This window comes from Pithys albifrons, chromosome 6, assembly GCF_047495875.1.
Source record: "Pithys albifrons albifrons isolate INPA30051 chromosome 6, PitAlb_v1, whole genome shotgun sequence".
NCBI lineage: Eukaryota > Metazoa > Chordata > Aves > Passeriformes > Thamnophilidae > Pithys > Pithys albifrons.
Genome location: NC_092463.1, coordinates 24221083 through 24279462, shown reverse-complemented (window position 1 = coordinate 24279462; position 58380 = coordinate 24221083). Strand labels below are relative to the sequence as shown.

General features: G+C 51.8%; 4 protein-coding genes across 8 annotated transcripts; 1 reads left to right on the top strand and 3 right to left on the bottom strand.

Annotated features, from left to right (window-relative positions):
- Positions 1-6312: 6312 nt before the first annotated feature.
- Positions 6313-9609, bottom strand: PROX2 (prospero homeobox 2). The gene is made up of 4 exons (XM_071559423.1): positions 7884-9609; positions 7246-7353; positions 6600-6794; positions 6313-6498 (listed from the first exon to the last, which is right to left on the bottom strand). The coding sequence occupies exons 1-4, from the start codon at positions 9561-9563 to the stop codon at positions 6313-6315; spliced, it is 2169 nt and encodes a 722-aa protein (XP_071415524.1). The 5' UTR covers positions 9564-9609.
- Positions 9610-14450: 4841 nt separating this feature from the next.
- Positions 14451-31116, top strand: DLST (dihydrolipoamide S-succinyltransferase). Its single transcript, XM_071557823.1, has 15 exons — positions 14451-14591; positions 19384-19417; positions 20711-20759; positions 21798-21853; positions 22213-22287; positions 22676-22731; positions 23437-23548; positions 23997-24152; positions 24432-24523; positions 25194-25291; positions 27166-27296; positions 27876-27949; positions 28794-28877; positions 29416-29583; positions 30078-31116. The coding sequence occupies exons 1-15, from the start codon at positions 14523-14525 to the stop codon at positions 30210-30212; spliced, it is 1389 nt and encodes a 462-aa protein (XP_071413924.1). The 5' UTR covers positions 14451-14522; the 3' UTR covers positions 30213-31116.
- Positions 31117-33455: 2339 nt separating this feature from the next.
- Positions 33456-41489, bottom strand: RPS6KL1 (ribosomal protein S6 kinase like 1). Of its 2 annotated transcripts, none has more exons than XM_071557821.1 (10): positions 41079-41489; positions 40670-40794; positions 39742-39834; positions 38857-38904; positions 37960-38092; positions 35757-36638; positions 34862-34951; positions 34625-34707; positions 34236-34331; positions 33456-34127 (listed from the first exon to the last, which is right to left on the bottom strand). In XM_071557821.1, the coding sequence occupies exons 1-10, from the start codon at positions 41311-41313 to the stop codon at positions 34017-34019; spliced, it is 1896 nt and encodes a 631-aa protein (XP_071413922.1). In that variant the 5' UTR covers positions 41314-41489; the 3' UTR covers positions 33456-34016. The 2 variants fall into 2 exon arrangements, with proteins under 2 accessions (XP_071413922.1, XP_071413923.1); XM_071557822.1 differs by having other exon boundaries at positions 34038-34127; positions 34236-34366.
- Positions 41490-42368: 879 nt separating this feature from the next.
- Positions 42369-53017, bottom strand: PGF (placental growth factor). 4 transcript variants are annotated; one of them, XM_071559421.1, is made up of 7 exons: positions 52860-53017; positions 52650-52689; positions 51819-52015; positions 50278-50354; positions 48550-48579; positions 48396-48458; positions 42369-43130 (listed from the first exon to the last, which is right to left on the bottom strand). In XM_071559421.1, the coding sequence occupies exons 1-7, from the start codon at positions 52923-52925 to the stop codon at positions 43121-43123; spliced, it is 483 nt and encodes a 160-aa protein (XP_071415522.1). In that variant the 5' UTR covers positions 52926-53017; the 3' UTR covers positions 42369-43120. The 4 variants fall into 4 exon arrangements, with proteins under 4 accessions (XP_071415522.1, XP_071415519.1, XP_071415520.1 ...); XM_071559418.1 differs by lacking the exon at positions 42369-43130 and adding an exon at positions 45402-47662; XM_071559419.1 differs by lacking the exon at positions 42369-43130 and adding an exon at positions 45402-47662 and having other exon boundaries at positions 48439-48458.
- Positions 53018-58380: the final 5363 nt, after the last annotated feature.

Sequence of the window (58380 nt, the reverse complement as noted above, 5' to 3'; positions counted from 1 at the left end):
TGCCTTCCACAGTGGTTCCAGCATCATTTGCAAAGAGGAGCTCATCTTCAACAGATTGCCACTAGTTGCCAGAGAACAACTTCTGCAGAAAACACAGCTGGTTGGCCCTGAGACTGATGGTTGGCTGACATAACAGGCCATACAGTAGTACAAGAGAGGTAAGATCATCTGATGGCAACTGAGAGTCTGCTGACTGACTGAGGCCTTAATGTGCATTATTTGTCAAGAGATCTTGAGAATTGAAGTTAGAGCTTTTCTGTAACCAGTAAATTTGGGGGCAGATAGTCACAGATGGTGGTGTGATGACCAGTAGATCAATACCACAAAGAGATGGTGGGCTTCACTGTGAGTGTCTTACACAGACAGACCGTGGGCTGTTATCAGGGAACTTGATGGCCATTGGTATTCCCAAGTGTGTGAAGGAAAGAAATGATCTTTTTGCTTGAGATACACAAAGCAGTTGTACAGAAACAACCTAACAGCAGCTCAGGAGAAAGATGATTCTGTAGTTTTGTCTCAGCTATTCAAGAGTTCACATGGCAACAATTTGTTCTGCAACAAACAAATGCTCTGTGCCATTGCAGTCTTCCCCACGGTAGCTGCCTAAGAGAAACTGGTCCAAAGATAATTTCTTCTAGCATAATATGACCCCTTATAAAAAGTTACATGCAATCGTCTTTATGAGTAAGCCCAGGATCTGCAAGGATTTTGTTTCCATGGTCAATATGGTGGTTCAAATGCAGAAAACATTACCACCAACATCCTGGTTACATTGCAGGTATGGAAGAGAGTTACACAAGCAAATCATACAGTGTTAATGGACACGTGTCCAGTTAAGTGCTAACATATGGGTGAGTATAGTGTTGTCATTCCTTTACATTTCAATAAATAATCAAAGCTCCATGAAGTTCTTGAAACAGAACATTTGTCACGAGATCAAACACTCCAGCCTCGGCCTCACCTGTTACAACCTTGTTACAACCAAGATCTTGTGCCATGAATGCAGAGACCTTCACTGACTGGACCATTACTGAGATGGTGTTTTCAACTTCCAGATGCTGCCAGTCCCACAAAGATTGCGCTGGTGCTTTGGATAACATTTCTCATTAAAATTTTAGTCAGAAGTGAGATCGCTTTGAAGCTCAGGGGTTAGAAATAGCTTCAGAATAAATGGTTTGTTTGAAGTCACAGAGGAAAATGCAGTGGAACTCTGACAGCAGTGGTGACACTGGGTGGTGCACAGGAGCTTGTTCTCTGCCAGAGGTTATTTGAAGAGTCCACTGCCAACTAAAAAGCACCTGGTGTTCTGTGCTCAGTTGGAAATGCCATTCAATGGGCACAGCCTTCCACAAAAGAACAAAGTGAAAAATCTCTGGGCTCACAGCTGCAGCCTGGGACATTACAAAATATGAATAGATGATAATTCTGCTTTATAATGATTGCTCAAGAGTGGAGAGTACTCTGGCTTTTAAAATACCATTTCTAAAGCATGACCATTTTGTAACTGTGGGTACTTATTCTGAAAGTGTTTTATCTAAAACCAGCCTTTGTCATAATTTTTATAATTTTTATTTGAACTGCCAGTCATAAGGACTATGTAGATGCAGAGATGTGCAAGGCTGGCCACACTTTTCTCTTGAGCATGAATTCTTGGTGTTTTTAAATGTTCTTATGTCTTCTGTTTCTCATCCACAGACCTGGAAATTAGAAATGGAAAACAATTACGTGAGCTGTTGAATATTCTGTGCTTGCACTCTGAGAACCAAATAAGGACAGTTTTTATATAGAGCTGTATAGATAGTTATATACGCATACATGTCAGGTATTTATTTTTAAATAATATGAAGTATTTTTTATAATATTTGTTCTTTGTATAAAATGGTGGATGACATATATGCGCTGTGGGAAATCCAGTAAAGTATTTTCCTTGAAGTTTCAGGTTTTTTCCTCTCTCTAGTAGTTTTCATATTCCCAGCTTTTCATTTAACCACTTGCTTTTAGCTGCTTATTTTCCATGATTGCAATAAGACAAAAATATTGATGCTGTTGTATACAGATGAGCACTTTTAAGAACAATCCTTTTAAGTCTAGTTGAACAATTAGTGAAAACTCTATTAATAAACACCAGGAAGGAAGCTGCCACATTCAGCTTATGCCAACTGGACTTTATGCTCTGTCATTAAGAGTTGCGTAGTAGGTAATCTGCAATGCCCATTTTATTGGATTAGCAAAACCAAGTACAGTGTTTGACCCTTGTACACAAAATTAAAATTACCCTATGAACTTTTAATCAAAAGCCTAGTGCTAAAAAACATGACTAAATTTGGGAAGGCTGTAGAAATACTTCAGAAGCTCCTTTGTGCACCCTTGCTCAGAGTATCTCCCTAAAAAGCCCATGGGCTACACAATGGCCTCCCTGTCTTGATGCCCACCTGAGCTGCTATAGCAGGCTGGTGTGCCAGGGCACCCCAGAAGGGAGGGTGCAGCCCTGGGTGCCTGGCTGCATTGCAACTGTCTCACCAAAACAGAGCTTTTCATTAAGTCAAAGGAGAACATGTAGCTGCTGCTGTGAAGCTGCCACCCGAAGCTTCAGCCTGACACAGCCACAGTTCCTACTCCCCGGCCCATGGTTCATGCTAATACTGTATGTCATGGTGTGCAAATGGAAAAAGCTTTTACTATCAGCTAGAGATAACCAGTCTGCCCTGGTGGACCCTATTTTATCCTTGAGACTGATATCCACAATCTCTTTGTGCATGGCTTCACCATCCCCCTACAGCACAGGGCAGCTCTGCACACAAGAAGCAGAGAAGGGCTGTCTTCTTTAGATGAAAAGTGATGTCTGAGCTCTCAAATGTGGTAATTGTACTGTAATCTGGATTCTTCTGTTAGATGCGTATAGTGGGACAGCAAATGTTGCTAAGAAACACTTCATGAGCAGGCTCACCAAGGGGGATGCTTAGCTGGAGAGAGCTGCCCTCATGCCGAATAAGCATCTGAGATGTGTATTTGAGAGAAGGACCCTTTCAAAAACATTTCTTGACTTGGGAGCCTCTAGGACTGACTCAGTCACTGTAGACAGGTCCAAGTCATTAAAAAAAGAAAACAAAATCCAGGTATGTTTTGTTGCTTTTCTGTTTCCCCAAGCTATTTTGACACATAGGGTGAACATTCACTGGGAACTTCTTCAAGCTCTTACTAGCTGTACATGAGTAATAAGGGCTGTTATGGTAAGTATTAAGATAGGTGAATATGTAAGGGCTCTTGGTCCTCACCAGCTTAGTCGGTGTTGTCACATCTCCCTCTTTTGGCTGCTGCAGCCTAGAGCAGGAATCGGCAATTCTTAATGTTTAGCAGCCTTTGCTGCTGTTTAGCCATATGGAGTGGGTGCATCGCTGTATTTGGATTATGAATGCTATTGGAAATGTAAAAGGATAGCCCCAAGGAATTGTTCTCAAAGGAGACAGTTATGGGTGGCTGTGGGCCTTTTGCATATACCACAGAAATTTGAATAGAGGGAAGGAAAGGATGCTTTTTTATGACCGAGATGTAGGGAAGGCCGTGTGAATCCCCTTTTATTTCTTTACCAGCTGGCTGCTGCTTTCCAAGGCTCTCATAGGAGCATAAGGCTGTGTGATTCAGCTCCCCCACTTCAAAAATGTGCAGCAGAGCTGTGCTTGCCTGGGTACAAGCCCCCTGACTTCAAGCAAACCAATGGCACCAGAGGAGGCAGCTGCACCACAAGCTCCCCAGACAGGAGCTCTGCTTGCAGAAGGAGCATGGGGTAACCAAAAGGTGGGTAGATGATCCCTCTGCATCCCTGAGACGTCTGTGCTCTTTGTCACACTTGGCTGAAGGTAGACAGATAGTTAAAGACCTGACAGAGGAGATGCCAGCCAATACAAGTGCCCTGTGAGCTTCAGTCTCTCTAGCTTTTTTTTGTCTTTTTTTTTTTTTGTTAGCCAGTTTAATACACAGCTCTCTAGTTCCCACTTGCCTGTAGTTCTATGGTAAACACTGGAGCAAAAACACTGCTGCAAAGACATTGTCCAATCCTGTTGAATGTCTTCATTAGTGATCAGGTTCTAGAGTCTCCCTCCTTGGAGATACTCAAAAGCTGTCTGGACATTGTCCTGGACAACCAGCTCTCAGGGGCCCTACTTGAGCAGGGGGTTGGACAAGATGACTTCCAGAGGTCCCGTACAACCTCAGCCACTGCATGACACTGTGGTTTGGGGCACTGCCTTAGTCTCCCGCCTGCTGCTTTACTGACATTGGTGAACTTGGATATTATCAGGGGAAGCAAGAAACTGCTCCCTACAGGGACTCTAAAAGGCCTTTGTTTCCTCTAGTAAACTTGTATCTTACATTCTGTAATTATTTAGCTACGGACAGATGAATATACTGACCTTTCCCTGAGCCAGGCCATCATTCCTTTTCCAGCAGTGTTGGTTTTGCCTACCCAGTGCATTACTTAAGCTCTGAGACAGTTACTGCATGCAGGAACAGCACGGTGCCACCAGCAGCACTTGCCACGTGTTGAACATCTTGAGTCCAGCACCCCATTCCTGATTCTCCCAACAAGCTGCACTTCAGGGCAGACTGACCACAAGGCACTGGGGTTGCAGGGGGACATGTTCAAAGGAGCCAGTGTTGGTTAGCGGGGGCTGCTTGGCCCCACAGATATGGCAACAGGAGGACTCAGCCCTTTTGCTGCAGTCTTACTCTTCTCCCAACAGGAAGAAATTCCCAGGGTAACATTTTAGAACAGAAGTTATCAAATAGGCCTGTAGGGATGTAAAGGGGTAACTTACACCATGTGTTTATTAAAAATGGGCGAAGTAAATTTGGTGTTATAAAATATACAAACTTGGAAGAAATAAACATACAAACAGAAGCAGGAAATAGAGGTGGCCACACTCACCATGGGGGGAACCACTGTAAAACTGCCCCTATTCTGGAGCCCCCTCATCGTGCCCTGATGTTACCACACACTTCCTTACTCCTGCAGATGTACTGTATGTGGATCACCTCATTCACTCATCTGACACTGGAGCTGTGATTTTTCTCTTCTGAATCACTTGTTGCGCTCTAGTACCCAGCTGATACCTTGCAGCACACCCAAAATCATGTTGGCCTCTTCCCAGTCTTCCTCTCCCTGGGAGTTTTGTGTGAGTTCTCATCCCGTTACACATTGCTGCCTGCCCAGTGCCCTCCTGGCATGCCTCTCACAAGATCTGCCTCCTCTTCACAGCCTTTCCCTCCCCCCTGGCATCTCTGTCATGACTGGCTCCATCACGTGCAAAAGTGGTCACTGAGTTCTGGTCACAGGGTAAGGAAACTGGGTTTACACCCACTACAGCAATGGGGCTGCAGATCTCAGGGCCCAGCTTATCAGCTTATGTTAAACCCACAGGGCCTGATGGGTCCCAAATAACATGCTCCTCTTTCACCACAGTCGTGTTGCAAAGCAGAGATAGTTGGGGCAGTTTTGCCAGCAGAAACAGTGTGAGGGGCATGGGTGAGTGTTTAATGTGGAGCTGTCCTCCCAGGTGATGGGCTGGTAGGGCTGTTTGCAGTGCCAAGCAGTGCCAGCCATGCACCTTGCTCTTCTCCAGCATCATGGATAACACTGTTGTGGAGCAGTAAGTCCTGCAACCAGCACACACTCACCTGCTTGGCCACAGCATGCAGCTGCATAGGGCATGGGGTTTCTTGTCAAACAGCACAGGGGAGGCAGGGGGGAGTGTTATTTGTGCTGGCTACAACAAGCACTGGTTTTACATCTCCCAGACACAGTCAGTTTTCCCGTTGGGGTGCTTGAAATGCTGGAATTCAACAGCTGTTTTCTTTGGACATTGGTGTGTTGTATCTGGACAGAAACTGAGCCGTGCTGTTGGATCAGGCTCATCCACTGGTCTGCTGTGCCAAGAAAACATTGCCCACTACTAGGACGTCTGCCTGCTTTATAAACAGCACGGCTGTTTGCTCTGGTCTGTGGCCCTCTGAAGGAGAGAAGGAAAGCGACTCAGCCAGGATCACAGGGCAATCTGGGGCAGGGCAACTTCCCAGGCTCCAGCCTGATGGCTTCATCTCTGTCTCACCCTTCTGAGGGTCCCCACTGGCTCTGAGCATGGGAATAAAATACACAGCATAAAATCCCAACACTTGAGGCAAGTGATAGGCTGCACCCAAGGAGCTGTTTCATAGGTCAGAGAGAAAATACTCCGAATAACGCATGCTGTACACAGTGCCCATGAGGTGCTTAACATGGTGGCTGCACGCAGGAGCTGGGGCTGCTTTCACAGAGACTCAGCTGCGGAGCAGTTCCTGGGAGCAGCGTGCAGCTTTGAACCCTTCTGGGATGTCGCTATCCAGTTTGGAAATAATTTTGTAAATGGGTTTCTTCCAGGAGGGGTCGGCATCCTTGCCCGCCCTGACAGCACTGAAGAACTCCTGCAGCGTCAGACTGGCCACCTCCAGGAACCGCCCTGGCACCTACAGCAAGATGGGCATCAGCCTAGGGCAGCACTGTGTCCCTGACTCCACCTTACCCCCACAAACCCCACCATCCCCATCCCCCAGCTCCCCCTGCTCACCTCAAAGTCATTCCCCTTATTATAGTGCATGTTGAGGGCACGGAAAAGCTCTGAGTCCCGGGAGACCTGGAGGGTGCAAGCATCTACAACACCCTCTAGCAGGGCCTGCCGGGCAAACTTCTCCACCTGGATGTAGTAAAACTCACGGAAGTTGCTGAACCACTTGATGAGCTGGGAGGTGATGCAGCGGCTGAACTGCCAGGGGAGAGACAGAGGAGGGGGTTTACACCAGCTTGGAGCCTCCCTACACGTGAATCTCCACAAGCCCAGCCACACAATTCTGGTCTGGCCCAAAGCCAACTCTGCCTCAGGGCTGCAGAAGCACCAGCTGGGACAATGACATGAGGGTGTCCACAGTGCTCTCCCCACCAGGATTTGGATCCCAGCTGCCATGCAGTGGGGAGGCACATTCGTGATGTGCCTTAATCCCAGCACCTGAATTGCGCAGTGAAGACCTGGCAACCCAGTTCTACCACAGCCCTGAGCACCCACTCCAGGGCAGCCCATGCTGCAATGGGTGCTGTCCCCTGGCTTGTGCCATCAAGGGAGGGGGACATAAGAGCAGCCCCTTCCTCCTGGTTGCCCAAGGAGGCAGGCTACATGCCACACTGCATGGGAGCACCAGCCCTTGGTACTGCTGTTTTACCTGCACGTCAAGGAAGTAGGTCTTCAGCAGAGTGGAGCTGGGATAGCGGGTGAAGAAAAACATCAGCTTGGCCTTCTTCAGGTGGCCGGGCGTCAGTGCCTCCTGCATCTGCCTTGGGGTCAAGGAAAGCCTGCACAGAGCAGCCCCCCAGCTCAGCATGTTCCTGAGCACCAGCCCTGACACACACATGCCCAGTGCCCATGACAACTCCCCATGGCAGCAGGGCAGAGGGGCTTCATCCCTAGCTGGGCAGTTACTGGTTTTACCCTTCAGCATCCCTGAAGAAGCTGATGCTTTCCCATGGCACTTCACAGGCTGGTGGGAACAGGAATTTCCATAAGACACCTGTTCATAGCATAGGATGACAGAACTGCTAGTATGGCCTAGGAGCAGGCTTGGGAGCTCCTGACTGACACCCACAGCTACACTACAGCATCTAACCAGCCCTGAGGACCAGCAGTGCCTCTCCGTGACTTAGGACCCCTTTCCTGCCCACACCTGCCCTTTCCTGCCCACCCCTGGGGAGCAGCAGGGACCCTGGCCTTGCAGAGACTGGCAGGGGCTGTCCCAAGCTGTGGCTCCAGAGGACAAGGGGACCACATTCCTGAGGGACCTCTCTAGTTTTCCCCAAAGGATATATGGGTCGAGGCAAAGGGTGCTCCATCCATTGCAGCTGGCAGCTCGCTGCAGCCATCCCTGCCAGCTGGCAGCAGTGCCAGACTCTCCATGTTGGCAGGGCTCAGGGTCAGGGGATGGTGCTGCTGCTGTCTCACAACTGATGACCTCAGTTTGACAGTTCCCCAGTGCAAGTTGAGGGGCTCCAGAGGACGCCTCTCCAGAGAAGATGGGCTTCCACGCGAGTCACTGCACCAGAGGCTGTGCTGGCCATAGTCCAACAGCTGGCTTGGCAGCTGGCTGTCCTGGACAGGGGTGGCCAGGCCCAGTGAATAACTCACGTTGGGTATCTGGGAGGATCTTTTGACACCCTTTGAACTGAAGAAGCCAGCATGAGAGCCCAGGCTCTTCCCCAAAGCTCCTGACAGGACTTCAGCATGGGCTGAGCCCAGGGAGGCCGGTGCATTCATGGGAGATGGCTTAGCAAGTGGCTTTCTGCATTTCCCATCAGCAAAATACTCTCTCCTGGCATCTGGCCCCAGCACTGGGAGGCTGTAGTGCTGCTGCTGAAGGTGTCTGGCTGCCTTTGGCCAGACAGTCTTAAGGACAGAGTCCACCACCTGGGACGTTACCCCAGCCAGCTCATGCTTTAGTGCCTGTGAGAGGACCCTCACTGCCGAGGGCAAGCCACCTGTGTCACATTTGTCTGCATCCTTCTCCTGCTCACACACCTCCAGGATACTCCTCCAGAGAGGTGCTTTGCATGGATGGCTGGTGGCAGTGGCACTGTCCTTGTCCAGTCTGTCGCCAGGTTTTCCAGGAAGTGGCTGCACTTTCTCAGAATCTTCCTGGGTTTGGGCAGCATCCCTAGAGTCACAGACCTGGTAGAACTTTTCCTGAAGCCGTCTCAGCTGCTGCTCTAAAAAGCAGAGCTGCTCCTTCAGCTGCTGGCAGCCTTTGGCACGGGAGCTGCCCTCTGCAGGAGCCACTCGTCCAGCTGCCCCTGTGCCCTGCTGGGGCACCCTCAGCTTCCTCTTGTTTTCCCGGGGCATCTCACCATCCCTCTCCCTCTCATGCCTAAAAGCTGTCTCCAGGCTGGTGCCAAATGTCTGAGGGGTTGGTGGGAGGCTCATGCCTTGGATGATGCTCTCCACCCTGGCCCGCTTGGCTCGTAGGTGCTGGTCAGAGAGCTGGTCCCCATCACCAGCACAGGGCATGGGAGCTGAGGCACGGCTCCTGGGCAAAGCCAGGGCTTGCACTCCTTCTCCAGGAGATGCACCACCCTCATCCTGAGGCAGGGCCACTGCCTGAGTGGAGGAGAAAAGGATGGTGGAATCCAGGCTCCTGCCAAACATTGTGTGGCTGAGGAGCTGTGATATCAGGGATGCACTGGAGGAAGGCAAGAGAGAGTCAGTCTGGAAACAGGGCTCTGATTTCAGCCCCTGGCTGTGTCCTGAAATGGCACAGTCTCTGTCCTGCTCAAAGCCAGTCCTGCCATCCATTGTATCTTCTTCCTGCCTGGACCCTGGAGAGCTGACCCTCAACTGGTTGGGGATCATTTCCATTGGCAGACTGGCAGGCTTCCCAGGTGTCTGATGTTTCAGCCTGCTAGCAGGGTGGAACTGGAGAAAGAGCAATAAACAGGACCTCACACAGCAGTTCTCTATGCACATGGCCAGATATTTTTCCCCACGGATTTCCATGGCACAACCACTCCCCTGCCAAAACTGTTTCACCAGGGAATGACCCAAGCAGAAACCTCTAAGCACTGCAAAACCTGTGAGCAGGCTGTTGGATGTCACATCACAGCAGCAATGCCCTGGGCACTGCCACAGTTCCCACCTACCAGACAGGCATTCATTGTGCCCAGAATGCATTTCACCTGGCTGGGGCACCAGACGTGCCTAGCAACACAAACTTCCCACACCGACAGCTGCATCCACACCAGAGGTGGACTTGTGGACTCAGGTACAAGGGTGGTGAGCACCAGGTGGAGCCCTCTGCCACATATGCCTGGTCAAAGGTGGGTGTGGGTGCTCCTGGGTGCTGGTGAAGGCATTCACAACAGGCAGCAGCTAGGCCAGGAAATGGTTGCTGCTGACTTCTGCTGGCCCCCCAGCAGAGCCCCCATGGGATGGGTGGCAGCGCTGAGGGCCTGGGCTGGCACAAACAGGCCAGTGGAAGGGGGCACAGCACGGGTAGAAGTGTGATGTGACCTGCTGTGAGTGGGACACACCAAGATGTTCAGGCTAACACAGCACAGGTTTCCTAAGTGCTTGGCAAAACACTGAATAAAAGGAATAGAGACGGGGATTATTGAGGAAGAGAAAAACTACTGAGCCAGCAGCCCCAGGCTTAAAACTGCACTGCTGACTCCAGGCAGGGATCCACTCTCTCCACTCATTCACTCGCCCAGACAGCTTTCCAAAAGAAGGTGTAAAAGTTCACATCCTGGGAAATTACACAGTAACTATTCCTGCAGGATGCTTCTTCCTCATCCACATTAATTAGCAGTATCTTTGCGCCACTGAATTAGGACAGCTTGTCTTTTCCAGACATCTTTAAAGTCTGCGATTTTTATGCTATGCCGAGAAATGTCTGATGATTTTCCACACCATCAGTCTCCTGTCCCCATGACTGCTCCACAGTGAGTCCTCCAGGCAGTGCAGAAAATGGGTTTATTCTCACTTTTTTAGCAAATTGCCTTTCTTTAAAGAGCTCTGTATTCCAGGCAGGTGTCTGGGAGAGCTCCACTGTTTGCAGAGCCCTGGTCTTTACATACCAAGTCTTTTCTGGATTATCTGATGCCACTTTCTCTCCTATGTTGTCTCCCCACCCCTCCTGACCAGTAGTGTTTCATTTTCATGACAGTGTTCTGGGGGCTTTCAAACTGCTCAGGTTATCCAGGGCCATCCCAAGGCCAGGGTGCTGGCAGCTCTCAGCATCCTGCCTTGCCCTGGTGTAACAAGCTTCAACATTGCCTGCAGTTGCCTCTTAGCCTGCCAGCTGCATCCAAGAAAGTCACACAGCAAACACACTGCAGTCATAGATTCCATCCACCCTCAAGCCTTCACGCAATGACATGGGCACAAGACAGCTGATCCTGGTACCTCACTTGGTTTGTAACAGAAACACCTTTTTTTGGCACTTGCTCACAATTTCTCACCTCCACTGTGTCCAACAGCAAGGTCAGAGAACTTACCTGCCCCCTGTACTGAGGCTTCCCAGTTCCAGGAACCTGGGGGATACACCCCTTGTAAGCACAACTCAGAACTGGCAAGGAGCCCTCCATTTCCTTAAGGTTTCCAGCACCACCATCTTTTTTGCTGGAGATTTGAAGGGAGAGAAGAGAGCCTGTGGTCCCAGGCTGTGGCAGCTTGCTGTGGGTGGCCTCATTTCCCCCTCACAGCACCTTGGCACCGCAGGGACCAGGAGGTGCAGCCCCAAGCAAACTGTTACTGCTGATGCAGCCCTTTCCTGGCCAAGTTAGCAGATGCGTGCTTCAGGTCCTACTCTTACTACCAGCCTTCACCGGTGCCACCTTCCAGAACACTAAAAAGCAGCCGAGGCTCCTATTACCTAAAGAAAAAGGCTGAGGAACGAAATGAAGATGCTCAGAAGAGAAGGCAAGTGTGCCCTCCAAAACTGGAGCCCACCCCGCATGGGCTTCTCAGATGCTCCTCGGTGAGAGAGCCCTGCTGCCCCTCCAGCACTGCAAATCCCTCCAGAGCCCTCCCCAGCCACTGCATCCCTCTGCCTTCAGCCAGCGGTCCCGACCCGAGGGCTCGCACCTCTCCACCCCACTCACCTCAGCTCCAGGGCCGCGGGATGCCGCACAGCCGGCGCGTCCTCCCGCTGCGCCCAGGTCCTTTAAAGAGGGAGTGGAGAGGCCGGAGGCAGCCAACCAGCTGGGAACGACTTTGAATATGCAGATGGACACCCAGAAGGTCCGGTCCGGCATCAGTGCCCAGCCACTTTCCCGGCCGCTCGGCCGTCTCCCACACTCACAGCCCCTGGAATCAGACAGGCTCGGGCTGGTGCCGATCCGCCGGCTGCCCAAGTGGGCAGAGAGCCAGAAGAACAATTCCCCCCTACAATTTGGCCTCGAAACCCCCTCCGGGACCCAGGAGGGTAAACGGGTGGTGGGACGATGCAGATACACCAGGCTGACAAGCAATGCCACAGGCAGGGAAGGAGCCAGCAGGGAGTCCAGGTGCTACCCATCTCCCACGGAAAGTGCCCAGGCATTTCCAGCGTCCCCCACCATGGGGACACGGACACATTTTGGCTGACTTGTAGGTCTGCTGTGTAGGACATGGCCGGGAATGGGACAACACAGGAGGAAAAGTAGCAATACAGGGACCGTGGCTTGTCACAGAGTGCTTTAGAGACAGACAAGGTGCTTGAAAGACTGCTCGGAGCCCGGCAGGGCTGGTAGCATCCATCCCTCCCAGCTGAGCATGCACCAGCCCCAGGACAAACCTGCCTGCCCCAGGGGCACGTGTGGGTGTCAGATGCTTCACTTCGTGCAGGAGCTGCAGGTGGGCAGACAGAGCCCAGGCAAGTGTGACAGACACTCCCAGGGCTTCATCTGCTTTGCCTCCACATGCTTACTGAGCATGGCAATGTTTAGTGTATTCATTGGGTAGGCCGAGGCTGTGGTTAAAAGCAGTTGACATAGGGTGGTCAATATTGTTCAAGGATATTAGCCCTTGAAAGACAGATCACATAGAAATCCCTGGCAGAGAGCCTTTCTGGCTCAGCTGCCAGAACATCCTCAAAACCTCAGAGACTATCCCTTGTTGATTTTTATTCAACCTCTTTCATTTGAAAATGATCCCATATTTTGAAGTTTGCAGTTTACTATTCATAATTATTAAACATGGGCTAAATTAAGAACATGTGCATAACCCACACATAGCTCCCTGAGAGATGCCTGGCTGCCAGACAGCCCTTTATGACTGACTATCCAGGCTAATTCTCAGATTCTGCAAACAGGTTCCTTGGGTTTTCTCCCACCAGTGTTTCCCCACCTGGAAGCAGGCAGAGACCAGAAACCAGCTGGGGGATTCTCAAACACTTTCTCAGACCACATCTGAGGAACGGGGCTTACTTGTCGACTCCTGTGCCAGTTTGCCCCAGCGAGGTGACCTGTTTGCCCCTTCCTACCCCTGCGCATCCCCTTGGCTGGCGCTTGGCAGTGTCACTGCACTGAGCCCAGCCCTGCCGTGTGCCAAGGGAGCAGGGAAACCACGGGCACAGCTGCCTTGCAGCAATACAGAGCTGGTTCAATGAGCAGTGTCAGCTGGCGGCCAGTCACCAGTGGTGTTCCCCAGGGGTCAGTGTTGGGTCCAGTCCTGTTTAACATCGTTATTGATTATTTAGATGAGGGGTTTGAGACCATCATCAGCAAATTTGCTGATGACACCAAGCTGGGAGGGAGTGTCGACCTGCTGGAAGGCAGGAGGGCTCTGCAGAGGGATCTGGATAGACTTGAGAGATGGGCTGATTCCAATGGGATGAAGTTCAACAAGGCCAAGTGCCGGGTCCTGCACTTTGGCCACACCAACCCCCTGCAGCACTCCAGGCTGGGCACAGAGTGGCTGGAGAGCAGCCAGGCAGAAAGGGACCTGGAGGTACTAATTGACAGGAAGCTCAACATGAGCCAACAGTGTGCCCAGGTGGCCAAGAAGGCCAATGGGATCCTGTCCTGTATCAAAAATAGCGTGGCCAGCAGGACCAGGGAAGTGATCCTTCCCCCGTACTCTGCATTGGTGAGGCCACACCTTGAGTACTGTGTTCAGTTCTGGGCCCCTCGGTTCAGAAAGGATATTGAGGTGCTGGAGCGAGTCCAGAGAAGAGCAACAAGCCCAGTGAAGGGACTGGAGCACAAGTCCTGTGGGGAGAGGCTGAGGGAGCTGGGGTTGTTTAGCCTGGAGAAGAGGAGGCTCAGAGGTGACCTCATCACTGTCTATAACTACCTGAAGGGAAGTTCTAGCCAGGTGGGGGTTGGTCTCTTCTCCCAGGCACTCAGCAATAGGACAAGGGGGCATGGACTCAAGCTCTGCCAGGGGAAGTTTAAGTTGGAGATCAGAAAAAAATTCTTAGAGAGTGCTCAGGCATTGGAATGGGCTACCCAGAGAGGTGGTGGATTCCCCATCCCTGGAGGTTTTTAAACTGAGATTGGACATGGCGCTGAGTGCCATGATCTGGTAAAGGGACTGGAGTTGGACCAAGGGTTGGACTTGATGATCTTGGAGGTCTTTTCCAATCCAGTGGATTCTATGAGTCTATGAAACAGCACGCTTTGGTCATACATAGGATTATTTATCATTACATATATTTATTATTGCACGTACGTATTTATATGTGTATATACAAATGTATGTGTTTTTATGGATATATGCAATCCATACATATTATCTATGTATATTATTATCACATATTTGGTGATACATAGGAACATTATTACTCCACCCCCGTCCCCAGCCCGCCCGTGCCCCCCAGCAGCCCCCCCCCCCCCCGGCCCGGCCCGCGATGGTTCCGCCCCTTCGGCTGCGCTCCCCCGTCTGGGGCGGTTGGTGCTGCCCCGCGCGCTTCCGTCTCGCTCGGGGCCTGGTTCCGGTGTCCGCCCTGCGGCCCCTCCCGCCGCCGCCGCCGCGATGGTGCCGCTGTGGCGGTCCCGCTGCCTCGGCCGCGCGCTGGGCCGCTCGCTGCGCGCCCTGCGACAGGTACTGCCCGCGGGCTGCGATCTCGGAGAGCGGGGGAGGGCGGCGGCCGGGCCGGCGAGGGCGGCGGCGCCAAGGGCACCGGGACGCGTCCCCTGCTGCCCGGCGCCCGGCCCCGCCGCCCCGGGGCGAGGCCCGGCGGGGCACGGAGAGGGCCGGCGGGGCTACCCCGGCAGGGGCCGCGGTGAGCACCGCGCTGTCCCTTCCCAGCGGCTGCCACTGCCCGGCCCGGCGGGAAGGGCGGCGGCACCGGGCAGGGCTGGCCGGCACCGGGAAGAGCCTCCGAGCGCCGCCTCCCTCGAGCTCTGCCGCCGCCGCCCGCCGGCGGCTGCAGCGCCCGGGCCCTCGCTGTTGGCAGCCAGCGGCCCTCGCTGGCAGAGACTCAGGGCCGGGTCGGCCGGAGCAGGAACGGCAGCAAACCAGTGTGTGGTTTGTGGTTTAATTTCTGTGCTCGGCCTTGAGGGCAGGCACTGAACCGCGGCAAACGGCGGTAACTGCGCTGGAGGCACCGCGGGTGGCACAACCCGATGGCAGCTTAACCCTCAGGCTGCCCTTGGCCAGCCGGGGCTGTTGTTCGGTGACTCCTGGACATCTTCCATTTAAATAGGAAACGGGCACAGCTCTATGTGTGCCGACCTGCGGGAGGGAAGATATCACTTCTCTTCCAGTTGTGCAGCTGGAGCCTTGGGGCATGAGATTTGATTGTAGCCCTTGTGCAGGCGAGGAAGTGTTGACAGCTGATTGTAATGTTGGACATTTAACTATGTTATGCTTCCTCCTGGGATTACCCTGTGTTAAATGCTTGTGTTTGGGCTTGACAGATAGATTTGTGTCTATAAATATGGATGTATACATGCAAAACTGCACTATAAACAACTTATAACTAAGTGTATAATATAGTTAGTTATACATATATGTAGATACAAATTGATTAAAGCATAGTTTAAAACAAGCTCATTTAAGTGGCATTTTGGCATTATTTACAATTTGTCAGCTCTCAGTGGTGCTGTGTAATTACACAGAATAAGGGAGAAGTCAGATGGAATATTCAAACCTCTCACAAAACTAATCTACAAGTCAGGAGGTTTTAGCTGAGTGCTAGGAAAGTGAGATGTTTTAGTTAACCTGTTAGCTTTAGTGGAAAAGTTGGGTGGTAGTAGTTTGATTTCCATTTGAGCAGCAACACAGGAAGTAAGTTTGAGACAGGGATAATACAAACTTTTTGGAGAAACAGAAAGAAATGCCAGAAGTTGGCAAAACCCCTCATGGCAAAAGAGAGAAGAGCAGACGTGTACAAAATTCAGAAGTGGAGGGTTGAAAGGGAAGAGGATTGGAATCAGTGAGGGTGAGGAAGGGTTGACTGGGGTTTATCAGTCTGTAGAAGAGAAATTTGTACGTTAAGTAGAAATTACCAATGTGCACCAATAGCCTGCAGCGTGTGAGTCACGGTGGGAGGAGGCGGCAGTTGAAGAATGACCTGAAAAAGGCCGGAGGACAGCTAGTCTGAGAAACAATGGTCTGATCAGAAGCTGCATTCCGTGCTTTGAGAATCAAGTACTGTTTTGCTGTGGAGGTGTTTGTAAATAACTTTCTCTTCTTGTCTGGTCCTCATCTGGTGCTGGAGGAGTTCTCAGCCTGTTGTCTTAGTATCCTTCACCACTCCGCATTGTCACCTCCATCCCACCGTGGCATCTGCCCCCTGTGCCCATAACTGTGTAGACGTCCATGAAAGCAGTGCAGGGGGGGTTGTGTGGCAGTGGTTTGTGCTTATCCTTGTCAAAGCAGCAGGTGCTTTCCTCTGAAGAAGCCGTGGCTGGAGAACCGATTGCTGCTTTGCCTGTTGTCAGGGCTGCTCAGCACTGGACTTGTGTTGTGCATCTGTTGAAATGAGCTACACTGTCCTGTTCATCAGAGTCCTTGCCTGAACTGGTCCCTGTTTTCATTGCTGATATACAGGTTGTTGCTTTAGCTGATGTATCCATAATTTATTTCAGTGTGTAGTAACCCACTGGAAGGTGGTGGCTCCTTGAAAGACACGTCCTGGGACAGTGTGTGCCAGGGTCACTTAGGCATAATAACAGTTGTAAAAACAATTCTGAGAAGTCACGTGAAACGAGGGGGGAAAATTAATCACTTGATGCATGAGTCACTAGCTAATTAAACGGAGACTTCTTTTATCCAAACGAATGCTGTCTTTTTAAAGTGACCCAAAGTGCTAATGCCAGGTAGCAAAAGTGAAATGTTTCCATTTTCACTGAAAAAGCTCCAGTAGCAGGTAGATTTAGCCAGATGATACCAGGAACAGATGCAATCACAGTGATTCCTTAATGGAAAAAGGGCATGGAAACAGCCCTTTTGGGCATCTGCTGGAGATGCACGTGCATCTCTAAGGTACCGTAGTTAAGAGAGAGGCACACAGTAGTTCTGCAGAATGTAAGCTGGAGAAATCTCAGTATTTTTTATTAGTGGCTTCCTCCTCACATTAAGCTCTTTCCCTCATTTCTTAACCTAAAAGACAGAAGTATAGAGTGCTACCCATTTTTTCCTTAATTTTTCAGCAGTTGTGAAACACGGCCTTGGCACCTCTCATGGAAGAGAGCTGCAGATGTGTTTTCTCACAGGAATTTGTTTTGGGACAGGCCTTCTAAACTTTTGTTTTAACTTCACAGTAAACTGGTCCTGAGCAAATAAAGCTGTCTGGTTTTGCTTCAGTCTGAGGCTGTTCCTTTCTTAACAATTTATTTTCTAGCATGCTAGGAATGCCTTTAACCACTTTTTTAATAAAGCACCTAGAAAAACAGTGGGCAGAGGGGAACTCAGGTCACTTGATATTCTGTTTGTGATTGACTCCATGTTATCTGGGACACTGTGGAAAGTGGGAAGAATTTGATCAATACAGGAGCTGCCATTTGTGCTGAGGATTGTGGTGCTTTACGTGGCTGACCCAGCAGAGTTAAGTTGAAGTTTGTCTTACTGATGGCAGCTACAAAAGCCAGATCTGAGTTTACAGGGGCCAGTGCTGGACCAAGATTAAGCACGGTAGCATTGAAGATGACTCTACAAAGTCTGCACAGTGCTTCCTGCTTTCCCTTCCTCACTTGACTTGGGGCAGGGGCTCCAGTGGGCCCTGCCAGAAGCTGGTTTTGCAGGACTGTTGGTCCAGGATCGTTGATCCCTGCGGAGGACCGGCAGGCAGAGTGGTGGCTGCACAGTGCTGTGCTGGGGCTTAGCAGCAAGTCAGCCTGGCTGCCTCCACCCTTGGCACAGCTGATAACAACCCTGTTGAACTGCCCATTGATCACTGAGTTCACTCCATGTTAAGATCCAAGAAGCTAAATCCATTAATAAGCTTGGATAATTAAACTGCCAAGGGGTCAGTTCCAGGTCTGTTAGTAATTTTGATATGAACTGTTCACTGAATATATTTTTTATACTACAGCACTCAGTCCTGTAGATGGTGTGCCAAACTTAAGCATATCACTGGTCCTTGGTCTCTATGTTCTCTTACCACACAACTCCTCAAGTTATTCTGATATGCAAGATCATTTTTATCCCATCCTGCTTGCTCTGCCAAAGCTGAAATCCAGGCTTTTATGCAAACTTCAGATGCTGAAGGTGTGAAGGAAATCTGACTTTTACCTCTAACGTTAGCTGCAGGATGGCAGTCCCGTGGTGTAAAGGAGAGCACTCCAGACTCTGAATCCCAAGGTCCTGAGTTCGAGTCTCAGTGGGGACAGTCCCCTGGCAGTTCAATGCCTCTCTGCCATCCCATCCCATCAGATCTCGGATGCTCAGCAGGGCCAGCCGCGGTTAGTACCGGGTGCTGTGACATTCCGAGGACTTCACTGTCACTGTCCAAGCTCGCTCGGCCGTGGCAGATGAACCTCGGGAGCAACGGGTGGGGCCAGTTCTGTGCACGCTGTGCCTCACCTAAAACATCCCCTGCGCAGGCTGGAAGGGCACACCCACGCGGGGAGAGCCCTGCCCAGATCTTGGTTCACGAAGTCTGGCCATACATAGCTGCAGGGTAATGGTGCTTTGAGCTCTCGAGTGTCTGTTGTTCTAAACCAGTCAAATGCATTTTAGTCTTGGTTACTGTGATATTTTCCTATTGGTTTTCAGGAGTTCTTAGGTTCTCTAGACCTTCAGGTTCAATGCTAGAGAAATGTATGACAATAGGGAAAGTAACTGGAATACCTTTGAAATGTCTTTTACTTTTGAGGATTGCTATGCTGAGCTAGAAGTGCAGTCAATGATTACACAGATATGAAGTCAAACATGACAAGAAGGTGGAATTCCTGGTTTACTGATGGTGGTAGGAATTTTGCCATTGAGGGGAATTCTGGCCTTCTGGAGTTTGAAGGCTCCATAGCTTTAGGAAAAAAAATTTTGAAACCCTAGATGCTGCATTCAAAACTGTAGGAATAAATATCCTGGGATGTTTTTTCTTCATATCCAGTAGCTACTCTTGACCTTTTTATTCATAGCAAATTTTATTAGAAATCTGTTCCTTCTTGAAGAGGAAAGTATGCATGAGAAGTTCAAAACAGCTGAAGCCACAACTGAAAACCAGAAGCATCAAATTTAACATCACTGCACCAGAAAGCACTCTGGGAGGAGACAAAGCAAAGAGAAGGGTGTAGGTGTTCTCACCATCTCCTACTCTGGGACACTATGCGTGCCTGCATGGGAACTGTGGATCCTGGCTCTGATTCAGATCTCATGGAAAAACCCAAGTCCTTCTAGAATGAGTCTGTCTTCTTGCAATACTGATAGATCCTCTTCTCTCTTACAGGGGACCTGTACTCTGGCAAGATGCTCTCTGTCTGGTGAGTCTAACACTTTTACTTCATTTCAATCTACCCAGAAAGAGCAGAGCTGATGATGGAGGTTGGTAATAAGTTTGATTGTGGTTTGTTTCAGTCAATCATGTAATGAATAAACAGTGAAATGAGCTGGGTTTCCGTATGAGTACCTCCTTTGTTTAGTGTACATTCTGCCCGATCCCTTTGGCTCTGGCAAAGATTTCGCAGCAGCAGCAGCAGCACAGTGTATTTCAGGCATTGCAGTGCTTGAAGCATGTGCTGTTGCAGAGCCCTAGCTCTCTAATAAACTCCTTTGAAAAGGATGGGTGCATATAAAGTGACATGTCAAGTCTGGTTTGCCTCTGTTCTCCACTTTGGTGCTTAAAGTGGTTTTTCTTCAAGCTCTGTTTTTTCTAGCTGTACTGGGTTTATATAACATTACATCACTCACTTCTGATTCTACTTTGAGAAACCAGTTAAATCAGCTTACCTTTTTTGGTTTCTAGAGTTCCAATTCAGCTCTTTAGTAGGAGATAGGGTAAAAATTATATTGCCTTTTAAAAAAAACATGTGAGGAAATGGTTCTTTCTTTGTTCTGACATTGTGTAATTGAGATAATTATGTTCTCCAGTTGCTACACTGACTCTCTTTACGATCAGACTGGAAAATTGCCCAGTGCCCTGTAAGAGGCAAAGGACAGGAGTTCAGTTCGTAATAAAAATTGCAGTGTCAGGACATTCGAGCAGTGTGGGAAGGATACAGTGGGATATGTGAAACTGAAAAGCTGTGCAAGTACTTCCCTTTTGTGAGTTTTGGAAAATAAATCTCTGGACAGGTAGTGGACAGAGAAGAGGAATGATGGTAGCTGGCTACTCTGCCCTACACCCTCTTTTCATTCTTTTTCTCTTCCTTACCTGTCCATGCAACTGAGGCTTTCTGGGAGGTATCTCTTAGAAGGCTGATGCCTTCCTTCCTACCCTTTGTACTCAGCAGTCCTGGTTTCCTGTTTCCTAGTTTTGTTGTGAGCAATGTGGCTGCTGCTTTCTTTGCCCTTTTCAAAGTTATCCCTATCAGCTTTGAGATCAAGATACAGCACTTTTTTCCATGCCTGTAAATCTCTAGATGAAGACAGACCACTGTTCTTGGCAAGTTTTGGGCAGGTTTGATGGCACTGAATGTCTCTGTATGGCTGTATTTCCCACCTAGTCCCAAGTTTCTTTCAGGGTGGACAGTGGTGTCCTCTGCATTCTTTTACCTGACAGGAATATTTCACATCTGGATAATGTTCCTGTGGGGTAACACCTTTCTCATTCACAGGTGTGGCTGGGAGCCAGGGACTGACTTACGCAAACAGCAGGAGGCTTCTGTAAGTATCCCCAGGAAAGCTGTAATGAGGAGAGACTGGGTCTGCTCTAGCCCTGATGAGATATAGGGGCTGAGAAATGAAATGAATTGGCTGTCATGAAATGACATGAAATTTATTAGGCTGTCGTGAAATCCTTGTGCCCAGCATAGGACTGTGGAGCTAGTCCTGACAAAATCTAGGTTTTGCAGGTCAGAAACTGAAAAGAAGCTTTGTCTGGAACCAGATACCCAGGGCAGGGCAGGGACAGAAATGAGAAGACTGCTGACTAGAGTTGTTGTATGCTCTATGATGGTCTCCTGCTAGGTTTTCTGTCAGGAGAAGGGGTCATTTATAGATCTGTCTGTTGTTCATATGGCAGGATTTGCCTTGCTGAGATGGTCTTGTAAAAATGTATTTGGGTAAATAACCATAAGAGCACAGGCATATAAGCCTGAAATACTGATCTATTTGTACAAAGCAGCCTGTGCTAGAGGAAATACTAAACCATGTTTGTTTCAGTTTTCCAAATGTGATGTCAGTAGATATAGAAATCATCCTTTGGAACACTTGAATTGCCAGCTCCTTTTGAAGAAATAGGGTGGAGAGAAACAGCTGTCTCTTGCCATAGGCAGGATGGTTCTCTTCCTTCTTTTGTTTTGGAGCAATATAACAACTTCTGTAGAGATGATAGTACTAATATGGAGGTAAAAAAATGGTCATTGAACTAGTCTTGGGCACAGGGTGGGCTGTCTGGTCACCCTTTAATCAGTATTTAAACCACAGGGGTTCTTTTGTGTTGTCTGCCTAAATTAAAATTCTGTATGTGTCAGTTCTCACTGAGTTTCTGAGAGCACTAGTGACAGTAGGATGTAACGTTTCCTTTCTTACTGGATTGTTGCAGCTTGAACAGTAAGTAGGAGTCCCTTGGAAAAATTACATCAGAATAGCCAAGCAGCCTTTCACATCAGTTAAGCGAATGTAAATGCTGTATTTGAGCTTGGTGCCAGCAACCTGCATAGGAACATACTTCTGTGTTCATACCTTTCTCTCTTTCTACAGAGTAAATAGCTCCAGTGTCTTCACTGTCCGGTACTTCAGAACCACTGCAGTACATAGTAAGTAAAAAGTCAGGAGTTAGCAGGATGAATCATTTGCTGTCTCTTGCTGTCCTGTCAACAGCTGAAGATGCCTTCTTGTCCTTGGCCAAGGCTCACTGCTGTCCAGCCTGCACGGACAGCTGAGGGTTTATATCCCTGGGGCCCTAAAGATTTTGTCATTCCTGTTACAGTGTGACTTTCAGTCAAATGGGACTTTCACTGGTGTTTAAATGTTAATCAGTGTTGAAGCAAGGAGAAGGCCAGCAACTGATGTCTGATAACCTGCCCCCTTTAGCAGAGTTGTGATGACAAGGCCAAAGCAATGTCCTAAGTTTTGAGCTCTGAATGCATTTAAAATTTGTCTGTCTCTCTCACAGGGGATGATGTGGTTACGGTGAACACACCAGCCTTTGCAGAGTCAGTCACAGAAGGAGATGTCAGGTGGGAGAAAGGTAAGCTATTGCCTCTTCCCTGAAATTCTTAGCACCATTCCTGCTGCATTGGACAGCTTGGCAATGCATTTAGTTCACTGGCTGATAGCCTGCTCTGTGCCTTTCAGTCTGTGACAAGTGAGGCAGTTAATTGCAGTTCTTCTAAGGGGTAAGGTTTACTGCCTTGTCACCCCTCATCATGGGTGATGTTGGGTGAAGGGAGGTGTTTGAGCTGGAATCAGACTCTTATCTGTGCAGCAGATTGATTGTTTGAGCTAGTCTTTTCTTTAGAGGTTATGGAGATCTGAGGTGAAAAAATTCTGGGTTAGTGTGGGAGACTGCTGTGGGTAAAGAGGGGAGGCTGGAGCACACCTCCCACCTCACAGTGGTCTTCATATCTGTCATTCAGCTGTTGGAGACACAGTGGCGGAAGATGAAGTGGTGTGTGAGATTGAAACAGACAAGGTAGGCGTTTTCTGGACCAAAACTTCTTCTAGTTCTGTAGCAGGTACCCCGTATTGCTCCTCTCCTGCTAAGAGCTCCTACAGCTTGCAGGCCCTGACTGTGTCTCCTGCTCCCTTTATGGAGAAAAGCTTTTCTCATCGGTTATAAAAGCTGGCTGTTCATTAAGTGAGAATTCTTTAATAACTCTTCCTTACTCATACATTTGATTAATCATCCGTGGTCCTGATATTTGTTGGAGCTGCTGTTCCACTCCTCCTTCCAATTGCAAGAGTGCTTTAAGCTTTGAAACCTGTTTGTGTTTAAACAAAGGAGAAATCTGCAAGCCATAGGTTGTCTTCAGATTTGTTTTACATTTAGGCTTTAAGTTTACCCATCCTTCAAAGGACTGTTAAGCTTTGAAGTTCTTGTTAAATTCTGTGCTAAGCTCGGCTTTCAGTGTTGCTGTCAGGAAGATGCTGGCAGCAGGTCAGTTCCTGACTGTACCCTGGAGATCAGGCTATACATTGCACTGCCAGCATCTCCCAAAACTTCTGACTATTGGCACAAAATCCCAGTGGAGGGTGTGAAAACTGGTGCAAATGGTGTGAGTCATATCTGTGCTCTGGGCCAAATTACAATGTGTATCTGCACGTATTGGCGTCTTCTCTTGGGCCCTTGTTGTCCAGCCAGTGGCTGGGGGAATTCCACTGATTTTCCTTTTTTCAGACATCAGTGCAAGTTCCAGCCCCAGCAGCTGGTGTTATTGAAGCCCTTCTGGTACCTGATGGTGGCAAAGTGGAAGGGGGGACACCTCTGTTCAAACTCAGGAAAACTGGAGGTAAGTCAGGCATGTATAACTTGCACAGGCCTTCCTGTTTCCACCAGTCTTCTTTTGAAGATGAAAGCAAAGCATTTAAGGGGATCCTGAGAGAGGTTAAATAATTCTTGTTTGCCTCTGTAACTGGAAGAAAATACTCCTATTCTGTTGACCATTAGAAAAGCTAATTGGTCTTGAGGGGGGAATTTCTCTTTTGTTTCCTCTGTAAACTAGCTGATTATTCCCCTGATAAAACTCCCTTCTCGGCCCTCCTCTCTGTAGCATCCAGTCTCCTGGACAGTGAGGAGATGGAGGGTGTTGATGAATAAAACACTTCCACCCTGGGTTCAGTAGTGCTGAGAACACAAAGGCACTCTGCTGGAGGGTTAACTTTTATCAGGTTTGTTGGACTCTCAGATCCCTGGCAATGGAAGCTGTTGCCCTTACATGGTTCTTCCTTGTTTTTCAGCTGCTCCTGCCAAGGCTAAACCAGCAGCAGCCCCTCCTCCTCCTGCAGCCCCTGAACCTGTAGCTGCGGCTGCTCCTCCCTCTCCCGCAGCACCAATTCCCACTACAATGCCACCAGTGCCACCTGTGTCAACTCAGCCCATTGACAGCAAACCAGGTAAGGCAACAGCACTTTGTCCCTGTTCTCAAGCCTCTCTTCTTTGGGGACAACATGTAAGGTTAAAGACAGCAGTCAGGTGTTTATGGTGGAGGCCTCCCACATTATTCCCCTGCCTGCTCCAGACTGGAGAGCTCAGCTGTGCTCATGGAACCGTCCCAGCCCAGTTCAAGGCTGCTTCTGTGCTGCATTGCTTAAGCAAGGAGCAAAAAGGTGCTTTCTGTCTCACAGCTTTTCTACCTGGGTTACCTTTTTGACTGATGTTTTTTTCACCCTCAGTGTCTGCGGTGAAGCCAGCTGCAGCCCCAGCCCCAGCGGCAGCCCCTCCCGGGGAGGCAGTGCCCAGCAAAGGTGCCAGATCAGAGCATAGGGTAAGCTTTGGGAACAGGAGCCTTGCCAGTGCTTCTGTTGCTAGGTGATAACCTGTTCTGGCATAAGCCTTGAGCTTTTCAGGTGTGTCCATACCTACAGGTACACACACTGCTCAGTGGGGCTGTGACAGATGGGGAAATGCTCTGCATGAGGAAACCACTTACAGGGGGTTGGAGAAAGAGCTGGGACCAATCTCACATAGGTCTTTTCTAGACAAAAGTCTTGTCTTGAGCTGTGCTGATTGAGAACAGAAGGACTCGGTGTGATCACTTGGTCCCTCCACAAGCCCTCAGCAAAAGGCTAAGATTGCTGCAGCTGCTTTGCGCGTTCTTAAGAGAACATAGTTGAGCAACCTCCTTTGTAGCAGCCTTGCTTTTCTCATGTTAGCCACATGCTGGAAAGCTGTGCATACTTAGGAGGTCCCGAGGAACCCAGAGGTCAGAAGCAGTTGTACAGTGATGCATTACAAGTGAACTGTGTTGAGCTGAGCAGTGAAATCAAGTCCTCAGCCCGTTATGCTCCTCAGGGAGACCTAGAGTGAGAACCTTGGCCCCAGGCATGTATTACTAGTCAAGCAGATGACAAGAGAAGGGCCTTTTGAGTTTCTCATGCATTTTGTCCCTTGGATGAGCTTGAGGCAGCTTCTGCTTACACCTCTTTAATTTTCAGGTGAAAATGAATAGGATGCGCCAGCGTATTGCTCAGCGGCTGAAAGAGGCTCAGAATACTTGTGCCATGCTGACCACTTTCAATGAGATCGATATGAGGTGAGAAGCAGACCTCTTTTTTCCCTTATGAGTAGAAACAGATGAAGGCAGTCATCTTTAAAGAGCAGTCAAAACCTTGCTGGTTCTCTTTGGGTTAGGGTTAGGGTTAGGAGAGATTGGCAACATGTCTTTTGGGACCTCTTTCTTAGGTGTTTAGCACAGTCTGTGCAGCTTCTTTGTGGCCATGTTGGTGTTGCGGTGTGAGGGGTACTTACCTTCCTAGTGGCCTGTCATTCCTCAGGAGTCATCTGCTGCTTGTAAAAGGGCTAGTCTGGTTCCTCTTCTGTATGCTTCTTGGTGGAGGTCTGGTAAATGCTAAGGAGAAGAGCTGGAGGGACTAGTATCACTTGTGTAGTGGCTGTTAGAAGACAGCAAGATGTAGAATCTGCTTTCTGCCACCCCACTGGGTTACTGCTTTTGGAGGTATTTAACTCCCAGTGAGGTAGATCACCAAGGCTCATCAGCCTTTCAGGTGAGCATTGCATAGGTCTGAGGTCTTTGCTGTCACATGGTACAGCTTTCCAGAGACAGACTGTCATCCTTCCCCATCCCCTCCAAGCAGCTGGGGGTCTCCTGACTCAAGTGCTTGCGTGGACTGAACGCACTAATGGCTTTGGAGGGTGGGCATCTTATGTTACAATGCATTAAGGGGAAATTGTGCCCAAATCTAATTGCCTTGTGAAATCCTATTCTGCTCCTTTTAAGACAAAACATGTAAATATTTGGGTCTCAGAACAATAAGGCTGGCAAAATAGTCTTGATTAGAGGGAAGTGCTGCAGCTTTATCTCCTCTCAGAGGCTCATTGTGGTGTCCCATTACACCGGCATGGGGCTCTCATTGCATCTGGTAATCTGGTTTGGATTGATTGCTGCGAGGTTGACTCATGAGGGCCTGTGCTGGGGCCTTCTGCTTCCCATGGGGGTCAGCGTCTGAAAGGAGGAAAACATAATGAGACAATTCCATAGCATACCATGTCCTCATTGCTGCAGTCATGCAGTTGTGTCTTGGGAGGCACTAATGTCTTTGGGCAGTAATCTTAGCTCTAAACAAGGTTAGGCACAGGAAAGCGAACACTCTAAACCATAGTGAACCTTGCTGCATGCTGAAACTGTCTCTTCAAAGACTCAAGGTCTCTGAAGAAAGGAGGGATGGACTATGCAATTCCAGAGCATCTGGTTTTAGACTGGAATAGGCAGAGCTTGTAGCCACAGCTTAGTTGACTTTTTGTAAATGGCTTGAATTTTGATAAATAGACACAGTGGGAAAACATGATGAGTCTGATTGAGGGCTGTGGGTGGGCTGGCACCCATTACCATAACACCTGAGAAGACTTCTTTCATATTCACTTGACTCCCAAAACTGCCTCAGAAGAGTTGGATGCAGAGGTGGTGGTGTGCTGGATGGTGCTGGACTTGCAGAATGACTGAGGTCTTGATCACCTTATGCATCTCTTCTGCTTTTGGCATTTCCTGTTTTGTCACCCTTCTGTGTCAGCCCAGCCACACCTTCAGATGCTGTCTGTGGTGCCACATGGGTATAAGCACTGTTGTTTCTGGAAAATCAGTGGCAACATCAGGCCTAAGCAGGAAATGTGCCATGCCCCATCTTGCTTCTGTGCCTGGCGGTGTTGGCCATGCAGGTTAACGCTGTCGAGTTCATGGTCCAGGACCAATTCCTGATAGATCCTTTGGCAGGAGCCTTAGAGCCACATTCAGTACCTATGACATTTGAAGGGTTTTCCAGCAGACTCGTGGTTTCCCACTTCATGGTGTAGGTTTGCAGTCCTTGGGACTGGCACTGAAATCTGTTCCAGAGCGAGGGAACAATGTTTTCTTGGACTCCCTGCTTACTTGCATTATCATACATTTTGCAGCAACATCCGGGAGATGAGAACTGTCCACAAGGACACCTTCTTGAAAAAGCACAACCTGAAGCTAGGTTTCATGTCAGCTTTTGTGAAAGCTGCAGCTTTCGCTCTGCAGGACCAGCCTGTTGTGAATGCAGGTGAGTGATGACCCTTCCTGGTGAATTACATGTCTCACCAATGAACATGGCAGAGTGGGGGAAAGCGGATGGCCCGGTCCATGGCAGGACTAATGGCTTGGACAAGCAAGTCAAATACACAGGAAAAACAGGGACAGTCCTGTGTGCTGCTGCTGGTTTTGCTAAAGCAACTTAAGTAGGTAGAGGATAGCTTGCCAAGAGGGGCTCTGTTAGGAAGGGATGGCCAGGGCTGGGGCTGTGCGTACACAGCCTGCAGAGGGGCAGCGCCTGCCGGTTGGTGTTCAGGCAGCTGCCATGGGCAGAGGTGGTTGCTGAGGGTCAGAGGGTCAGAGGTGCTTGCTGAAACCTGGAGGAGTGGAATAACAAAGGGGAGAGAAGTGAGGAGGACTGACCTGTGTGGACTGGGCTTCCTTTCTGTCCTGATGCTTCTCCCACAGGTGCAGCAAGCAGTTATTCTTCTCTGGAGTTACATTTAAGCTAGATGAGAGCAAGTTGTTAAAATTTTGTGGCTGCTTCAGGTCTGCTGAACCCTTGATCTTGGATACTGCATGTGTAACACAACTTCCTTTCTCTTTCTAGTGATTGATGACACGACCAAAGAGATTGTGTACAGGGACTATGTGGACATCAGTGTTGCTGTAGCAACTCCACGGGTAGGTCCTTGGATGCTTTGTCTGTGCTTCCACAGCCTTTGATCTGGGATGGTCATATACTTCAAGCCAACTCAGCTTTGCTGGAGCAGAAATTAACTGATGAAGACAGATCATGTAAATGAGGCATCTGATGCATTGTGGACTGCTGAGATAGGTTTTGAGAGAAGATGGAGGACCAAGAATATTCTGCCTCCTTACTAGGAGATATGGTAACAAGGTCACAGTTGTTAATGAGTAGGGCTAAGTTAGGAAAACCCTTTTCTGTTGTGAATCCATGAGGGTATAGCATAAACAGTAAAAGCTTTCTATGACGTGTCCTTTGGCTAACACTGCTGTGCTGTTGCACAGAGATGTTCCTTGTCCAGGGACAGTATGGGATGGAGATAGAGATGTTGACTTAGTGACTTACCTTCTTGATTAGAAGATTCTGTTGTGCGGCAGAGTTTTGACCAGGACTGAAGTTCTGTCACTGCTCCCGAAGTCTAGGGGAGGTCCAGCATAAAGGGACTCCACTCTTCTTGCAGAGAGAGGTGGTAGCTGAAATGTGCCCAGTGCCTCACCTGCTTTTATGAATGTGGAGCTGGATCCAGACAGACCTGGCTGATTTTACAAGACAGGCTAACAAAGACAAGGATAATGGCTCATTTATGGTGACAGCCCTTGCTGTGTGTCATGTCAGGTTTCCCATCAGGCTGCCAGGGCATTAGGCAGCTCTGCCCACCACCTGCTGTGTGCTCAGAGGGATGCAGGAACTTTGTGGGTCTGTGATCTGGCTCCTGTCTCATAACACTATCTGTGTGTTGCTGCACTAAAATTCCTATTCATGCACTTTGCTTCTCCACAGGGTCTGGTGGTCCCTGTGGTTAGGAATGTAGAAAACATGAACTTTGCTGACATAGAGCGTGCTATCTACGAGTTGGGGGAGAAGGTAAGGAAAGTTTGATGTTTTTCTGAAGGGGGTTGAGAGGCATGGGAGGAATTGGGAGTGCTGGATAGACATGAATTGATCTGGTTTCTCCGTGTCGTCATCTCTGACATGTGAAGTTGTGCTGTGGGGAGTGATCCAGTTACATCTGTAGGTGTGCCTGTGCCTTCCAGGACAGCCCTATCCTTCTATTTGTTGCCCTTTCAGAAGACCACAGGTTATGCATTAGTGACATGGTGTGTCTTCACCTTTGTCTTTAAAGGCCAAGGCTGAACTGCCCTGGGGTAGAAGTCCCTGTGTCTTGTCTGCTGCAAAAGCAGGGATTGGAAGCAGAGGCAAGAGAATCCTTCCCTAAAGCCACTAAATGTTCAGTTCTAAAGATGGGAGTGCATTTTCAAGTAATTTGTGCTGGTTTTCAGATGAGCAGATCAATAAGCGAAGCTCTTGCAGTCAGTATTCCTGGAGAGAGTAAACATCTAAACCTTTGTCCTTTGCTTTCTGTGATCTGTGTGCTTTCTAAGACTTTACTTTTTTCTTCCAGGCACGGAAGAATGAACTGGCCATTGAAGACATGGATGGTGGCACTTTCACAATCAGCAATGGAGGGGTTTTCGGTTCACTCTTCGGGACACCTATCATTAACCCACCCCAGTCTGCCATATTAGGCATGCATGCCATCTTTGACAGACCTGTGGCTGTGGGAGGCAAGGTAGGTTGACCTGCATTGGAGGTTTTAGGTGAACAGAGGAGAGGGCTCAGTGGGTTGAGGACCGTGGCCGATATCTTTTTCTAAGGGGTTGGTGTCAGCTTCTAAAAAGGTCTTACTGTGAAGGAGAAGCAGAGACTAATGGGTGTAGGGCAGCTTTTCTGCCCCTGGTATTTACCTCGGGTGTGCAGGGGGCATTTCCTATCCATGAAGGGGAGAACTGGATATAATCTGGTTAGGTGCAGGGAGGAGGAGGAGAAGGTTGTAGCCTTTGTGCTAGGGAGCCACTCCAGAAAGGGACCTAGTCTTGTGTGTGGTGTGGACCCAGTCTGGGTGAGTGAGCGAGTGGGTAATCCTGCTGGGCAGTACACATCCAGGAGGGGCTGAGCCCTGGATTCAGGGTAGCAAAAAGCCAGGTCTTCCAAAAATTCACAGGACGGGATCATGCAGGCAGTAGGGCTGAGCTCACCAATGTCTGTCTTATTCCTCCCTTTCAGATCGAGGTGCGGCCCATGATGTACGTGGCACTGACGTACGATCACCGGCTGATCGACGGCAGGGAGGCAGTGACTTTCCTGCGCAAGATCAAGGCAGCAGTGGAGGATCCCCGCGTGCTGCTGCTCGACCTGTAGAGCAGCCATGCCCCCACATAACCCACCCAGGACAGGCCGCAGCACCAGCAGGGACAATGCAGGGCATTCAGGAATTGGCAGGGGTCATTCCAGTCTCTCTCCCTTCGCTGTGATTGGAGCTGTCCCAGAGGGAATTACAGGGATAGCTCCTACCTCCTTTCCTATTCTATTTAATGAAGGTTTAGTATCTCACAAGAACTGCCATCCAGTGGGCAAGCCACTGAATGGCACTGCCTTTCCAGAGGTATCTGTATGGCATTCTCTCCCTCACAGCACCAAATTCTCACCTCTAGCTTGTCCAATACCACCAGGAACTGCTTGCTGCTGTTGTGCTAGGATACTTTTCCCGCCCCTCCATGACGGGTTCAGCTTTATTGCCTAGCACTAAGGTTCCTGGGAATGAGTGGAGAGGATGGGCTACTGTCCTGTCCATGTTTTGCTTGAAAATATTTCATACTCATCTGCCTTGCACAGGCAGTGTGGGGGACCCCCCAGGCTGCTTGCAGCAGAGGTTTTGATCAGAGCAGGGCTTGAGGTAGGCGTTATGCTTCTGACAATGCCCTAGTTACACTTCCACCACAGACAGTAACATGATGGTGGCAGCTGCTCTACTTTCCCTTGGAGATTGCCTCTCACCAGCCTGGTCACTGTGGTTTGAATGTTCATGTCCAGGTGGGCAGAGCCCGTGATCTCTGTGGAGGTACCACCATTCCTGGGTACAACCCTTTCACCATTACAGGCCCAGCACAGGGGTGAAAACGAGCCCCCAGCAACTCTCCTTGAATCACAGCTCACTGGTGGTGGATCTGACTCCTGGCTTCCTGCATGCGGGGGCTTGGCCTGCTACCAGCAGAGACACAGCTGGAGGGGCCAGGCCTTTCACTGTAATGTATATCCCAGCCCATGGGTGCTGGTTTTGGGGGGAGGGGTCAGTCCTTAATCTGATAGCGCACACATGTATTGAGGGGTGAGGGGGTTGCTAGTGCCTGCGGAGTCTATTACTCTTACCCCCTACACAGACCTTGTAACTAAAATATTTAACACAGCAGATTTTAAATGAAATAAAAATGGGCAACGACTGCAAGGTGGGGTGTGTTTGAGGAAGCAGCTTCTGGCAAGGACTTGGGGGTAAGCATCGGTAGAGTAGTGTAAAGAAGCCTGTTACCTGGTGGTGAGAGAAAAAAAAGGCAGTGAGACCTGGGCCTATCACTGATGGTACTAAACTGAGGCTTCTCTGCCTGTGAACTCTACTGTCCTCAAACTCTCTGGCAAAGAATTGGCTCTTCCTGGCAAAGATGAGGTTTTCAGGGCTGGAAATCATCCTTTTCCTGGTTTACAAAGGGTGAGGAATTCCCAGTTTGCTAAAGTACATGATGGCCAAGAAGGAGACCAAGGACAGGCTCATAAAGTACAGGTATAGAACCCAGGTTGGGTTTTCACTGCTACAATAGGGGAAAGGTGTAAATCATGCAAATACGGAAGACTACTGGAAGTTGCAAAGGGAGAAAGGAAGCAAGATCAAGGAACTGTAAAGCAGAAGCTGTCTGTGGTGCTGAGTGTTTCCCCAAGGAACTATCCTTGTTGGAACAATACAAAATCATTCCTGGATCACAGCAGTTTTCCCAGCTCTGACATCAACTTCAGAGAACAGTTTGCCCTTCCCAGCTAAGGGTGAAGGGGGCAGTCCCTTCTAGCAGAAAACAACACCACTCACAGCTGGCCCGCTGACGAAAGGGAGAGCAGTTCCTAGTACTGGGGCTTGCATTTTCCTGGCAGCTGGGGGCAAACCAGTGTATGGAGTCAGCTTTCCTCTGCCTGACCCTACTTGGGGTAGATAAGGAGGAGAGGAAAATCCCCTTCTGTGTTCTGGGAGAAGCAGAGAATCTAGTTGTTCTTGCAGACAACTAAGTTGAGTAAAAGAGAAGGTTCTGATTAAAAAATGCTGCAAGCACCCAGCCCTCCATGCTGATTTAGGATATGGAGGGCCCATAAGCCTGAGGAAGGGCAAAGCTGTATTCTGCCTGGAGCTCCAATAAATGAGGCCTTTGAACTACCCAAGAGGTGAATGTATAGTCAAGCTCTTAAAATGATGCAGCCTAGCAAACTGCTTTATTTAATCACCTCTATCAGGACTTGCTGTAAAAGGGTCATGCTTGAAGCTTCCTTCCTTTTGACTTTCCTGGGTGACACCCATGACACTGAGGTGCAAGAAGCCATGCTGTGGCTTTGGCCACAGGGTCCTTCCTCCTGAACCTCCCCTGAATCACAGGACTAGGAGGCCGGTGGACAAGGGTGCAAGCCTACAGCTGGAGGGTTCAGTCAGTGCAGGCTGCCCTGAAGACGACCAGTGCCAGGCTCAGCTGCTCCTGCTGTGGCATCACTGGTCAGCTCCCTGCTTAGTCATTCCATTTCTTCCCAGCTGCTGAGGTGTTCCTACCTGTGCTGGCGCAGATGAGTTTCTCCTGGATTCTGCTTCCCTCTAGTGGACAAGCAATCCTGCTACTCTCTGAGAGCCAGGCTGAGCCAGCAGGTTATACTGCTGCTGGCAAGCAGGAGCTGCAACCAGCCAGCCACGGAGAAATTTCACTGGTGCCAGTAATTCCTTACTACTGGGGATAAGGAAGCAGTGTGAGTGAGTGCTGGGGGAGGAGGGCCAGAACTACAGTGCTGCTATTGTAAGCTCATCCTTTAGCCTGTGGCTTTGACTTGCACAGCAGCATGGCAGCCTCTCCTTTGGGCTGGTAGCAGACACAGATGTTCATGCTTCTTTTTGTTCCATCCTAAATGTATGTACAGTTCACCTCCTTCCGTCTGTGCTGGCTTTACAGTTCACCCCTTTAAACTCTCACTGTTGGGTCTACCAGGGATGACCATGCACAAAGCACAGCAATGAGGTCAGTTGGGCTGCTGTCCTCCCAGCTGGAAGGACCACCAGGCACAGGAGGCTGGAGCCACATCAGGTAACAATGACAAAAGTCAATGCTGAAAGAAAACACAAGGCATTCGGCATTTCCCCCAGATCAGCTGTGCAGGCCTGAGAGACTGTGAGGCAAGCGGGTCATGAGAGGAGATGGCCAGGCGCTCTGTCACCTTCTGGGTTTGGCTGAAGGATGCTGATGGGTGACATGGGAGGTGACACCAACCCAGGGCTCCCAGGCAGTTTTGAGAATGGTGCTCTCCTTCACTCAGCATGCTTGGCCTAAGCCTGGCTGGTGTATCTCAGAAACAAAAAGACACTTCTGCAAGCAGTAATGAGTGGTTTATTTTTTCAGAGGGTGAGGGGGGGAAGAGCAGAGGGTTCCCTCCTGTCTCATGACAGCAGCAGTGGACATTACCCACACACACATGCAGTCAGGGATGGGCAGGGACCCTGGGCTCAGGCTCCAGCCAGCAGGGGCCAGAGGTGCTGCATTTGAAAGCCACAAAAAAAACCCCAAACCAGACCAGGGAGGTCACTGTGGTAACAGCAGAGATAAAAACGATACTCCAGGGTGCAAGGCTAAGCTGAGCAAGGGATGCCTCAGAAGGGGCTTCTCCCTGGGGGTGGGAACCCAGGCTCCCTTTCCCCCTGGAGGGGACCTGGATGAGGAAACAGCCTGGCCCAGCCTGTAGCCCTCCTCTTTGGAAATGCCAACAAACAAGCAGAGACTGGACACATAAGGCTGCAAAGTCTCATGTGCACCCCACCCCAGGGCAGCCCTAGAGGCAAACTCCCCAGCAGGCAGAGCTGCAAGTGCCACTGGGGGTTGCAAGTGCCAGGGACAGCAGTTCGGTGCCCAGCTCCCTGCGGGAAGCATAGCCTGCCTAGCCCACCAGCTTGTTCCATGGGACAGTATTGAAAAAGGAGTGAGACTTCAGCTTCGCCATGCCACCTCCTCCAGAGCCCAAGCGCCGCTTTGGGTTGTACTGCAGGAGCTGCAAAGGGGATGGGGCAGCAGGAGAGATAGATGGGTACAGTGGAAAAGCTACCCAGTCTGCCTTTCCCCAGCCCTGTCCTCCCTCCCATCCACCCATGTCCCTCACCTCCGTGAGCAGCGATGTAGCAGACAGGCTCAGCCCCTCTGGCAGATGCAGCTGGGTGTGAGGCTGAATCCCTGCCGGATGGTTTTGGTAGAGTGGCTGCAGGAGGCAGAGGGTGATGGTAAGCAGAGGCACTGCGGAGGGTAGAAACACCCTGCTGAGCCGTCACTGCCATACATCCCAGCCATACACAGCAGGATTTAAAATCCAGGGCCATTTAACACTGAGAGACCATGCACAGGCACTAGAAAATACATTTCTAAAGCAACCTGGCAAATCACTGAGATACCAGCAGAGAAAAGCACCAACCCAGCCCCTGCACAGCAGGCCTAGTTGCTCCAGTGTCACCTCCTCCTCCCCCACCCTCCTTGCACAGGTCCTCAGCCTCTTACCACTCCTGTCAGCAACTCATACAAGAGAGAGCCAAAGCTCCAGCAGTCAGCTGCTTCAGTGGGCTCCACAATCCCCCCAACTTCTGCAGAAAAAGCCAGAGAGGGGTTAAGAGCTGGAGGCAGGGAGCACAAGTGGTCTTACTGTGCTGGGCACATCTCACTGCCCACAGAAGCCCCCTCACCCCGGTCAGTGGCACTGGGCAGAGGGCAGGAGAAGGCAAAGAACACAACCCTTACCTGGAGCACTGTAGAGCTCTTCCCGTGCCTGGCTGCAGTACTGGGGCTCCACCTCTGTCCACTGGCCAAAGAAGGTGAGGCGGACATGACCTGCAGAGCAGCACCAGAGCCAAAAGGAAGGAGGTAAGGACAAGACTAGGGACTTTAGTCAGAGCACTAAGCCAAGCCATATCTCTGCACTGGAATGGCCTTGGCACTGCGCCCTGTCATGCCCTGAATACAGACACTGTGCATCCCCTGGCATCACCACCCCTCTTTTCCCAGTGCTTGCCTGGGATGCTCAGCACTCAGAGCTGGTGAGACTGGTTAGGTGGGCTTCAAGCTCACAGACCTCAGTGCAGGCTGTGGTGAGGAAAGGTTTTTAAAGGTGGTGGAGGCTGGGGGAAGGGAGGTTTTCCTCTTGCAAAACTCTGCATTTTTCTTTTCTTAACCAATTTTTAGCTCTTCAGTTTGCCCCAGATGTTGCCAGCTGAGCAGTGACTTGCACTTGTACGCATGGCTTAAAGGGATGGGATGGCTCCAGAACACCCCAGTAGACAGTAACTAGAAGCAGGAGAAGACTGTCATCCTATTAACCTCAGGCACAGTCCAGCTGGTCTCAGCTTCCCCATGCTGGGATTTCCCAGTCAGCCAGCCCCCACATGGGAGCAGGGGCAATGCATTCCTGTGGCTACGGCCCTTGACTCCCCTCCTCCAGAGCCAACTCTTAATCACTTGGAAAACCTAAGTGAGATCACACTTCCAACTTCAGAAACATCCAAACCTCCCCAAACTCCCACCCTCCTCCAAAGCAAACTCAAGAAAAGTTTATGTCTCCTGGAAATGGGGCAAACAGCAGTCTCCCAGCTGAGAGACCAGCACTGTCCTTGGGGCAGCGGTGTGGGTCACTACCTACCTGTTGCATCAAGCAGCAGGTTCCTGGGGTTCAGGTCCTGGCACAATACACCCTGTTGGTGAAGTCCCTCTAAGGCCAGAAGGATTTCTGCTGCCCACTGCCGCACCTGCTCCTCCTTCACAGCCCACGCTCTCTGGTTCTGCCTGTGGGAAGCCAAAGCCCTGCACTGTCCTGATGGTTGCTGCCTGCTGAGCCAGCCACAGGTCTGGCTTGCTCCCCGTGAGGGCTCCCACATTGCAGGGTCAGGCCCAAATGGCTTGCCAGAGCTGGAGTGGGCAGCTCCTGTGGGAAGCTGCTTCTGACCCAAGTTCAGGAGGGGCTGAGCCTGGGAGACCTCAGACACTCTCTGAGACTGCAGTTCCCCTGCCCCTGGCTGGACCCCTCTCACAGTTTTTGGTTTGGGGGCAGGGTCCTGGGGAAGCCTGGGGTCTTGTTGGGAGGCTGTTCTCTCCAATATGCAGCCTGTGCCGCTGGTTAGATTGTCCCAGGGGTAGACAACCAGACCGTGGGCCTCAGGGTGGCCAGGACGTTTGGCTGATGCTGCTGGAGAATAGTGCATGACACCAGATACAGTTTGCATCATGCTTGGATCCTGTCCTCCAGGTGCAACCCTCATGCCAACAGGTGCCTGGAGAAGCTGGCACTGGTTCCCTGATCCAGGGTCTGTGGGGCCAGAGGACTGCTCCTGAGGGAGTGATGCAGCAGTGTTTTGGTGGGTTGCAGAGCCTGGGAGGTCACTGCCTAATCGAGCTTGGCTGCCACGCTGGGAGCTTCCCACACCATCCTCCCTGCCACGGTTCCTCAGGGCTTGAATGGTGCTTGAATCGGCAGAGTCCTGCTGGACACCATACTTGGAGCGGAGGTGAGACCACAGTGTCTCCCCTGGAAATCAGAAAGAAGAACAAGTGTTGAGGCACAAAGTATCCCTGGTTCCCCCATTGTGGGCACAGCCTGTTCAGGCACAGGCCAAGGCCCACATACTAAGGATGAGATCGAGCATCATTAATCTCGCCTGCAGCAAAGTTCAAGTCCATGCAGAATATGCCCTAGTTAGCCCTGTAAGCACACCATGCTCAACACCACAGCTGCCCCAGGACCTAGCACACCAAAGACTCCTCATTTAGCGGCCCTGTTCCCCATTCTGGAGTCTCCTTGATCCCAACTCTGCCTCTTCATGTCACAGACCAGCCACATAGTCACAGATAACCCCTGATGTCACTGCCATCCACACTTTCCCCTGAAAGCCTTTCCTTCCTGTGTGACAGATGCCACAGAGCTCCCACAGCATGGCCCACAGCCCATGGGTCAGTGATGAGCCAGAGCAGTGAGGCCTGGAGCCCACATCATGCTGCCAGGGCTTCCCAGCCTCACTACATTCAGCGCTGGCTGCTTTCTGTAAATTCAGCCTACAGCAGCGCACAAGGAGTTGAGGCTCCAAGACAAACCAGCTTCCACCTGTCATTGCTGGACTCCAGCTACTTTTCCACATGCATACATTCAACCAGTAGAGAGTAAAGAAGCTCCTTGGGACAAGCCTCCAACCTTGTCACCAGGATCTGGGACAAATTTCAAGTATGCCTCCTTGTTGTACTCAAAGCCCAGTGTGCTCCCTGCTCTTTATGCCCAATTTTCCATCTCCTCTCTTTGGTATGATCTCAAAATCCTGTATGATCTCATCTTTTATAACCAACAAAGTGTTTTATAAAGGTCTTGTCAAAAGATTGGTTTGTTCTACAACAGCCAGGTGAAGTGCCTCACTTTGTTCTTCTCCATCACCTTCCTATCACGGTCAGACAATGCCCGTAAAATGAAGAGGTTTTTCTTTTCAAGATGCTGGATCACATCAACTTCTTTATCTAAAGGCATTCCCTCTCCTGAGACACAGTGATCCCTAAGGCTAGTTTGCATACAACAGCCCCCAACACAAAACCTCTTTCTCCTTGTAGGTCTCCATAAGGCCATTTCTAGTTTACATCCCCAGTCAGCTCTTATCAAACCTCCTCAATTCCTACTACAGGTGAGCAGTTCCATCCACAGAGTCTCCAAGCCCTGGTACCCACCATCCTTCTATGAAGAAGACATCTTGTGCTGTCACTATAAAAAGCAGTCCCAAAACAGTAGGAGAAACATAGTTGGGATTTTAAAGGGAGGTTAGGAATAAACCAGATGCTTCACAGATGGGAGGCAAGGTGTCCCCACTCACCCTGCACATGCTCCAGGTGGAGGAAGATAGAGTCCTCACTCACATAGTAGCACAACAGCTTGACCATGAAGGGGACCCCATGAGGAATGATGGTCTGTCGCTCACGGGTCTCAACATGGGATTTGGGGAGACTCTGAGGAAGTACGGGTAAATGGGTGTTACAGCACAGCAGGGACTTGGACTCACTGCAACCGAGCATCTGGCAGGGCTGGAGGCCAGCCAGAAGGTAGTGTGCTATCTCCTAAGCCCCACGGCTGCTCCCCTGTGTCACCTGCAATGGAGCTCCCCATGTGTGGAAAGCTATGGCTCATGCGGAGAGGTCTGTCAAGTCCCCAGCACCCTGCTATGATAAAGCAGCCCTTTGCAAAGCTCTGCCAAGGCAGAGCACTCCCCACCTGTACTGTGGGACCCAGAGTGCACTGCTGGTCCAGAGCACTGACCACCCCACAACCACCCTGCTCCCTTCAGTGGGAAGGGAACCTTACTCCCCTTCCCCTAGAACTGAGGGTTCTCGCTGTCATGCCAGATCCTTCTTGTTCAATCATTGAAATCCTCTATTGTTAGTTCCAAGGGGATTGGAAAATACTCTAGAACTTGTACTGAGCACACCTCACCCACAATCTGTTTTAGGAACTGACCCAGATTAACAGGGGCATAAGTCTGGGCTTGAAGCACTACAAAACAGAGAAACAGATGACCAAGGAGAACCACTTCCCCTCTGACCACAGAGGATGGCTAAGGCAGACAAAAGAAGCTTTGTGAACCATGAACTTTCTCCAACACCTGTAAGAGCTGGTTTTTTTTTTTGCCCTCTCACCTGCCTCAGCCACCCCTGCTTGAACAAGGAGGCCCTGGCATGACAGGAAGAAACAGGCAGATGAAACTGAAAATACCCACCTTAAGTATAAAAGTCCCACCAGTGGCTGGATCCTGGATGATCTGCACCTGGAAGCAGATGCACAGTACCTGTCAGAAGCAATGACTGCTTCCACCCCAACACACAGCCTACAGGAATGACCCAAGACACTCAACTCTGGAACTGAAACAAACTCCCACCCCACCCAACTAGAGGAGTTTGGAGGGCCTCAAACTCTTATTCTTTAAAGACAAAATGCAGGTTATTAGCAAGGAGATAGCCATGGAGCCAGGAAGCAGAAAGTTAATTAAACCAAGAGGTGACTCCCAGGCCATTTTTGCTTCCTTCCCAATAAAGGGTTTCACAGTGCTCCTTTCACGCTCTGTAGGGTGCACTGGGCTCAAACCTGGGCCTTGGCGGGACAGAAGAACCACATCAGGCCTGACAAACTGAGATGTGGGAATGGCAGTGGAGAGCAATGTGCAGTGTGTATATGGGGTCAGTAAGCCTATTATCTTCATTCCAAGATGATTAATTACTGATTAGTTTATTAATCCAGATAGCCCATTTTCTGCTGAAGTCTAGATTATCCATAGGAGTCTACAGTTGCAACACTAAGGCAACGTTAAGCATGATCCCATGTGTGGGAAAGAACTGGATGCGTCAATCTCCTTGTAAATAACTTGGGAGCTCTGGTAAGCAAAAATAATGGCGACATGAACAGATTTCCCAATCAACTCCTAATGGGTCTTGAATCCTGTCCTGAAAATTTTTCTTAGAGGGAATAGTGTGAATGGATACCCCTACACTCCTTGGTGGGCAAGCTAGGGGCTGGCAGCCCCATCCCAGCTTCTGGGACCCTCCAGTTTACAGCCCCTGTGGTCCAGCCCCAGCCTCACCCTCTCAGTTCCACATCGAGTCATTACCTTATCAATCACTCCCACAACCTTACATTGTCTCAGATTCTCCACTGCTGAGCTCAGAGTCCTGATGGGCCGGAAGCGCAGGCTGCTGTAGCCCTGCAAGGCAGTGATTCAAGAGGATGAAGGACCCAGAGATGCTACTGTCCATGACATGGGGTGAGAGAAGTCCCTGCATTTTTCAGAGGAGGCAGCAATACTGCCCAGCTGGTCAACATCCTGAGACAACAGTCCAATGGCCATGATTCATTCCTAACATCAGCTGGACCATTTTCTTGGCCAGTTCCTGTATTTCTGAACTTCTCAGGGAAAGCTTGTACTTGCAGCAGAGTTAAAATCACTCAAAAATTTTTAACTACATCGGGACTGCTTCAATACTAAGAGGATCTATATGGAAGGTAGTTGTCTTTCTGCTCTCATCCTTCTTATCAAGCCCTGACCCTGCCATGCCTCACTTGCTTCTCCTTTCTTTAACCACCTCCTTCCCATTATTCAGCAAGCAGCCATCACCTTTGGTTTCCATACAGATGGGAACAATGACAGGGAAGATGACATTTTTAACACTTAACAAGGTGGTTCCCTGCAGTGGCTTCAGTCTCCCCCAAAATGGCCATTTTCACTATGGTGATGGCAAGCTAAGCATGCACACTTAAGAGGGAGGGGGACTTGTGAGCACCTCAGGCAAGCTGGGCCCATGTCAGCTCCTCGATTCAGGCAGGGCAAAGAGCTGCCAGCTCCCTCACAACCACTGGCATGCCGGGACACTCTGAAGCTCGATGTGGCTGCCATTTTCTCTACCACCATACTGTGGCATGTGACAGAGGCAGACGAGGAGGCTCACTGGGGCTGCTTTATGTGTGTGTGTCCGTCCCAGTTTCCCAGAGGCACAGATCTGATGCCATGCCACCCATGCTGCCCCACACCAGCTCCTCACCGTGGCAGCGGTGTTGCCACCACCTGCAACCCGCTGGAGGTGGCAGTTGAAGATTTCCTCGGCACGTCTCAGGTACTGCGTGATCTTCCGCTTCACGGCCTCCCGACGCTCCTTGTTAGGGTCAACTGCGGTCGGTGCAAAGGGTGGCTGTGAGGGCACTGCCACAATCCACAGAGGGGTGCCCTGGTGCCCTGACCACAGTCCCGAGAGAGATGCCCCAGTCCCTCGCCCTTCTCCCGGTAGGGATGCACGCCCTGTCTGCAGTCCCCGGACACGTGCACCAGTCCCCTCACCGCACTCCCTAGAGGGCTGTCTCGGTCTCCCTGGAGGGATGCCCTGACCGTCTCTCTGGACTCCCCCTGGCTGGTGTACCCGGAGGGCTGCCCCGGTTCCCGGAGCGCGCACACACCCTGCACACCGCGGAGCAGCACGTCCACGCCGTTCTGGTAGTGGTTGAAGGCCTCCTCGTAGTCCTCGCTGACGTCCCGCTCCAGCGCCAGCCGCAGCTGCCGTGCCGCCTCCACCAGGTAGTCCCGGCGCCCGCCCTCGGGGCCAGCCGGGGCGACCCGGCCCCGCAGCTGCCCCAGGTAGACGCGGGCCTGGGACAGCGCCCGGGGGCCGGGCTCGGCCTCCGCCCGGCTCATGGCCCCGCGCCACGGCCCCGCAATGCCGGGCACCCGGGACGGGGGGTCAGCCGCGGAGCGCGCGCACCCGGCCCTTCCGCCCCGCCCCGCCCCGCCCGGCGCCGTTCACCGGGACGGCCTCGGCGGTGCCGGCCCTGGGCAGCGCGGCCGCAGCATCCCCGGCACGGCACGGCGGGGCGGGGAGGGGCGCGGCGGGGAGGGGCGGCGCTGATTGGCTGCGGATGAGATCATCATCCTTATCATCATCATCACCGTCGCCCCTCGCAGGGTCCGTGAGCAGGTGCCCCCGCCGGGGTTCCGCCCTGACCGGTCAGGCGCTCCAGCGCTCCGTTAACGGGCGGTGAGCACCACTTGCTTTAGTGTCATCGTTATTCACCATTAATTGCCCTTAATTAAGCAAGCTGCCGTTCGTTAAGTGCTGCCTTTGCCACCGCGTTTCCTTCCTCCCATGTCGCTTAATTAGCCGTGTTTTAATTAGCCCTTCCCTCTGCCGGCAGCAGGACACTCACTTCAGCAGCTCCCTGCTGCTCCAGTTAAGGTGCTGGGTGTCTTGCCACTTCATTAGAGTCAGCACAGGGCACCCTTGGCTCTTCCCGATTTCATCTTTCCCCCTGACACTGGGGTCTCAGACTGCCCTTTTACAGACTCACTGGATTTTATAAACTTATTTCAAATGTGCTGACCAGGGAACATCAGCACAAATGCATCAAGGTGCAGCAAAGTGACAGCATAGTTGCAATCCCAGCTGGTGGTTAACAAACGTTTAATGTGTAGAAAATATCAGTCTCTGGCTTAGCCTAGAAACATGTATTCCTGCCCTGACTTTTTCTTAGAAGGCCAGGAGGGCCTTGCAGGGCCCACTAGATCACCACAGTTATTAATTAGCGAAGGAGATTTGTTGAACTGGGAGTGCTCAACTGGTTATTGCTCAGGCCAGCTGATTTGCTGTGACTGTGGGATGGTTGGCTCCAGTTTGACTAACCACCTTTTCAGAGGGGTGTCAGGGAACCTGCAAAAGGAGGAGGGCTGGAGTGAAATCCCAAGGATATCGTAAGAAAAACTGAGCTAAGATTGGTTGGGAAGAGAGAAGCACCAGCATCTTTGTCCATCCCTTGCTAACCTATGGGCATGTCCCATTCCAACAGGAAGTGATCCTAAAAAGGTGGTTTCATTTTGACAGAAACTGGTCTTGTGCTGGGCCATCACAGCACTTGGTCCCTGCATTCAGCCCCTGCTGGAGCCAGTCCTTGTTGTGGAGCTGGCTGAGAGGGCACCCGTTCATGACTCACCTGTGGTTACTTCATACTCTGTGCACAATGATGGCAGGGATCTTTGCTGGCTCAGCTCCCCCAGGCAGCTCTTTTGTACAGCTCAGTCTGTTAACAGCAGAACAGGAAAGTAAAGCCTGTGCCCACAGCTCAGCTGGGCATTCAGTAACCAAACACTCTCTTTTACAAAGACCATTTCGTTGGGAGTACAAAAGTATTAACTGTGCCTCAGAGGACAGGTCTAGGAGAACACAAAGGGGTCTGCTTTGTAAAACAATCCACTGCCCAGACATGATCGGCTTATTTAGTTCTTTGATTTCTCCTCAAAACACTTCCAGGTTCCTTTTCTCCACCAGCATATGCCTAACAGAAACCAATTTTTTCTGCCCAGCCAGTTTATAGGCCCCAATCTCTGGAGCCTTTTAATTGCCTTGAAGGCTCCTCCTTCAAATAAAAAGTCTGAGCAGGCAACAAGTGAAGCAGGGCCCGGGATGAGAGAAGTGCTGCTGGCGCAACTCAGCTGCCTGACTTCAGCAGATCTATCTGGACCTGGAGAGGACAAAAAGCACAGGTAAATTACAAAATCCAGTGCAATGTATCTGTAGAAGGGTTTGGGTACTGAGGTGATGGTGGTACAGAGATATGTGAAGAGGAGTTTCTGGGAGGGTGTCCTAGTAAGAGCAGCCAGGACCAGCTTATTACTGTGTATTCTACACCCTCTACGTAATTTCTAATGAACTGTTAATAAAGGATCATTTGCAGCAGCTGCCCAGGGCATACCTGACCCCTCAGGTGTGTCCCAGGGTACTGGGTTATACCTCTGTTTTTTGTGAGTTAAAACCAAATTTCTCTTTGTATCATTGCATTTATTGTAATATTTTTATTAAATTGTAACTCTGACTTACAATCTCTTTTGAGCTGGGTTCATTTCTCCTGCTCATTTAGCTTTAAACCAGCACAGAGAGGAACAAAACTGTTGAGCTGATTGTCAAACACCTCTGAAGCAGCCACAGGAGAGTGAGCTGAAGGCATCAGCAAGAAGTGCCCCAAGGACTGGCCTGCAAGGAAGAGCCTTGCCAGTGGAGAAGACATATACCAGCCCTGAGGCACAGCTGCTCTTACCTCTGAGCTTCCATGTTCCTGTGTCAGTGCTGAATGGAGGATATTAAATTTGGGGGATTACTTTTAGATTAACCTGTTGGAAAGCTAGTGGTCTTTGTTGGAAAGTGTGAAGTGTTAAAGCAAAACCAGCACAGTCAAATAACAGGAAGTGAAGTGAGAGCTGCCCTTTATCTCACAGCCTAAAACAGATGCCTGAGAGCTGGCAAAAGCTTAGAACATGCTGAGATTGCACACATCACTGGCTGCAACAAACAGAAGGATTATGCCCAACTTTGTTAGGATGCAAAGTCTTGTAAGTCACAAGTGAGAGGTTTGACTTCAGTGCATGTTTATTTACACAGGGTCACGTGAGACATCTGGACTGACATGTGCTGGGAGTAGCTGCTGGGACGCAGCGCTCCAATGGCATCCTAAGATCAGGGAGGCTGGAGGTAACCAGATAAGCTTTAACATCAGGGCTTTGATGTTACATCTCTGGGCTGATCTCCACATCACCTTTACAGCTACTTCCCCAAAAATACGTAATATTTTTTTCCTGGTGTATAAGCCTGGTTTATGTTTTGTCTCCCCCACAACTCTTCTTCTAAACCATCTTACTGCAGCTCTGGCTTCTAAAGCCTTGTTAAACAAACCTTTGCTCTGTATGACTGAGGGACAGTGATAGCACAGTGGCGTGTGGCTCCTGTGAGAGCTGCCTGTCTGCAGGGGGTATGCAGGCAGGGGAAGGGTGGGGGGTTTGGGAGTACTGGGACTGGGCCATATTTGCTGCCTATCCATGGAGGAGGATGTGGCTGGCTTTGGGGCCAGGGTCTGTTATGGTCCCTTTACCAGGGCATCAGTCTCCTCCTACACGCCCACTCTGCAGCACCTGGCGTCACGGGGTTCTATAGAAGTAGCTGACCTTGTCAGGGTGCTCAGGTGACACATCTGCTGTAGCTAAGGAGAGCTGCCAGGAGCTAGTGGTGTAGGCCTCCAAAGAAGGCACAACTCGGAGCATGCAGAGCAGGGACAAGCAGACAGTGGTTGGTCCCCTTGAGAGGAAACATGGATGGTGGACACAAGCCCTGAAGCCAGGAGCCTGGCTCTCCCCCTCAGGGCACCAGTCCCCCACCTCGATCCTTGTATCACTACTGGGTGTGATGTCCTGCTGGAAGTCCCTGCCACCTTGGGATGAGGAGAGTTGCAGGATTCTTTGGCAGGGACAGAGAAGGGAGCTGGTGTTTCCCTGAGTGTGGGATGCCTGCAACAGCCACAGGAACTCCAGAGATGTTCTAGGGTTCATGTGGTTCCCATTACCTCCCTGGAGCTGGAGGGAGCCCTGACAGCTGGAGATGCAGCTCTCAAACCTCCTGTGTAAGTAATGCCTTCCCCTGCTCCTGCCCCACCCCAGATGATCCACTTGTCATCATTTCAGTGGGATAGCCACATCCCTCCCAGCACCAGTGTCTTTGCTGTCCAACACTCCATGCCACAGGAGGAGCAGGGAACAAGGCCACACACACCACCCAAGTGGCTCAGGGATGGAGTGGGAGAAGCAACACAGGGTGGCCATGGGATGTAGGCTCCTGGTGCTGCCAACACTGATGGGCAGAGCTGCCTGGAATATCTCAGTGCAAGGCAGCAGCCAAAGAGGTGACACCAGACACCAGGAACTGTTTGGAAAAGCCACTGGGCATGACTGTGTTTGAATTTGATTTTTTTTTAATCATGACTCTTTACAAACTTATTTTTATTAATTAACATACTTAGATTTATGTAACTTCCTTTTTAAAGGTTTAATACTAGCGCAGTGAAACTTCAGTGTCAACACCAATACAGACACCATCATATACATCCTCAAGTGCTGCACATGGTTGTCCTTGGCCTTAGAGCACAACCAACCGGGCTGAAATGGCACACAGGGACAGGAAGAGCCTGTATGAACCAGGACAGGCCTCCAGAGCTCAAATATTGTGTGGCCCATACAGACTCTGAGTGATGTGGGCAGGGAAACAGCAAGTCCCCCTTATCCATGAGGTAGAAAAGGAGGAACTTCATGGGCCATTTTTGAGACAGAGCCCATGTAGGCTGTGCCCCAGGGCACTGTGGATGTCAGAACTGGAAATAGGAACCGAAAGGGATCCAGCAAGCTCCTGAAGAATATGCCCAGCTCCACAGGTACAACTCACCCAGTCCATGCCATACTACATGGTGGCAGAGTGGAGGTTCACATTGCCTCAACACTCACCACCATCTTTCCCTAATAGGGATCTGCCCTATCCCTGTGTCCTTGTGCCAGCCCCAGGCAGCAAGAGTATTATGGCTCAGAGGGAGCCTGCCCATGCTGCATGCAGCCATGTCAGATGTAGGAAGGGGCTGCCTTGGACCCCAACTGCTGCTACTTTAGGCTTTACTCTTGTTCCTCAGAGCAGGATAAACCACATTTGAGGGTAACCTTGAAGCCTTTGTAGATCTTGCCCTCCAGTCTTTTGTTTCCAGCTTTCAAGAATGACCCTTGATTTGTTTTAACCCAGTGTCAGGAGTGCCTCACAAACATGCTGGTGCCCAAGTCATGCTTAGGGTTTCCCGCTACATGCACTGTTCCAGGACATGGCTTGCACAGACCAGCATGGGATGCATCTGGCAGGAAGCCCCATGCGCCCTGCAGCAAGGGCGGGAAGAGGGACAGGAAGAGCCCCAGGAGCAGTGCTTAAAGCATGGAAAACCAGGGGCTGTGGCTTCCCCTCAGATCTGGGCACAGAGTTGGCTGAGTAGAGAAAGCAGAAAACAGCAGCACCCACAGCCACTTCAGTGAAGGCCACCAGCTCCCTATAACCCCACGGTATTCTCAGGAAGAGATGAGGTCCGCAGGCCAGCCTGCCCCCATGTCAGGTAAATGAGCCTTTGTGGGGTGTTTCCTGAATGGGAAGACTCATGGGTAGCCTGCCCCTCACTGCCCCAAACCTTGCATGAGCCCTGCCAGGGAGGACAGAACAGTGAGCCAGACATTTGAACAGGATGGAGGAAACAGGATGGTGAATAGCGACAAATTCCAGTCCCACACTGTGGAGGAGAAGGGAATTTACCCTCAAGGGTCTCCCAGTACCCAAATGAACTCCATCACATGGATAGCCCCCCAGCCTGGGAAGGCACTTGGTCCTGACCTGCTGGTTGCCCATCTCCAGCATTACACCAAGGGCAGTCCCTTGGGTGCTGGAGGACTGGTGCAGGGGGCAAGCCCTGGATCACTTCAGGACTGTCCTCTTACAGGCTGAGTGGGTGCCCATGGGGAAGTGCCCTGCAACTACTGAAAAGCCGATGGGAGTGCTCACACTGCCACCTCCCACATCTGATCACCAGCTTTTATTGAGCAGGGCAAGGCTGGGATGTGGCTGTGAGTGAGGAGCTCAGTTCCCTCCCATTCCCCACCAGAACAGCTTCCCAGGCAAAGCTCCCTGGCACCCTTCCGGGCTGTCCCATGCCAAGGGCTAGGACGGATGCAGCCCTTGCAGCCTTGCCTGCCCCAGGTTTCCTTCCTCCCCAGCTGCAGAGCGCTGACAGGACAGAGTTTTGCAGTTGCAGCCCTGTGAGCCATCTCTGCTTGCTCTCACATCATGCTGTCCTCCCCAGCCAGTTCCAGCAGCACATCCATCAGCTCTGCTTCTTGTTGTCCCCAGGATGCCCTTGAACACCCACACACTGCTTGAGCTCCTCATCTTCAGCCCCAGGCCTGGTTCTTTTGTCCTGCTGCTAACAGGGCAGATGGGGCAAGGGAGTCCTTGGTTCCAGGCTGTATTCCCGTCAGGGCCAGGCAAGAGTCCAGTCAGCTCTTCCCTGACAGAGTCCTGCTCCCCAGTGCAGCTTGGATGGATGTGATTCCACAAGTCCCTCATGCCAGAGGGAAACACAGGTGGCTCAAACCCAGGCAGCAGGATCAAGGCTGGGGGCAGAGCAGAGGCTACCTGCGTGGTGTGCCACATCTGCAAAGAGAGCATGGCATGGGGTGAGCACTGCCAGGAAGGGAGGGACACTTGGACCTCCAGGCTCACACACTCTGCTCTGAATCCCCCTCTCTGCCTGGCACCTCAGACACGGAACCACAGGAGTAGAGGCTGCAGGCAGCCTCCTCATGGGGAGGAATGAGGGCGATGGGGCTGGATCTGGTTGAGCCCCCAACAGCAGACTTCAGACAAAATGGGGAAGTCCAGACAAAAATGCCAGCCACAGGTGCCATACCTCAAAAGTGCCCAGATTGAGTCCAGCCTGTGCTGTTATAGCAAGAGGGTTGAGAAAGTGAGCTAAAGGACAGAAAGAGTAGTGTAACCCAAAAACAACGACCAGTCAAGGACAGCATTAAGGACACAGTTGGCAGCAAGATGAGGCTGAAACTGGAAATTCATGGATTCAGGAAACCCAGTGTGATCTGTGATGGCAATAGAGCTAAGCACCTTCGAGTGACCCAATCCATCTCTCCCCATCCTGTCCAGCTTTGAGCAGCTGAGCCTGGAGACTACCAAGCACCTACTGAGCCTTCAGTAAAAGGCCTATCTCTCCACAGCTGCCCACTGACCCTTGCTGCTTTCTTCTGTGTCTGCTCTGCACAAATCCTTCACGGCTCACTGTGTCAGTAAGGATCTAAATGCTTAATGAAGATGCTCATCCCAAAGAAATTAGCCCAGAACACACCACCCATACCTGTTCCTACTTACTTACAGTTCACAGTCTTTCCGTCCCTTCTTGTCGTGTCTTCTCTTACCTCGGCCCTTGGACCTCCTCCTTCAAAAGGAAAGTAACCACAAGAGGGGCTGATGTGTGGGAGATGAGACCCATAACCCCAGCCAGTAATGTTGCCCCTGACATCACTTACCTTCCCAACCTCATCAGGTCCTGCCGGGGCCTGCAGAGTGAGAAAAAGACAGAGTGAAGTGGTTATTAGGCAGTGCTGTGTGTTGAGCTGCAGGAGGCAGTTTATTGACATGCCCCACAGCACACTACAATCTACCTGTTATCATTCATGCTTAAAACAGACCCATTATCACTTCTCTCCATGATAACAACTCCTCAGCCAGGAGTTAATTGCAATAGGCAGAGAGAAGGCAGAGACAGCAAAGGGGCTGGTCAGCTTTGGTGACACCCTTGGGGATGTGACATTTTGCCAATAAGGCCAGGAAGGGCAAGTTTAGTCTCAGCTGCTCTCAGCAACAGCTTTCATAGCTCATAGTTAAATAAGATTAAATGTCCTAAGTAACAGATATGTGGGATTTACTGCAAAGTTTCAGCAGTGGTTCTCAGCCACAACATACTTGGCTTAAGCATCCCCTGTAGGAGACAAGGCAAGGACATCTACCACACCTACACTAAACTACAAAAGGGAGCGATATGCAGATGTGGAAGACAGCCTAGGGAAAAGCCAAAAGCTGCTGCAGAATAAGAAGTTTACACAGATTCTAAGGCAGCCTGCACAAGTGCTCATAGGAGATTCCCTGGGAGTTTGGGTAGGAAAATCACAAAAGGTTTAGGAAATTCCCTGCATGGAAAATAGCTGGAAGCAGAGAAGGGAGGAAGTAACACATGTGCTTCTTCCCACTCTGCCTTCTGCATCCACTGACAGACACACTAGAGACAGCTTGGGGCTGGGTCTGCTCCAGTACAGCTGTTCCAGTACAACTGCAGGGGAATACCAACCCGGGAATTCTCAGGCGCTTCTTCCAGGCAAGGATTGTGTCTAACAGCTGCCCAGCAGGACACTTATCCCCCAGTTTTCACAATACTAAATCACCCTTGGATCATGGAGAGTGATCGTCAGGACCCCCCATGCAGACAGTGCTGGAGAAGCTCTGTGGCAGAGACCAGCTGCAGGCAGCACTGGAACTGCTCTCTGCTTAACACAGCACTGCCCCATTCTGCCCCAGCTTTCACCACTTCTGGGACACAGCACCCCAGGGGGTTGACTAGGTGCTAGAAATACGTGGCAGGTTGGTGCTGCACATCCCTTCCTGCGCTGCATATCCATGCCCCAGGTTGGTACTTCATGTTTAAAGCTTTCACTTGTTGGCTTGGATGTAGACCTCTGCTTCTCAGCCCTGTATGGGGCAGCCTCCCTTAAATGGAGGCCCAAGACCCAGCTGTTGAGCTTTCCCTTTGGGTTACGGTCCCACTTAAGCATGCCAAGCCATGGAGCTCCCTGCTGAGCCACCAGCTTGGACACACCAAACACCTGCCTCAGAGCCATCAGCCTTGCTCTGTTACCCACAGGCAGATCCTCTTGCCAGAGGAGCACAGGCATGCCGAGGCAGCCACAGGGATGAGGGGCACAGACACACCTGCTCACAGAGCCAGGGTGCCACAGCCCTGCAGACAGTGCATGGTGCCTGACCCTGATGCACAACGCCACACACCCCCTTGGCTGCAGGAGCAGGTGCAGAGGTGTGGCACAGCCTCAGCTGAACAAAAGCCCATCAAACCCTAGTGCAAAGACAGTGAGATGTGGTCTCAGCACAGGCAGGGTGCCCCAAGGACATCCCTGTCCCACACGCAGGGTGAGCTGGCAGGGTCGCTCTTGCTGGAGGTGTAAAAAAAGCCCAGGGATCCCTACCTGCACTCGCACTGCTTGTGCTCAGTGAATGCCATCTCCACGTAGGGTGCCTCCCCATTTGGCTTTATCTTCAGGAGCTGAAAGAGGAGCAAAGGTTACTTCCCAGCCAGCAGTAGGAGGGGGCTGGAAGGGCTTCTGTGCCACTGTCTTGCCACCCCAGCCTCTCAGGAAGACGCATGTCTAACCTGTTCCTCAGAACATCTAACGACAGAGACTCCACCTCCACACGTAGGCAGCACCGGTCAGGTCCAGCTGCCCTGGCAGCTTGGGAGGCTCTGATAGTGCTGCCCCATGTCTTCAGGTATTTAATTTAAGTCCTATGGCCTTGGGCTTTCCTAGACTTAAAGGAGATTTTTCTGTGTCTGCTTTGTGGAAAGCTTTCACATATTTGACCACTTTGCACATCTCCCTTCTCTAATGGAAATATCCTCTATAGACATGTTTTCCAGACCATTCCCATTGTTGTTGCCTCCTCCTGGCCCCCTTTCCTGCAGCACTGAGCATGAACTGACTGGAGTCAGTACCACAGTGCCTCTCCCATTCAGGTGTGTATGATTTCCCCTGTCACTTGTCACTCCACGGCCCAGTCTGACGTTCAGGATGGACATCCAAGGGCTTCATATGGTGTGTTCATCATTGGTGTGATCCACACTAGCCCCTGCAGAAGTGTCTGGCATTGCTACACTGTGCACGGCAGCAGGATCCCTCCCATGAAAGAGAGATCTGTGCTTGGGGAGCTGCCTTCTGTTCATGTTAGGCTCTTGCTCCACCTCAGCCAAGAGTTTTTGGAAGCTCCCACCCTGACTTCCAACATACTTTCAACACCCAAGGGACCAAAATCACTAGTGATTTATTGCATGCACTCTAGTCCATCATCCATGGCAAAACAGAGCTTTTCCCTGCTCCCTGCAGCATCAGCAGGTTGATCTCTGTCAGCACAGTGGAAGGGCTGCAGCGTGAGGACAACTGCGGGCTAGTGCATGAGCAAGAGTCATCCAGCCCAGCATCTCCTACCCCACATCTCACAGCTCCCACAGTGGGGACTGAAAATGTGGCTGGTTCAGCCCTTCATGTTCACTATGCCCCCAGTGTGGGAACATTCACTGTCAGCACCACCACAGGCATTGCCTGACACAGGAGAGCCTCACTTCTCCCTGCAAGTCAGGGGTAGCACCCACTTTGTCCCAGCAGGTAGTAATGGCTTACTGGAACATCCCCGACCCCACCACAGGACAGAGAAGGTCTGCAAAGATGACAGCAATGAGCAAGATGGACCACACAGAGAGGAGAGGGCAGTGAGGCAGGGAGTGAGGCCAGGGCCACCAGGGGTAACACTTCGCCTCAGGGCGAAGCCCAAAGAGCAGGCAAAGGGGACCCTCTGGGCTTGGCACGCATTTGAACCGTAGTAAGCCCCCTCTGTTGTTAGCCACGCTGCTACGATGTATGGAGGATGCAAAGCCGCAAGTTCACCCTCCCGACACTTGGTGAGCAGTCTCCCCAGCGCAGCCACGGCTCGCAGCAGCAGCAGCAGCAGCGCGTACCTGCATAGTGACCGTGCTTGTCTCCACGGGGACGCAGCGGAGACCCTCGTCCCCACAACAGCCTCCACAGCGCTGCAGGGAGACGCAGGAGGGTCTGAAAATGTACTCCACTTCGTTCGGAAACTCAGTAGTGACGTCTACCAGCTGCTCCAATGGACGGCAGAAACTACGATTCCAGATCTCCCGAAAGGTCAGGACTGCAAAAGACCAGGACAGAGTCTATAAGGAGGCGCCCAGAGAGACAGCCGGGGCAGGTGCAGCAGCCACGGTGGTGTCCTGCAGCCATCACGGGGCACAGGGCTCCCAGTAAGTCCATCACTGCACTGGTGCAGGGTCTCACACAACGACGCCGATGGGCTCTTTCTCCCTCTGCCCGCCAGCCCCGTCTCCTCCCCAAGCACTCCGCTCACCGCGGTCCCCGCCGCGGCGGGGCTGCCCAGCTCCCCGGCCCCGCCTCGGAGAGACCGCCGGCCCCTCGGGCCTCCCAGCGGGGAGAGCAGAGGGCAGTCGGAGTGGAGTGGACTGCTCCCAACCCGGGAGCCCACGCGCCGGCACCGGAGCGGCGGCAAGTCAGGGACAGGGCTGCTCTCCGCTCCGGCCCGCCGCGGTGCCCGGTGTCGCAAGCGCCCGGGACAGGCTTGTGGGAGTAGCTGCGGGACCGAGTCCCGGCACAGCTCCCCGCTGCCTCCCCTTGTGTCGCCGTGGGACTCCGGAGGTAAAATACCCCGGGGTACACCGAGCGCCCCTCGCGCGCAGCCCCCGCGCGCAGCCCTCTCTGGAACACCGACTCCTCCCAGCCGGGGCACCGGCGGCCGCCCACAGCCCACTCACCGGGCGACTCTGCGCTGGGGGTCCCCCGCTCCTCCGGGGCCTGCAGGGAGGGAAAAGCGGAGCTAGCGGGGCGGCACGGGGCGACCCGCCGCCGCTCGCCCGCCCAGCCCCGAGAGGACCTGCCCCGGCCATCACGGTGACACCAGGCAGCGGCACCGGGGGGACCGGGCTGCCCCCGCTCCGAACTCCCTCCCGCCCCTCGGCTCTCACCGGGGCGGGCGGCGCTCCCAGCGTCCCGGCCACCAGCAGCCGCACGAAGGCGCCGAGCAGCCGCATCGCCGCTCCCGCCGCCCCGGCACGGACTCAGCGCCGCCGCCGCCGCTCCCGCCCCGCCGCCCCCGGCATGCTGCCCCGCCGCCGGGCCGCCTCCGCCGCCGCCGGGCCATGGGAGCGCACCCCGCTCTCTCGCTGTATTTCACCGCCGCCGCCCCGCCGCGGCCCCGCCCCGGCCCCGCCGCGGGGCGGGAGCAGGTGCCCGGCCCCGGCGGACGCGGGGTCAGCCGGTGCCCCCAGGCGTGGCGGAGCCCCCCTCCTCCAGTCCCGTGCTCTGCCTCCGGCCGTTTCTCCGTCGGGCTGCCCGGCGCTTCTAGGGACCGGCCCGTGCCCGGTGCATAGCCGGAGGACGGGAAGCACCGGAGCTGTGTCGCGCTCCTCGGCTCGCTGGGTTCACTGCCTCATGCCCATCCAGTCACCCTGTACCCACCTGGCACCCCCGTGCCCACACGACAGCCCCTTTGCCACCCATCCTCCCCGTTGCCCTGCTGTTGTCCTGTCCTCACTCAGACATCCCGTCCATGCACCACCAGCCCCTGCTGTTAGAGGCCTGTCAGAAGTTTTCCAGCCCCCATTACACCCAGGGACAGCGTCCCAGTTCTGTCCACTGTGGTGGGTCCCTCCAGCTTGGAAGGGAAGGGGACACAGCAGGTCTGGGACCAAATCCTGCTGCCAGGCCAAAGGAGTTCTGTGGCCTTTTCTGTTCTATTTTTAAGCCCCAGAGCCAGAGAAGCTGGAGCTATGGGAGGTGTGAAGAGAGTCGAGCAAGCAACACGATCCTCCATGAGCTGTAGGTCCCAGAGAAATAAAAGGCTGTGTATCCGTGCCAGGATTCACGTTTCTGTCCTCCTGGGAGAGTGAGGGAGGCTGCTCCAGGGCTTCCCTACCCACTACTGTGTGAGGTCTGTCCCTGCAGTATGAGGACACCAGTGGCTTGTCCCCAGCACTGCAAGGCCTATCCTCAGGGGATGCAGGACATGCCAGCTGCCTGTCCTCAATCCTGTCAGGCCATGCAGGTGGCAGTGACTCAGGTGTCAGAAGTAGCTGAGCTCTGTCAGGAGTTTCCAGGCATTGGTACTAATGAGTGTGTGAGAAAGCTGCTGGAGCAAGGCCTGGCAAATTAGCATGGAGATGCTGCAGAGATAAGCACACAGAAATCCCAGCCCCACCGCAGGGCCGGGTGCACTGCAGTTCATCACTCAGCAGCACAGCACCAGCTCAGCAGCTGCTGGGGACTGCCTTAGTGGTGTTCAGTGCCTGTTCACACTCTCACCCCTGGTTCGGCAGCAAGGAGCTGGTAACATCCTTAACGCGATGACTGGAGCGTGCCTGTGCTCTCCCTCTATCACCCCACAGGCCCTTCTGGGCCAAGGGGACACCCCCACCTTCCCAGAGATAGTTGTGAGATGGGGGTGAAGGCAGTATTTCCTCCCACCCCAAGAGCAGAGGCTGCCCTGAACAGCAGCTGCTGCCAACTCGCTGGACAGACAGAATCCTGTTATTGCACAGACCGTGACCACACAGGGCCTCACGCCTGTCCTTGCAGGAAGGTCCCTTGGGGCCACCTCTCAGACACAAGGCCAGCCTCTGGCGCTGGAGCAAAGGGCTCTCCCCCAGGATGCATGTGGCTGGGGAGACCAGCCCTTAATTGCCGAGTGCAATCGTGTTCCTGGTCTGAAGCTATTTCCTCAGAGGCCTTGGGCAGAGTTTACATTCCTGGGATGAGCATCCACTTTCTAGGCAGCATGAAATAGAGACAGGAGAAGATAAATAATATTTGGACACTAGTAACCTGTGACCAGCAACATCCTCCTGTCTATGGGAGAAACATCCAGCTGGCTGAGGCCATGATTATTTGCATTCCCCTCTGCCATGCTCCTTCCCTGGGGGCCAAACCTGCCCTTCCCCAGCTGCAGGATAGGGCTGGAGGTCGATGCTATATATGGACCGGCATGTCCCTCACACTGCCTCCCAGCCGGCTCTGGGGAGCAGAGTTACGCACTTTGGGAACATGGGACAGAGGAGGCTCAAGGGACCAGCCAGGGACATAAGGCAAATAGAGACATTTCCTTAAAGAGCAGATGCCTCCCCCACAGTGACCTCCATGCGGTGGCTGCTGGCTGAGAGCATTGTCTTGAATATGCCACTGCCTGCCTGTGCCACCTCCCTGCCAAGCTCACAGAGCTTGCTGTGGGTCCTTGCTTCAGGATGAGCCACAGCTGTCCAGTGGGGAAGGCCAGCCCTGGTGCCCAGCTGCAAGCATGCCTTGGCACATCCCTCCCGGGGAACAGGGTCACCTCTGTGCTGCCTACACCTTCTGGGTAAGGGGCAAGAGCACGACCCCTGGCTGCCCATGAGCGCTGAAGGAGCCCAGACCAAAAAGCTGCTCTGCTCTGCAAAACCTTATCCTGCTTGTCACAGGTGAGATCCTTCTAAGTCACCTTTTCCATAAAATAGCCCGATTTCAGCATCAAAATCCCTTCATGGGCATCTTATCCCCTGCAAAATCCTACCTTTGACATCTCACACAGGAAGCGCCCCAAAAAAACTTGTCCCTGTGTCACTTTTAAGATGACTGTAGGCTTAAGGATTTCCTGCATGACCCCTGAAGACCCTGGAGAACTCCTCTGAAATCCTCAGGGCACTACTTTTGTTCTGCTGCTATTCAGGACACCAAAGACAGTCTCATCAAAGCTGCAGGCTTCTGCCAAGGGAAGTGCCAAACTCTCTGTGCTCTAGCACCTGGCACAGTCACCCTCTTGGTGGCTGTAATGGTTTGATGGCTGACTCCAGTGGGCAAGAGCTCCCCCAGCAGCTACTTATGTCCTGTACTATGATTGCACTCCCGAGGTCAAAGCAGCACGAGGATGTAAGGCACTGGCCTCCTTCATCCCAACGCAACCATGTCTAACCCTTACTGTTTCATTCAATTGCTTTCCCTGGCCCTGATCTCTCCTAAGAGACCCTCCTAAGCTCCACTATCAGTGGCTCAGTCCATAGCTAATGCTGATATAAACCAGCTCGATCATATGCAGCTTGTGTCTCTGCAGTGGGGATGGAAGGTGAAAGACAGAGGGGCTTGAGACTGACTACTTGGATCTGCTAGTACCTGCATGTGAGAGTGAGAATGAGGATGGGAACAGTCTGGCAAGGGCTTCCCCAGCCTCTGTGCAGCAGGAATCAAGGCCTCTCTGCCAGGAGACTGCTGCTGACTTCTGGAAAATGCAGGGCTCTCCAGTGCCCTTGTAGGCAAGCAGGGCTGCATCAGTGATCCCTGGATGGTCAGTGTTGCTCCTCAAGGAAACAACTTGCAAACAACCTGGCCGAGCAGCTGGGCCCTAAAGGACTCCTCAGAGCTGTGCCACAGCAGCTCCGACTCAGAGACATGCCCTCAGCAGCACATGTCTCATCCCTGGCAGCTGACTGTGGTGGCGTCAGTGCCTCTCCCAGCCCAGGTGCACAGGGGGATGTGTTTGCTGAGGGGGAGGATGACAATAGGGGGAAATGGGCTGTGCTGTGCACCCCAATGGTGGTGGCTCACAGCCCCGGCTGCTGCTGCCCACGGCAGGCGGAAGCGTCTGGCCTTAGTCAGCCCTGGCCGCACGTGGCAGGAACTCTGGTGTTTGTTTTGGTTCCTGGGGAGGGGAGTTCAGCCTCCTTGGGGACCCACAACCAAAACCACAGGCACCTCAGAGTCCAGCTCCATGGCTTGGGACAACAGGGTCTAGTCCCACGGGTCACAGGCACTGGGGGCTGGCGTAGGTCATACGCGAGATCCAGAGGGGCATGGGATGGACACCAGAGCTACCTGAGAGTGCTCAAGGCAGAGGTCCTGGGTGAGGCAAACCTGTGGCAAGCTTGGTTGCTGCTTTCAGGCTTAAATACCCCATGGGAGCAGGGATAATGCCACCAAGGAGGAGGTCCCTGAGTCTGCCAGACCCAAGCCTTGGGAAGCCGTGGCCCTCATCCAGCCAGTGCTCCAGGAACAGGTTGGCAGACCCAGTGCCACTCAACTTAGCACTTCCACTTTCAGCTCAGGCTTAGTTCAGTGCTGAGACTGAGCCCGGGGGAGGGGATAGAGTTGCCTTCTCACCAGGACAAAGCTATGGGCAAATGGCAAAGTGATGCTGGCAGAGCGTGGGAGGGTTAATGACGACAAGCCACCTTCCAGCCTGGCCATCAGTCAGATATGCCTGGTAGGGAGGCGATTAGGGAGCCCAAGCTGCTGGGCACCCGTGCTCAGCGGCCAGGGGCTGGGCAGCCCCATGCCGCAGGAACTGGCCAGGCCATGGGTGTTTGCAGGAAAGCACAGCCCAGGAGCAGGGTGAGGAGCCAAACCGCAGCCCTAAGCATACGTGGATGCCTACAGGTAAGCGTTCTGTCAGCAGCCCCACCAGAGAGTGCAGTCACTGTGCCAAAACTACTGCCCTTTGCACACAAGGTGCTGAGAGCCTGCAGAGACACAGCACCCACGGCACAGTTCACCCTGTTCTGTCCAAGCTCCTCTCCTGAAGCCCCAGGTGGCAGCTGAGCTTTCAAACCCCAGAAAGCTTGCAGGAATTTCCCTCCAGCAGCTACAGAATGCTGTTTGGGAAAAACAAGGCTGTGGCCAGGGCAGACTGGTGCTGCAGTGTGCATGACCTTCCACCACCGGCAGTGATGGAACACTTTGGGCCTGCATGGGGCCGGAGGCACAGGGTATGGTAACCACATGAGGGGTGAGACTCTCACAGCAGGAGCAGAGCAGCCCTCTTCCCAGGGCAGAGATTACTTTTCCAAAAGACAACCAAGCATATTCTGCACATTTATTTTGTTTCATTGGAGAGGCACACAGGAATGAACTGCCTGCTGCTCTGCTGCTGCCTGTCACCTCCCAGCTCTCCCAACCCAGCCAGCCAGTGGGCAGGGGCTGCCAGGCACTTTTCTCCCCTGCCAAACTGGAACCTGATCCGCACCCAGCCCAGAGCTTCTGGCCGCTTATCATGTGGATGCAGTTCTCCTGCTTTTAGCTGTCATAATATTGACACAAAGCAAAATAATAGTGATGGCGAGACTCTGCCTGGCTCTGGAAGGCAAACAGGCAAGGAGGCGGGGAGCAGTAGAACTCCACTATTGTGTGGGATGGGGCAGCAGTCAGGGCTGCTTTCAAGCTCTGCTCTGCAGCACTATGCCTGTTGATAAGGGGGGATGTGGACAGAGCGGGATGCAGGCTCTGCAGCACACTCTCCTTGCTGAGAAACGAACGTGTGCCTCAGCAGGGCTTCATCCCAGAGGCTTTCCCAGAACGTGAGTGGAGGAGTGGCTCATCTCTCCCTTTCCCTGAAACCTGGCAGCCATTGAATAGCTGCCATCACCGCAGCAGACAATGAGCAAAAGCGAGCCCAGGGCCAGCTGCAGTGCCGGGAGTGCATGAGTGGAGGAACTGAAGGGAGCTGGCTGGTGACCAGGAAGCAGCTCA

What these genes read in the sequence shown, in the direction of transcription:
- PROX2 (XM_071559423.1), bottom strand. Translation starts at nt 9,563, where the DNA reads ATGGAAATCCGTGGGGAAAAATATCTGGCCATGTGCATAGAGAACTGC. An exon ending in CCTACTTCCTTGACGTGCAG is followed by an intron (nt 6,795 to 7,245) that starts GTAAAACAGCAG and finishes CTCCCCTGGCAG; the next exon opens with TTCAGCCGCTGCATCACCTC. An exon ending in ATAAGGGGAATGACTTTGAG is followed by an intron (nt 6,499 to 6,599) that starts GTGAGCAGGGGG and finishes ATCTTGCTGTAG; the next exon opens with GTGCCAGGGCGGTTCCTGGA.
- DLST (XM_071557823.1), top strand. Translation starts at nt 14,523, where the DNA reads ATGGTGCCGCTGTGGCGGTCCCGCTGCCTCGGCCGCGCGCTGGGCCGC. An exon ending in GGCAAGATGCTCTCTGTCTG is followed by an intron (nt 19,418 to 20,710) that starts GTGAGTCTAACA and finishes TCTCATTCACAG; the next exon opens with GTGTGGCTGGGAGCCAGGGA. An exon ending in CAAACTCAGGAAAACTGGAG is followed by an intron (nt 23,549 to 23,996) that starts GTAAGTCAGGCA and finishes CTTGTTTTTCAG; the next exon opens with CTGCTCCTGCCAAGGCTAAA.
- RPS6KL1 (XM_071557821.1), bottom strand. Translation starts at nt 41,313, where the DNA reads ATGAGCCGGGCGGAGGCCGAGCCCGGCCCCCGGGCGCTGTCCCAGGCC. An exon ending in GTGGGACTTTTATACTTAAG is followed by an intron (nt 38,093 to 38,856) that starts GTGGGTATTTTC and finishes GTACTTCCTCAG; the next exon opens with AGTCTCCCCAAATCCCATGT. An exon ending in ATGAGTTGCTGACAGGAGTG is followed by an intron (nt 34,332 to 34,624) that starts GTAAGAGGCTGA and finishes TGCCTCCTGCAG; the next exon opens with CCACTCTACCAAAACCATCC.
- PGF (XM_071559418.1), bottom strand. Translation starts at nt 52,925, where the DNA reads ATGCGGCTGCTCGGCGCCTTCGTGCGGCTGCTGGTGGCCGGGACGCTG. An exon ending in TGGGAGCGCCGCCCGCCCCG is followed by an intron (nt 52,690 to 52,859) that starts GTGAGAGCCGAG and finishes CCCTCCCTGCAG; the next exon opens with GCCCCGGAGGAGCGGGGGAC. An exon ending in GGACGGAAAGACTGTGAACT is followed by an intron (nt 47,663 to 48,395) that starts GTAAGTAAGTAG and finishes CTCTCTTTGCAG; the next exon opens with ATGTGGCACACCACGCAGGT.